At 41.6% G+C, this 68,699-nt stretch overlaps 4 protein-coding genes across 21 annotated transcripts in view; all 4 read right to left on the bottom strand.

Moving 5' to 3' along the window:
- Nucleotides 1-15,751, bottom strand: part of LOC120798239 (collagen alpha-1(XVIII) chain-like) — a 46,034-nt gene extending 30,283 nt beyond the window's left edge. For all 4 annotated transcript variants that reach the window (XM_040142389.1, XM_040142388.1, XM_040142387.1 and 1 more), the window contains exons 1-2: nt 15,635-15,751; nt 15,336-15,455 (exon numbers count right to left, since the gene is read on the bottom strand). In XM_040142389.1, the coding sequence (XP_039998323.1) occupies nt 15,336-15,455; nt 15,635-15,668 (154 nt within the window). In that variant the 5' untranslated portion in view covers nt 15,669-15,751. The remainder of the gene's footprint in view (nt 1-15,335; nt 15,456-15,634) is intronic.
- A 3,705-nt stretch (nt 15,752-19,456) lies between these two features.
- LOC120798047 lies at nt 19,457-34,101 on the bottom strand. 12 transcript variants are annotated; one of them, XM_040142002.1, is made up of 19 exons: nt 33,906-34,101; nt 33,114-33,263; nt 31,778-31,903; nt 31,512-31,675; nt 31,000-31,087; nt 30,637-30,732; nt 30,473-30,499; nt 29,080-29,184; nt 28,388-28,492; nt 28,096-28,122; nt 27,781-27,885; nt 25,766-25,882; nt 25,474-25,500; nt 24,073-24,177; nt 22,854-22,958; nt 22,562-22,588; nt 21,575-21,721; nt 21,040-21,126; nt 19,457-20,764 (listed from the first exon to the last, which is right to left on the bottom strand). In XM_040142002.1, the coding sequence occupies exons 1-19, from the start codon at nt 34,060-34,062 to the stop codon at nt 20,733-20,735; spliced, it is 1,797 nt and encodes a 598-aa protein (XP_039997936.1). In that variant the 5' UTR covers nt 34,063-34,101; the 3' UTR covers nt 19,457-20,732. The 12 variants fall into 12 exon arrangements, with proteins under 12 accessions (XP_039997936.1, XP_039997935.1, XP_039997937.1 ...); XM_040142001.1 differs by having other exon boundaries at nt 19,457-21,126; XM_040142003.1 differs by lacking the exon at nt 28,388-28,492 and having other exon boundaries at nt 19,457-21,126.
- A 904-nt stretch (nt 34,102-35,005) lies between these two features.
- On the bottom strand, nt 35,006-60,356 carry LOC120798341 (abl interactor 2-like). 4 transcript variants are annotated; one of them, XM_040142579.1, is made up of 11 exons: nt 60,098-60,356; nt 54,865-55,032; nt 53,907-54,083; nt 52,104-52,207; nt 46,488-46,634; nt 44,498-44,622; nt 44,010-44,225; nt 41,254-41,418; nt 39,150-39,236; nt 38,413-38,598; nt 35,006-37,595 (listed from the first exon to the last, which is right to left on the bottom strand). In XM_040142579.1, exons 1-11 carry the CDS (start codon nt 60,212-60,214, stop codon nt 37,420-37,422), a joined length of 1,668 nt encoding a protein of 555 aa, XP_039998513.1. In that variant the 5' UTR covers nt 60,215-60,356; the 3' UTR covers nt 35,006-37,419. The 4 variants fall into 4 exon arrangements, with proteins under 4 accessions (XP_039998513.1, XP_039998515.1, XP_039998514.1 ...); XM_040142581.1 differs by lacking the exon at nt 44,010-44,225 and having other exon boundaries at nt 39,150-39,233; nt 60,098-60,350; XM_040142580.1 differs by lacking the exon at nt 44,010-44,225 and having other exon boundaries at nt 60,098-60,349.
- Nucleotides 60,357-61,879: 1,523 nt separating this feature from the next.
- Nucleotides 61,880-67,915, bottom strand: LOC120798342 (cytochrome P450 20A1). The gene is made up of 13 exons (XM_040142583.1): nt 67,694-67,915; nt 67,002-67,051; nt 66,463-66,629; nt 66,163-66,308; nt 65,883-66,050; nt 65,190-65,268; nt 64,821-64,933; nt 64,651-64,705; nt 63,911-64,031; nt 63,426-63,537; nt 63,157-63,221; nt 62,926-63,015; nt 61,880-62,663 (listed from the first exon to the last, which is right to left on the bottom strand). The coding sequence occupies exons 1-13, from the start codon at nt 67,763-67,765 to the stop codon at nt 62,513-62,515; spliced, it is 1,389 nt and encodes a 462-aa protein (XP_039998517.1). The 5' UTR covers nt 67,766-67,915; the 3' UTR covers nt 61,880-62,512.
- Nucleotides 67,916-68,699: the final 784 nt, after the last annotated feature.

Below are 68,699 nucleotides of genomic sequence, written 5' to 3' on the forward strand. Positions count from 1 at the left end.
CAGCCATGAGCTTAGGGTGTAAAGACAATATCACACAAGAGGCGCTCGAATTGATAACTGTTAAATGCAATACGTTGGACTAATACATCGATCCTGGACTCCCTGAGAAGACGCAATCTCATTAAAAAAAAACAAAAAAAAAACTTACAACAAGTAGGAAAGTCCGGAAGTGATTGGCTTCCAAGACCCGAAACATCTCATTCCTCCCCGATGCGTTTCCCTCTCGTGTGGGTTAATGAGCGAGGAGGCCGGCGCAGGTGATTGGAAATTCACACCCAGTGAAAACAGCCCAATGACAAGCACAGTGACGTTTCATATCCTGCACTGCAAGCGCAGTAAATGTACAGGGCGTCCACTCAAAAAGCCACTTTCGCTACATCTTGATGATAATAATTCATGGAAAAAACAAACTTCTCCACCACATACGGGACTTCAGCTTTAGGACTCCACTGCAGGGTAAAATATTCACTCATTTCACATACATATCTGTATTTTTTTTAGCAAAGACCCTTCCAAATTTCAGCTTTCAGTACAGTTTGTGTCTGAGTCTAAAGGTTATCCAAACAAGGACCCCACTTGTGGAACATGGAGAAGTAACAAAACTATTTTCCACTTAAACCTGGAGCATTTACATTAAATATCCCTGTGGGAAAACACGTGATAAAGACGATTTAATGTAGCAAAGTTCATAAAATTGACTCCCAAATGACGACTCCATACTGCAAACCTTATGAAGCCACTAAAAGGGCTTGGGTCAGGGGCCTCTGGAGCATTTCCCGTCTTAAGGGTCTACTCTCAGCAAAATGCTGCTGAACTGTGGATATCATAAGTATTTAGTCAGCTTTTCTTAATATAAATGGAGTGGGAAACTCTTGACTACATGTAGAGAGTAATGTGATATACAAGTGTAATACATTGGTATTTTAGTTTGGCATAACTTTTGTTCAAGCATAAATAAAAACTGTGACCAAGAAAAGGCTGCAGCTATTTTCAAAGAACCTGTAACGTAACGTTGCTGACCATTGGTGACTTATCACACAAAAACAATGCTTTTGCGGATGCGGTTTTGCACTGGGACGAGACAATCACATGAAAGTGGCATGCATCCCGGGACAGTGACGTGAACTCAGGTGTTGCGTCATGCGCTTCCGTGCTAAGGAGCCTTCTCTGGACGTGCAGCGGACAGAAAGTGACACCACAACAGGAGCGACAACGACTGCAGTGACCATAACATGTGTTTTTGCAAGTTTTCGCCCATTAAGTGCAGATTGTCTGTACTTTTCATTACTGGCAACCTTGCTCTAAAGCTACAGATAAGCACAAGAGAGACACTCTCTCTACCTCCCAGGGATCCTTTGGTCTCTGCTGTTGTTGTTATGCTTTGGAAGAAATCAACTCGCAGACAGACTCGGTACCTGCTTGAGTTAAGGCGTCCACCACAGTGAACATCGTGTTTGCTTTTATTGTTTGTCCGTTTACTTATTTCTGTGTGGCAACCAAATCAGTCTGCACAGTGATGTTGTGAACGCATCAGTAATAATGATCCAATAATATCAATTATATTATTGGATCATTATTGTAATGTAATAATAATAATAATAACAATAAAAATAATAATTGTATAACACTAGAGGCATTTTTCTCCATTTCAAGTACTTTCAATTTTGATTGGCTCACTTTTTGTACATTTTGCTAAAAAATACTCACGTACTTCTACTTGAAAACGTTTTCTAGCGATGGAGTGTCTTTCTAATACTTATTTTGCATTTTTTATAGCGTTACTATCGGTATTGAGGTGGAGGATGTCAAAGCTTCTTCCGTGTATCGTATAGCTGCGTGTAAGCACCCCCACACCTCTGAATCTGCACCTGCAAATGCAGCAACACTACAATAATGCCACATAAACGACAATAAAAGCAGGTGTGATGTCCCAGCAGGCAGATTTTCTCAGTGTTTCAAGGTGAATATAACAAGGGCTGCCTTGGTGGGTGTGAAAAATAGCCAGTAAATTTAAAGGGCAAAAACATGCAAAATCATGTTTAAAGTGAATCACGTGACTGGCAAAGTTATCCAAAATGGCTCGGACGTGTGTATTACCAAAACAAACACTGCACAAACACACACAGGCCAGCGCTTGCACATCGACGACGAAACATGACGTGACATCGGATTCAAAATGTATCACCACACGGGATACATTCTAACCCGCCGGGGTTACCTTTCCAGTTACTAACGGACACGCACGCAGGACGCCCGGGCTCCTGCGCTCTTTCGGGCAGGAGGCGACACTCCACCGGGAGACGCCCGTTTTCCAGGGACACCCAGCAGCTGTCGTGCAGAATGTGGCAGAAGCTGCGACAGGGCAGGTGCAGGGGCGCGGGGGGCGAAGGGCACCCGGGCGCCAGCAGGAGGCAGAGGAACCATTCTGCGCCGTGGTGACACCCCGCCCTCGTCAGCCACGCCCACTCCCGTAGGGCCGCCCCCACCTCTTCCACAGATGTGTGGTTGAAAAAGTTGGGCAGCGTGAAAAACTTTGACTGTTTGCCCGAGCAAATGGGCCAATCAGAGGGCACGGGGAGACAGGGTGGGTCAGAAGCATTGATGCGACTATCAGCGGGGGTTAGCTTTGAATCCAGAACGCCCTCAAGAGTCCCATTCATTTTAAAAACATCACTGGTTAAATTGCTAGACAGGACTTTATCACCTCTCAAGACCACCGCTGATTCTACACCTGACTCAGGATCAGCCGTGGACCCTGATCCTGACCCAGATCCATCTCCTGCCCAAACCCCAGACCCTTCCTCCACCCTCTCCCCTCTGAACCTGCCTGTATTACCCGTCGTGTTAGGGTTAGCGCTCTCCACCTTCTCTGTCAGGCCTCCGTTAGTAGTCCCGGTGGTCGGGGTCGCGTCCCATGCCTCGACAAACTTACGGATTCCTGTGGCCACATTGATGATTTCCTCCCCAACCCCGGACAAGTTGTCATCATCCTCCTCCTCCTCCTCCACCTCTTCCTCCTCCTCCTTCTTTGTGCCACTGGGAGTCGTGGTAGCACCTGTTGTCGCTCCTGTCGTTGCTGCTGCCGGCATGGTCTCTGTTGGGATTTCCCTGGCGGGTTCTGGATTTGAGAACCACCAGGCCTCCAAGCTCCCGGCACAGAGAACCGAGACGAGCAACCACGTCTGGATCCTCAACATGCTGCTGGCTCCCGCAACGGTCCTCCAAGCGTCTCAGCTTGCAGCAGCACTCCACACGGTGCTCTCAGTGTTTCCCCAAAGAGCCACCTGGTCGCCAGCCGGTCAACAGTCAAATCCAAGCTGTTCAAGGACCACTGAGAGTCCACTGAATGAAAGCAGAGACATAAAAACTCCACTCACACTCAGAGACCGTCCCACTAGAGCACCCCGTGCATGCCTGCTACAAACTCCCTCATGAAAAAGCAATTACATGGATGGGGGGGGGGGCCCAAGTGTGGAGGCAGGCTCGTTATACAGACGCTGGAAGTCATTGGTTGCTCAGAGTTGCCCTAAGACACACAACCCCCCCCCCCCCCCCGTGTGAGTTGATGAGTCGGTCCCCTAAGACCTTTTCTGCAGCACGGCCAAAAAGCATGCAAGCGCTCCTGCTGCCACAGTGAAACACCCGTCCTGCACAGAACTAACCTCAAAAAGAAATATGGAGTTTTTAAATTAGATTTTGACCATAATAAACGGGCTTTGTTCTCATTATGCTGAGCGTCTAAGTTCCAAGCTGTCACGTGCTGCAAAGAGCTCAGTCGTCAGACCAGCACAAAGTTCACTGAAGCTGTTTTAGTTGAGAAATCCACAAAGGCAGAGGTGTCACAAGTGTCATTTTGGCGTTTTCTGTCTCTTGGCTGTTCTCCGGCAGCAGTGCCACAACTCCTCTCATGTACCAAATATTGTGCAATCACTGTGGCTATTTCCAATAATAAACCACAAAACATTTACGTAATAAAAGACCTTTGTTTGCAATTACCTCGCCAGACATGCGAAGCCAGAAATTTACCCTATTCCCTATCTGAAAACAGCTGTGGAGAAGATCGATTTGTACGGAAATATCTGAAAAGTAGTTGGAAAAACGAACAATAATAAAAGGTACAACTGAGGGGGAAACGTAGAGCGGCTGCTGATTAGTCGCCCTATCCATCAGTCGACTGGAAGAAACTTAACTGGCAAGTACTTTGATAATCAGTTAGTCGTTTTGCTCACTTTTTAAGCAAAAATATTAAACATCCGCTGGTTTTATAATTTTATATTATAAAATAATCAGCAGATTAATCAATAGTTGCGACCCTAAGTGGTTGTTCAGAGTGTGGGGGTTGGGGCCCCACAAGAGTTTGGGAGGTGAATCTAAGAGCCAGATAAATACTGGGGTAGGACCACTGTTGTGTGTGGTGTTACCAATCGAGGGCCACTACAAAACTGTGGACGTGACCCTGAGATGAGGGGTCCACAGGCACACATGGCTTCGTTTCACGGGGTCGGATTCAAAAAAAGGTTTGGAAACCACTGGGACAGGGAGCGCAGTGGCTGACAGGTTACGATGAGGACGCTGAGTTTTAACTTATCAGGTTAAGACTGAGACTGACATCAAGAAATGACCTGCAGAAGATGAAAAATGATTTCCTTTGCTGTTCAAGAAAAACAACAAAAGGAAAGGAGGGCTTTGGGGGGGGGGAGTGGTGTTCAGTTACACAATGTTGACATCTCGGTCTGATTTAGTGCCTTGTTTCAAAGAGTGAAAAAAAACGAAACAATGACGTGATATTTTGTGCAACTGCAGGACTACAGGCCCAACTTTCTGCTACTTTGTGCTGCGTTTTGTGGCGATTAAAAGTTCGGTGGCGAGAAAAAAAAATGAACCCGAGGCGGCCGGAGGGAGGAGCGGCAGCCGCAGTGTGAGGGATGAATGAAAGACGGCAGCTGAGAAACTGAGGGCGTGTCTGATTGGATCGATGTCTTAAGCCGCTCTCCCGGGGGACCGACCCCATTGCCTCACTGCTGAAAATCCTTGGAAAATGTACCACTTCCAGGTTCTCACAGATGGGCGATAAGGGAAGAAGGGATCGGACCCCCCCACCACCACCACCAACACCAGCAAACCCCTCTTCTCCCAGGCTTCCTCCTCCTCCTCCACACAGCCCTGAGTGCCCCCATCTTCCAGCTACCCGCCTCATCTGCCAAGCTACGATATCCAGCTGTTACATATCCAGTCCTGAGACCTCCCACACCCACGCTGCATGACATTTGGAGGATCGGGAACTGCCACATCTTTCCATTTGATCATTTGTGCATTCATACAACAACGCTACTGCTGTCAGATTGTGACGGGACCGAGGGGGAAAAGAGGAGGCCTTTTTCTGTTTGGGAACCAGTTTGGATGCTCTGGGGGAGTGTGTGAAAGTCAGCTGTCGCAGATAGAGCAAATGCGATTAAGAGTTTTCTGGCCCAGAGGTCAGCAACGACAGCACACGAGAGTCGGTGCTTTTCGTCAAAGCCCGTCAACGGCGTGGTCAAGTGAATCTCGACCCATGCAAACTTCCACGACGGTTGCTTGACGTTTTCCATGTCACTATATCACCACCGCAACAAAGTCCATTCTCAAAAAATTACCATATAACTGAGCCAGCACACAAACAGTTCAAGTAGTTTTAATGATCTGAATCGACAGAGTCACTACAGCTGTCAAGTAGATTAAGAAGTACAATATTTCCCTCCGAAATGTGGCGGAGTAGAGGGAAATACTCGAGTACAGCACTTCAGTAGATATACTGGATTATACTCCAGCCCTGAATGGTACATCAGCAAAACTAGGAAACACTCACAAATAATAAAACAAAAGCTCATATGCCTTAGTCTTGCAGTAATTTACCAAAAGCAATTACAAAGACTGTGTTTTGGGGGGGGGGGCTACATTTCCTGTGCAGTAGTTTTTTCTTTTTTTGGCCAAGCTGATCCTGCTTCGAGATTTCTCTCAACAGTCACATGTATCAGAAAGATCAGAAACTGGTCGTTTACGAACTTTCCTCTGTAAAATGTTGATATTTTTGCCAGGAAAAAGCCGTTTTCTTACTAATGTAGAGCACAAATACAAACAAAACACCGTTTTTTGTTTTTAAAAAAAAAAAAAACAGGGTTCTGGACTCTGATAATAATAAAACTCAGGTAGGGCCTTTTCCTCCACGCACGATCTTCCGCGATGTTGGGTTCATGTTCAACACACTAGTCCACATGTCACCATACATACATGTCACCCGCAGGCTCTCCCACACACACACACACACACACACACGTTAACCCTCCGTCCGCGCTTCCAGCGCTTTTCATCGCTATCAGCTGTCAGCTGCTCTGACCTGCACGGGGCCACGGGCAGGGTAAGTAAACACAGCGAGCCAGTGAATGTCACTGGCTCGCTGACCCACCTAGGTGCCTTCCTTTGGAGCATTCTGCGCCTACACGCGGTTATATACAGTACATTCCAGCGGCATCTGCTCTACTACAGCTGCGCATTAAAGCTCCAGTGGGAGTGTTTCTGAAAAAAAAAAGAGAAAATATTTACCGGTAAAAGAGTTCGATACCATCAGTTTGTGACTTTTTTTTAAAACTTTCTCTTAACCTGTTTCTGCCCCAGTTAGCAAATGCTGAAATTTTCCCAGATTGCCTTTCAGCCACCCCCTGGATAATGTGCACGGCCCGAACATGTTGATTTTATTTTGGAAGGAAGCCCCTCGGGATGTTTTCGGTTCCTTTTTTAAAAATCATTATTTCCGGAAAAACCAACTACCAACAGCATGCTATGCTTTTAAAAGGAAGGTTTAAAAAAAAAAAAAAAAAAAAAAAAAAAAAAAATGGGGAGACACGCTTACTGGCTTTCTGGCTATAAAAACAAAACAAAAAATAGATGAAGAGAAGGGATCATACAGCATGTTAGTGAAATGTAGAGGTCCTAGTAGGGGGATTTTGTACCTTCAGGCAGAGCCAGGCTAGCTGCCCCCCCTTTCCAGTCTTTGTGCTAAGACAAACTAACCACGTCCTGGCTGCTGTCCTGCTCCTTATTTACTGTACAGACATATATTAAACTGCCTTTATTATTTCGCTTGCCTGGAACTAAGGGGCCGAGCCCAAACCATTAAAAAACAGCCCTAGACTCACAGGGGTGTCCACGTACTTATGGCCATGCAGGATAGACAGATAGCGAGAATGAGAGAGTGTGAATGAGGGATTGAAGTCTTGAAAAGTGAGTGAGGATGTGTGACTTTGTCAAACAGCATCGTGGGGTGAGGAGGAGAGAAAAAAAAAAGGAGGTAAAGTAAGAGAGGGGGTGTATAAGTTACAGCTGTGCTAAATTACCAGTGGGGGGTCTAAGTCTCCCCAACCTCAGCTAGTCCCCGTGGCAACGCGACCCCCCCGCCCCGCACTGAGAGACCTGCATGTGTGAATGTGTTTGACTTTGTGGGACCAAAAGCAAAACACGGAGAAATTCCTTTAGCATTTTACGTATTAAAAAAAAAAAGAAACCAGGGTTTCCTGGTTGAGATTTTTCCGTTTTGAGCGACTGAATCTCCGAATCTGGGATTGTGTCCCTGTCCGACACAGTGAGGAGGAGGTGCAGAGTTCAGACCTTGTCCCCGGCAGATGCTCAGCCTGTGATTAGTTGCATTTACATCAATACAACTGCCGCAAGCAGACGGTAATTGCACAGACCACCAACATAAAGCTCGACGTACTTTCAGAGGCAGTTTATCATCCAAACATTTTCCACATCCTCTGCCTCATTCAACCTCTTTGTCTCACAGTTGGGACATCGAAGCCTTCCTCGCCCTTCTTCTCATTTTCCACCTTTCACCCAATAAATATAAAGATGGGGGATAATCTGTGCATGTGTGTGTCCTCTCTGGGGTTTCTCAGGCCCAGCAGCTTGGCTGTCTCTGTGTCTAATTGGTGTATCGTGTTTCCGTTTCCCAGACGCATGCGGCGCCGTTCACACGCTCAGACCCATGTTTTTAACCATAAAACACTGGTGAGGGAACACACATGCTCTCGGCCCGAGACACACCGAAGCGCTCCATACACTCCCATACACAGTTGTCCGCGCGTGTACTCACGGTGCTTCCATGAACCAGCAGGTGGCAGCAGCACAGAGGCTGCAGGGGTCTATTTGTCACAGGTCTGAATCCGGAATACAGGCCCTACAGGGGCGGTCTATTGTATCCCTGTTTGCAAAAGCTCTCCCCATGAAGTCAACAAATAATGACTGCACGCATTTTCCTTGCATTAAGACTTTGATTTCTTTTACCAGAAGCACTTTCTGAAGCTGTGCTCATTGTAAAAGGGCCTTTTGTACTGTCAACTATGGTTAACAGTGTTTTCTTGCAGCTAGAAACGCAACGTGCAACATCAAACAAAAAGTGACAGCTCAAACTCTCCTACTCCTTCATGCTTTGTTTTTGTTTTTTTTTCCTGTGGAACACATGAGCCTCGTGTTAACTGTGAACAGCAGAGGGATTTTCATACATAAGCAAAGCACGAAAAAAGGAAAATGGTGCATAAACAAGCACGGCAAACTTCCAAATAACCTGTTTGAAAAAAAAATCTCCTGACCCCCATTTTGGTTATTTATTTATTTTACCAGTGATTTCATTCCAACATGTCCTTTACAAACCGAAAGCTGCACTCAAAGAGCTAAAACCCGTATTTCTTGGATCTAAGAAGTTTTTGGTGCAGTGTGGATGCCGAAAAATAAAAAAAAAGAAAGGTGAAATGCTGCCACCTGTTGTCTGGAGTCTGCAGTACCGTTGAGAGACTTCATGGTCGAAACACAAGCGAAAAAGAACCCGTTCTCGCCCCAAGTCTGTATCAACGCGCGAGCTGAGTTGATTTCTCACAGTATTGCAATGTAGAAAAACCCTCCCGTCCTGTCTCTATATCACTGACACCCCTCGCAGATTTTTATTTTCTGCCTGCTGCGAGGGGAAAAAAAAAAAAAAAAAGGTTCCCCGTGGGGCATCTTGGCAGGAGCTCTGCAGGAGTCGTCACCCTCCACCCTCCTCCTCGATCCTTGCGCCCTCTGGCATATGTTGAAGTGGGTTTCTGGCGCCCGACAGAAGCAGGGCATTTTTCAGGCGGCATCAATGCTCGATTCACCGAGCAACACGGGAGCTTGAGGACGGGACAGTCGGCTCCTTGTGTGGGGAATCCCTAGCCGCTGAATGGGGACATTTTGTCGTGGCATGCCAGAAGAAATAATGGGTTATGAATGTGGCCGCTTCTTTTGAATGAGACGAGACAAATGAAAAGTTTTTGTTCCAGAAAGAGATTGAACGAAGTGACTGACGGGAGTAAATTAAAAGCAATCAGGGAGGTAATTTGGGTTCTGTGTTGAAAAAAATTACAACTGTTCAACACACCCCGAGCCTCCATTTTGTCCTGACGCCGCCGTCGTTTCTCAGGCCTCTGGTGATCTCACCTGTCAGGGGTACATTTTTTTTGCATCACGAAGCCTGAGGAGACGTGACATTTTCAAGTCAAGCGCGAAGGCCTTGAGCTGCAGGGAGGTATAAATTCCTGCAGCCCAGATTCTGCTCGTAACCCCAGAAAGGCTCGCGGTGACTCACAAAAACCGCCGAGACTCGTCCAGAGCAGCGACTGTGTCAGCGAACAAAGGAAAAGTTAACAGCTCGACATTTCTCAGAAAAAACAAAACACAAAAAACACGACGTCAGGACGCAAATTAAAGCCGGATAATATCAGACCTCGGCTGCGAGAGAGAAGAGACTTGCTTTCCCGGTGGAGGAAAATGCTCTAGATTGAATTCACGTTACAAATCAAATCTTAAAAAGCTTAAATTCAGACCACCGGCTCTTTTGCAACCTTTTTGGAACATCTGTGTGTCCTGATAAGTGTCAATAAAATGTTCAATAGCTGAAGAAAAACATGCGGAAAATCCTTGTGGGTCACGTGTCAATCAAACAAACGCCTGACGCGTTTTTCAACACCTTTCCTCAGACGCCTGGTATTCGCTTAAAGCCGCGTTTACGTCCATGTAATCTTCACACCTGTCTTCAAACGAACCTCGCTCCCTCCAGCGGGTCCAGGAACCCCGCGCTGCGAGTCTCTTCCACAAGACCGGTCTCGTTACTGAGGTTAAATGTAATTAAACATCGTCTGTTGTTCCTTAAAACGTTTCCTTTGTTTAACTTTTAGAACGGGGAAACATACAAAAAACACAAAACAGGAGACAAGTGCACAAAGGCCCCCGGCCTGACAGAAGGGCCGCCCCCCCTCCCCTGAAATCTAGGGAAAGATCCCACTGAGTCTGCTCAGCACGACCTTCAGCTGCAGAAGCCAAAGAAAAGGTTTCATGTTTTAATTGTTTTCTTCAAGTGATCAGTTGTTGAACGACCCTTTTTTTCTCTCTCTTTTTACCCAACGAGCGATACAAGTGTGTGTGTGTGTGTGTGTGTGTATTCTTAGCATCTGTGGCTCATTCGCTTCCCTTTTTAAAATGATTTTTTTGGGGGGGTGGGGGATTTCTGTTACTATAAAAAGGCCGCGACTGTGGAGGACGTCCCCCTGACCTGTCTGGCTCAGTTCTGGCGAGGGCCTCACACATTGACCTCAGATAAGATCCCCGAAAAACCGGTTTGCCCAAAACAAGGTTCGTGGATTTCGTCTCCCATCCCTCGGGACTCGCTGTTCGTGAGGGGGATGTTTTTAAACGGCCGGCGTGAACAGGAGGAACGACTGCAGCGAGGAGAAAAGAAAAGAAAGAAAAGACAGGTCCACCTGACCGTTGTTTTAAGACAGAGTTAACAAATTGCTAAGCCCGATGCTTTACGCACCAGGATTCACCCAAACCAGGCAGCTTTCACACATATCTGATGAGTGTGACCACGTGAAGCTTTACACACACGGACACGGTCAAGATCGGGGGGGGGGGGCGTGAACGGGTGTGTCAGGAGGGTCGACCCTCACCGCCTCCCCCATCACATCCCCGATCCGCCCCGAACCCGGAGCGCAGAGCACAGCAAAGAGCCAGAGGCCAAGGCCGACTCCACGCACAGGTGAAGCTCAGTCTTCAGTCTCTGCTCAGCAAATCTGCGCCTCAACTAAAACTCTGACCAACACTAGATTTGATGGTTCCAGCTTCTCGGGTGTTGCTGCTTTTCCCCGGACTCACATTGTATTAAATTGAAGATCTCTGGGTTTCTGGACCAAACGAGCCATTTGATGATGCTGATGATGATGATGCGTTGAGGGATGAAGAATTAGGTTTCTCACTGTTTTTTTTTTTGGATGTTTTAGAGACCTAACGACAGGCTGATAATGAAAACAGTAGTTGCCGCACTTTAAATAACCGGCTATTCTTCTTTTTCCTCACATCAAAAATTAAAAAAACAAACAAAACAAAACATCATCGTGTGACTCGGCCATATTGTGGATCATTTTGTAAAAGTCACTGCCACACGGTTGCTCTCTTTTAAAAGACACGTTGAGAAGGTTGAAAATGCGTCTAAATCAAACAACACTGGTTCATTAAGCAGCGTTCTGTCTGCACAAGGTGTCACAGGATGTAATATTTAGAGCTTTGGAGAGAAAGTACACTGAAAAAAAAAAAAAACTGGAGAAAAAAAACAACCCAATATCAATATACGTATCTGCAGTATGTGCATAGGTAACAAGGGAGTGCAGTACAGAAAATGCCAAAGATATGTTTGAGGTACTTTAGAAACAGTGAGGCCATTAAACAATTCGATCACTGAAAATATCACATATCCTCATTAATAGACCTAAAAAAACCCCAAAAAAACCCTGAAAATCGAGCATCTGTCAGGCAATGACAGATGCTATGAAACTTAACTGATAATAATAATAATAATGTTTCAATTCCTACACTTAGAGGCTGAGCTGGAAATCAGGCTGAATCTTCACCTGCCATTTGTGGAGGACCCGCTGAAAGGAGGCGAGCAGGTGGGAGAACCAGACCGTAGCCGCCGTCATCGCCACCTCACCACCTCAAAGCCGCCAGCCCGCTCGGCAGCTGGAAAAACAAAGCCTTTCCCGGTGACGGAGAGCGCACCCCCGACCGGCCAAGTACCAGACGGCACTTCAGAGAGGGGGCCCCGGAGAGCTGGAAGACGGAGAAGCCAAACATCCTCTCAGCCCTCTGCGCCTACACTTCCGCTGTCACCTCTCACTAGCCGGCGGCAGGTAGAAAACACCCACGGCCGCCTCCATGGAGCTCCTGAGGTCTTAATCCTTATTCAGGTGCCGTTGTGAAGAGCTTCGGTGTTTCGTTTGTTACAGTCTGCAGGGTCCACTCAGTCTCTCGGGGCAAAATCATCCAATTTTCCCCCCAGAAAGCAAAAGATTAGAGAGAAGTCCAACAAAAGGATAGAACTTTGTGCAAAAGACCTTTATCATTTCTTATCTCCTTCCCCATCGAGCATCTACCAGCTCCTCAGATGAACCTCGAGGCCTCCGGACTTGCGCCTAATTCCACATAAAGCAGCTAAAACCAGCTCCGACAATGAAATGCGAGATGCGCCTCGATGCATCTGTACTGACAATCGAACACTGTGATAGGTTTTACACTTTAACTCTTCACACAAAATGCTGAACGCTCAAAATTTTCCGGGTTTAAATCCATTAATTACATTCATAGATGTGGATGCACAATTAAAATAAACAAAACTGTATCACATTAAGTTTCTATCAGGCATTAGGTTGTATGTTCTTCGCTGGAATTTATGTGCACCTTACACAGATCTATGCATTTTAATCTTTTTGAAATTATTATTTTTATTATTTTTTTTACTGAATATGCTGTTATTACTGTAAATATAGATAACGTAGTCCCGAGCAGTGGTTCCCACACTGGGGTTCAGGACCCTTCCAGTGGGTTCACAAAACAAATCATGTGATGGAAAGGAGCAAAAAATATATATATTGTTCTGCTACATACATTTATATTGATTTTACAAGTTTTTTTTCTTCCAAACTACCAGAGAGTTGGACCTTTATTTATTTATTTATTTTTTTTGGTAGTTACGAAATATTCCCATAAAACGATATGAGATGTTTCCAGGTGGGAAAATCCCTCTTTGGTAACGGGGAGGGGCCACAAACTAAAAAGACTGTGTCCGACAGGACAGGACCTTCCTGGAACCTTTTATGGTTCCAGGAAACCCTGGAACCATAAAAGGCAAAGGAGTTATGGGGACTATCAGTGCATGAGTGACCCCTCTCCGTTCCTTAGACAGTCTCTTCACATTTTGGGGGTAAACAAAAGGAAAGGGATGTATTGCAATGGGGGCGAAGTGATGTAGTGATCGATGTGTCTGGTGCCTTGAAAGCCTTGAAACTCAGTGATTTAGCGCCTTTGTGTTTACAGGTGAGACTCTGAGCCGTCAACGAAAAGGGAAAACTGGCTGAGAGCAATCGTAAAATACTGTACTTTGTAGAGACAGTAGAGGGAAAGGTTTCCCCTTCTGAATCCTGCTGCCTGGCATTCTGGACTTCTGGAGCTACGGCGGCCGTAAACTGGCGGGCCGGTATCGCAGACAGATCTCAGCGCCACGCCGAACCTGCCCCTTTTCGTCCAGTCGACAGAAAGAAGACACATCACCGGAACGAGGAGAGGAAAGAGGTGTTTTATACCCACAACGCACAGGCCTAAATACCTGTGCGAAGCCTGTCGGAGCATTTCTGCATATACAGTTCTATGTCTGTACACGATTGTGTGGACATGCCTGAATGCCAGCGTATTGTTTCTGTATTTTGTGTGGAGAGTGTGTGTGTGTGTGTGTGTCTGCACCCGCCCGGGACGGAAACCACAGCCAGGTAAAATTAGGAAATCTGTTCCTCTGGGAGGGACCGGCGAGCCCTGAAGAAAGGAAAATCTGAGCTAACCGCAAATCTCCGCCCTCTAATAACACGCGCACACACGCACACACACACACACACACACACACACACACACGCACACACACACACACCGACAGGCACTTGCACAAGCAACATCCCTCGCCTGCAGGCAGTCTTAACTGGTTTTAAAGTTCAATCTTAAATATAAATGTAAATACTAAACCTAAAGAGGAGATGAGCTGCAAAATGTAATAATTCTAATGAAACACCAGGACGCACGTGTGTGCAGAATCACGGAGGGATTACTGAACAGGCAGGGGCCCGAGGGCTCAGGGGGCCCCTGGACCAGAGCCTCTGTTTGGAGCGACTGTTGACATTTCTCACTGGAAAGTCAATCATACGTCAACGAAGAGACATAAAATGACCACAAAGAGACAGAGGAGGACTACAAAGAGACACGTGTGACCACAAGGACATGAAAGACGACTACAGGGAGATGGAACAAGACCACAGAGACACAAAAGTACAAAAAGATGCAAAAACACTACAAAGAAACGCTTTTCGTTATTTTGTGTGTCTGGCTATTTTGTTTTGGTTTGGTTTGGTTTTATTTTGCTTCTTATGGGGGGGGGGGGCTTCCACACTATCTGTGCCCTGGGGGGGGCCCCAGTGTCTCCGTCCATGTACAAAACGTAGCTACGGCAAATGAGCTCAGTGAGTAAACCCGAAGCTCGGCCAGCCGGACACCACCAGGGAAAAAAAAAAAAAAGGCAGCAAACACAGGAAATGCAAAATCCTCATAAAAAAAACAAACAAACGAAAAAAAAACAAAAAAAAAAAACAAAAGACAAAGACACACACACACACACACACACCAAAAACAAGAAACACCCGAGATCATCATATTCCCTCAAGATGAACAGGTGAATACAGAGGTCGCATCCTTCTGCTTTAGATGCACTTCTGCAAACCAGACAAGGGCTAAGTCAGGACGGTGCGGGGGGGACGCTACGAGCTCTTCAGAGTCCCCGACAGACAAGTCCAGACATTCACGTCAACCACAACCTCATTCCAGGCCCGAAACCCCAAGCCAGCTCAGGGAAAGTCAGGGATCAGGGGAAGTCTGTCAGAAAGTCGCTTGTTTTTCTTGTTTTAATTAAACTTAATTAATTCAATTAATTGGTTTTCTTTTATTTAAAAAGGTGAGATGTGCTGTGGGTCCCGTCACAAACAACATGCGGCTGTAAAAGATACAAAAATTGCCGGTGTCCCACGACATTTCAGGGCATTTTCACAATAGTTTTACAGCAGTTTCTGCGCCTTATCCCGCAACCATCTCTGTGTGGGAGCTTTAGCTTTTACCGGGATATTTCCCCGAAAACACGCCGCCGAATTCACAACGGAGACCGCGCTGCGCGGGGCAAACGAAACCCGCAGCGTCCCGCTTACCTCCGCGCCGCGACTCCGTCTGCGTGACCGCCAACAGGATGAAGACGCAGGTCCGCAAGCTCGGCGTCGACCACCTGTCGCGTCGACGCATCCTCGGGCTGGTGACTTGTTCTTGGAAGACTTTGAGAGACGGGAAGAAAAGGGAGGAAAGGAGGAGGAGAAGAGATAAAAATCCTCTCAGGGGGTCGGAGGAGGCGCTTTCATGTCCGGCACACAGATCTCAGCAGCAGCAGCAGCAGCAGCTTCTGGATCCAAAAAAACATACAAATAAATAAACCCCGCGTGAGGGGCGGCCTCACCGGCCTCCGGTCCACCTGCGAGGGACGAACGCATCAGCCACCGGCGTCAGGTGGGAGGGAATCACGCGACGACTTCCTGCACGAGGTCCTCACAGCAAAAGCCCCGCGGGATAATTTGCTTCTGTGGTCACACCGGCTGCTGAAATGCTCAATAGGCCTTCTGGCAACAGCCGAAGGCCTCGAAACACAATGTGAAGTTCAAGTAGTTTTATTTCATTTGGACTTTGTTTCATGGTTTTGTTTGTTTTTTAATTCTGTGGATTTTGTATTACTCAACTTTATTGCTCCAAACTCTAGACAGAGAGCAAAACTGTCACATAACATCAGAAGTAGAAAGTAACTAACTACAGTTTTGAGGTACTTCACTGGAGTATTTCCATTTCGTGCCACTTCACACGTCTACTCTTCTACATTTTGGAGGTAAATATTGTACTTTTTACTCCGCTACATTTTCCTGGTAACTTCAGTTACTAGTTTGAGGACTCGGCTTAAAAATACAAATTTTAAACTAATTAATGATGTGATATCATCATCGATCAAGGTACCCAGCAGTACATGAAGCAATTAATACCATTTTTGGCGATCCCAACGACAAAGAATATACTTTTATTTTGAAAGCAGCTACTTTTATTCCGGTAGGACTTGTCCTATTACTTGCTAACTTGACACATCTGCCTTCAATCGTTTTTCAGTGCATTTAACTTGAGGCTTGAAGACCACAGTAACACGAGTTTTTGAGGTCTGAAACGTCTAAGATCTTCCCCTCGGGCTCCAAAAAGCTGTTAAACAGAAAAAAAAAAAAAAATCTCATCTGGAAGTTCCTGTGTGGCAGCAGACAAAACAAGCAAAGCAGATTGTGCTTTGCTAACAGCTGGTAAAATGGTGCTTCAGTACATTTCCAAGAGACTGAAAGTCTTTGAATCAGGCAGAAACGACGTTAATTAGCATTTGTATCATCCAACGGGAAAGTGGTCCATAGTGGGAACCAACCCAGGAAGCGTCTGACTACAAGGGTAGAGTGTTAAAACACTGACCCGCCATCGTCCCGCACAGACAAACTGGTCTTCACACAGTTGCAGCCCAAAAAGTTGAACTTGAAGCTGTTGGATTTTATACCGTAAGTGGCAGCGGGAGTGGCTGAGCACGAGGGACATGCGATATGTGTAAACAGCGTTTCAATCGAGGGAGAATCTTTCAGCCCTCAGTTTCGATGTGTGAGAGTTTATACGAGGTCACACCAGTAAGTTAAGAGTCGCTGCAAAACATGGCCCCCTGTGAATCGGACTAAAGGGGCCTTTCATGTAGAATATGCATGCAAACGGTGAGAACGGTGGAGCCGACGGCCTTTTCGACCTATTTTTCTGGTCTTAAAAATCACAGGCTCTCACTCTGCTGACGGCAAACCGCACCGCAGCCTCCCGCAAACGTGCATCAGGCCACAAAATTTAGACAAAGACGAAGCACGGCCTCTCACGGCCTTAAGAAAACTTCCAAAAAGAATTCAACACATCACTTCAAGAGGATGAACGTTTCAACGTTTGAATGAACGTTTCTACGTGAAAAAGTATGGGACTAAAACGTGGAAACAGAAAAATACCATGAAACTTTATTTGGTTTGCATTGGGAAGGAAAGACCTTTTGCAAAGGAGTAAACAGAGCGCACGAAAGTGTGCTCCACCGAAGCACGTACACTAACCACAGCAACAGTGGGATAATATGAGGGCTTTTTTTTTTTTATAAAGTTGGTTAAACCATGGACAGTAAAATCCCACTGGACTGTTTCCTGTTAGGACGATAAAATCGCACACTCTCAGGACCTGAGTGTAGATATTTGATTATGGGGTATTGTTATAGTAAAACCCCACTATCAATAGACTCCATTGCAAGTAAGAGTTCTCCACTCTAAATCCCACTTAAGTGCAAAAAGCTTATCAGCAAAATGTAGTTAAAGTATCAAAAGTAAAAGTGCTGCTTCTGCAGACAATTGACTGGCACATTGTTATACATGACGTTATTAGATTGATAATACTGAGGTGTCGTGAATCGATTAACCAGAAACCTTTGCTCAAATCTCTGCTTTTCTTTTTTTTTTTTTCGTGAAACATTGGACAATTTTACCTCTTCGGGTCTGGAACAGATATTAAAAAATAAAACATCTGAGAAGTTCAGGGGGGGGGGGGATTCTCCAAACTGAAAGCCACAGACATCTGCAACGTGACAAGGGACCCCCAAATTCTTCTCATGGGAAATCTTCAGCTGAAAAGTAAGTAGTCACCTGCAGCTGGCAGGTAAATGCACTGACGTGAAAAAGCACAATATTTCCCTCTGAAATGTAGCGGAGCAGTGTGAAGTAGCATAAAATGCAAGTGCAAGTATCTCAAAAGTGTTTTTACATACAGTGCTTGTGTAAATGTGCTGTCCACCACTGACAGTCTGCACAGTGTAGTAACCCAGAATCTTATCAAAACCATTACATCTAATTTGATTGTAATAGGGAAAAAAAAAAAAGTAAAATGAAGAAACCAAGTACGACAAGAGCACACACCCTCATTCTGATTATGGAAATATAAAGTCTAACCAGTCCTGTAACAGTCAAATCTCCACCAGAGGATCAGGATCATTTAAGTTTTCCGCGTGTTTGACTGAGTCTCTGTTCAGACATGTTGCCTGTCTGTGGTCCGGACCACAAACTGCCTTCCGTGAAGAGAGAAAGGCTTCTCACGGTGACAGATGCTCCGTAACCATCCACCACCGCCACCGATCCACTCACACTGAAGGGTCATACGTGTTAGTTAACCCACAATTCCCGGTTTTTCTTTTTAACAGAAAGCTGCACAATCCTTCTGCATAAAATCACGACAAAGTTTGGGTTACACTCATAAGGATTTCACCCCCCCCCCCCAAAAAAAAAAAGAGGGCAAGAAACTGCTGTATCTCATAGCTCAGTGGGCAGAAGGAAAGTGAGAGTCAGTGCAGTGTAATAGGGTTTGTTAGAACATGTCCTCCCCAAGTCCTGAACCATACGACTGAATAGAAAAACCCCTTTGACACATCTGTCTCCCTGTGGTATCCCGGCAGCTCATTTCAGAATCAATCCTGTCTGCACACGTAAAGATGAGTCCGCTTTTCACTGTGATTTCACCACCGCCGCTCTGTCATTTCTGCGCCGCGGGCTGTATTCTCGCTCAGGGCATGTGCTGTTGTAAAGACCCCCGCTCCTCCTCCTCCTCCTCCTCAATCACACACTTCAAGAGTCATCTTGAAGGTAGCACTTGTGTTGCGACCCGTAAATGAGTGCAACACTCGCAAACATCTGTCGTTTTTGTCTGAAACCACAATATAAGTTTGTTCCTCTCGCTCGCCTGCGAGGAGAAGAATATGTGGCTGTGAGTCTCTTTCCAAAAAGGGCTGTTCACCCGCGGCTGCCGGGTGACATGAACTATTCCACCTCGACGGCAGGAAACACAAAAGTCTCGATCACACACTTAGGTGTGCTCCTAAAAATCACTCTGTAGCCAGTCAGCTACATACCTGGACAGGGGAGGGAGAAGTCTTCATATTTTAGTTGAAGTAGCAGTGCAACACTGGAAACCTTACTTCAGTAGAGGTACAGACGTGTTCTCAGCAAAATGTGCTTGGTATCAAAATAAATGTGCTCATTGTGCAGAAAATGGTCCCTGTGTCGTCCCCATCCTTCATACTCACTTCAAACAGTAACGACATTTAAGTTCCTTTACCAAAAACAAGAAAGTGCTGGAAGCAAAGAACGGCAATGAAAAAAGATCAAAACATCCGCACACTTATCTCGTTTGCACCAAATTTATTATCTGAGCGTTTGGTCATGAAGACCTTCAGAGAAAGGAGAACCCTTTAGTTTTCCACAAAAACACATCGACATTTTTCACAGCGGCTCATTTCAGCCATTCAACAGCTCTGAGCTCAACCATCTTTTGCAGATATTTTCATTGTAAATTAATATACAGAGATATCAGTTATTTACTTCATTTATGAGGAAGCAAATAAAGGAAGTTTTTCATGGCCAGTGTCGCCAAGTGCTGGCTCATGGGGGAATGTTGGGTCTCTGTAAATGTGACTGTAAAGAGTCCGGTCCAGACCTGCTCTATGTGAAAAGTGCCCTGAGATAACCTCCGTTATGATCTGGTGCAACATAAACAAAGTGGATTTGAATTGAAATTGATTTGAGGAATCGATAAAAACATTTCCAGCAAACCTTCCCAGAGTCCGAAGTGACAACTTCACATTGGTTGTTTTGTTCAGCCAACAATCTAAATCATTACGCCTTAGAAAAATGTGCTGTCAGGACTGTGTCATCCGTGTTAACACACATCCTATGAAGTCAGCACACACGTAAACACAGCTGCTTAAGTAACAGAGTGTGTGAGGACCTCTGGTGGACAGATAGGGAACGGTAGGGCATGGGCAGTACCAGACAGCAAAGACACACAGTCACTTTCAGTGTAGCACTGCTCTTTTGTCTTGGGTTGCGCTGAACTGAGAGCTGCGATAAAGTAGCTTAGTAATTAACCTTTTGATTTGCGTTTCACTCCGTGTGTCCGTCTCCCTGTCTCCGAATGTGTCCCGCGTTTCTCAGACATGACATTTCAGCACGTGGTCACGTCAGGCGCAGCGGCTGCTTGTATAGATTTCCGTTCCCCGCTCCCATATTTTGTGCCCCTCCACAGGAACGCCCTATAATACATACAGAATGAGACCAAACCATCATTTGGTTCAGTCCTGGACCCAGCGGTCTGCGTTTAACCCTGCTTGTAGCACCTGTCGCATCCTTTGCACGGACTAAACCTGCCCATAGCAGTTACCTACAGTGAGGAAACCCCTGAGATCCTTTGGCATACTCGTGCACGGAGAGACAAAAGTGCTTCAGCTTTGGCTCTCATCATGTGGATCCGCTGCCCGATTGTCCACCGGTTGGTCCTGGTTGGCTGTTTCTTGGCCACCTGACATCATCGCCGACTTCTCTCTCAAATTACACAACATTTGTCAACATCGCAATACATGTGAAACACGGTGCCAACTTCTTGTTCACTGTTGTTACAAGGGTCCAAGGACACAGCAGGTTTCAGGTGGAAGTTTCTCGGTCCTCTAAACCCACTGCCAAATGAAAAAATAAATGTCACATCCAAGCAGCCAGTGGGAAAAACACACATTGTTCTTGTTCAGATGCTGAGTACAAAAAAACTGTGACTGTGAATTCTGACTCTATTAAACACTCCCTTTAAATTTCCTATGATATTACAGTCGTAAAAGTCCAGTGTTTCGAGCCCAAACTGGCTTTTCGTCAGGTACACACGACTCTGTACCTATGGGGGTTTTCATGTTGTAGTTTTGGGAGTCTGTCTTATTTGGTATGATCAAGTTTAACCCACCGGTTTCCTTCCTTGTTTCTGGGGACGCAACAGATGTTGGGCCCTGAGCAGATGTTTCTTGGACCTCTGAAAAGGTTGTTGACCTCTCTGTCAAAAGACAAAGTAAAAGAATAGTCATGGCCACAAAGCATCTTCCACACGGTTCCATTTCAAAAGTTTCTAGAGCTGCGACAAACGATTTTAAAAAATAGTCGATTCATCTGCCAGTTGTTTTTTCCTGAATTTTGTCTATAAAATGTCAGAAAATAGTAAAAAATGTCCTGATGACGTCATTGAATGTCTTGTTTTGTCAGGCCAACATTCCAAAAACAGAAGATTTTCAGTTTACTATCATGTATTAGAAAGAAAAGCATCAAATCCTCACATTTGAGAAGCTGGAACCAGCAAATGTTTGGAATATAAAAAAATAAGGAGAACAATTTTTCGATTATTGAAAATATTAGCAGATAAGTTTTCTGTAGATCCGCTGATCATAAAGTCTTGTTCAAAATGGCCACGTAAAAAATGGTATTTGTATTAATAATATTTTATTCACCAGTAACGTTGTTGGTATATTGGGACACAACCGATGTCCGATCCTGGATTGATGCCTCTTGGTTGTCTTGTGGATCTGCTGACTGATTATCCCCTGGTTGGTTCTGGTTGGCTGTTTCTTGGTCCCTTGACATCATCTCTGATCTCTCTGTCAAATAATATAAGAATCGCCACAACCACCATACATCTGTCACTCAGTGTAAATTCTACTGTACAACTGTTGAAAAGGTTCAAGAAAAAACTACTAGTTAATAAATTCCCCAATTTAACCATATCAACAAGACACTTATTTGAGAGTGAAGGTGAATTCACCCGAAACGTAGATGCAGAAGCACATGAGCACTCATACTGTATATGGTACATACAGTGCGTTAAAGCTGTGGGGAAAGTAGATCCACGAAATCCAAACGAGGCTTTTGTCAACAACGTTCACTTTAAATGAAGCGGTAGAAATAATTTGGTTGGAGCACAGTTGCTGCATCCTCACCTCTCTACAGTTATTGTGGTTGCTAAAATATTACCATAACTGATCAGACTGGTGGCCAGTCTTTAGAAAAATCTTTAAATACATATCAAAAACACATCCCAGTTTTCCCAGTCAATAACTCCATAGTTTACTTTACGTATCACAACTGTTTTCTCTTGATGACAGTGCTTTTTTTTTACCCTTCTGATTTTCTTTATTATTTTAGATTTTATGTCGCACTTTTGTCACATTTTTAAATGAAATTGAAAAAATCTTGAATGGTCCAAATTAACAGTTCCACCAGTTTATTAAAAGGCTCAACACCAGTGTGAGGTTGCTCTGAACGCATTTGAAAGACTGGTTTGTAGATGTAAAAGTTCAGGTATTAAAAACTTTAAAATGTTGAATGAAAGACACAAAATGGTTTTATAATAGTCATATTTTAAATGGACTAAAGATGAGAAATCTGCAAAACTATTAAAGAGTATTTTCAGTGTGTTTACAGAGGATGCAGTATCTTACCTTCCTTTGTCGCATTAACATCTCTTCCTGTATTAAAGATGAAAAAATGTTTGTTAACGCATTGAAATACATCGTTAATAATCAAGTGTTATTGTGTAATTCTGATTTATTTGATTACATAAATATAAAAATCTCTCTGACAACAGCATCCTGGTCAAGTCAGGCAGCAGCACAACAAACAGGGTTTCAGACATGAAACATGAGGCAAAATTGATTAAATACATTTGTGATCATAATGCACCAATACATATTTAATGCAGTGAAATAAATACAATCTTTCATGGCTTCTTACCTCTTCTTCTTGTGTTTATGTATTTGTATATGATAAAGACTCTGTACGGAATCCTGTCAAGTGTTAATAATAAGGCCACGATGAAGATGCTCTTATCCAAAATCCCTAAAAAGAAACAAACAAATAAGTAACACAACCAACGTATTCCAGTGTAGTTAGCTGATCTAACGTGTGATAATGCACTCTGAGGAGTCCCAGTGTAGAAAATAATAGAACTGAACTTGTCATTTACATTTCGGCAACGCATCAACAGCATCACTACAGTAGCTTTCTTCCACCTCCCTCACACTGCAAAGCTTTCTAACACAGTAAGATGCAAAAGTTCTCATTCATGCATTCTTTTAATCTAGACTGGACCATCGTAACATGCTCTTCTTAGGTCTTCTGCTCTGGAGCATTCAAAATCTCCCACTAGTCCAAAATGCAGCCACTGCAATTATTAACACCAATTCTGTCCTCATTTCACTGGCTCCCTGTTTCATCCAGGACAGACTGCGAACTGCTGCCTGTTACCTGCGCAACTCTTCATGGATCAGTGTGGCCTCATCTGAGAGAGATGGATGGAGACCTTAACCCCTTGAATCAAGACTGAAAACTCTCTTATTTTCCCACCACTGTAATTGTGTAATAACCTGCTTTTTGTTTCTTATTTACAGCTTTTTGTAAAGAAAAATTGAAAAAAATCAGTAACAACGTGTTTATTGTTTTTGAACTTTCATTTTGGTTTTAGATATTTGATATTATTTATATTATTTTCATAAAATATACTCAGACACGTCAACAATCTAAATAAACCTACTTAACCAGCAGTTTTGCCGCTAATGGATTGAGGCGGGAAAGGTCCCCAGCTGGAATCAAACTACAGACGCTACAGTTATATGGTATGTGAGGCCGCCCCTGAATATCCTTTTATGCAGGTTCATGAAACGTTTGGAGAGAACCACCAGCTGATGCAGGAGCTCCCATGCATCAGAGGATATTCGCACAAAGACACAAACTTTATCAGCTCCCCTGCTGCTCGCTGCTGGATGCATTTGTGCCTTTTGGCATCTCTGCTGCTGGAACCTACACGCGTTAATTTACAGTGATACACCATAACTAAAGAAATGTACATGTAATGTAAGTTAGAGGCAAAGACTGATTAAATATATTTGTGATGATAATGCACCAATACATATTTAATGCAGTGAAATAAATACAATCTTTCATGGCTTCTTACCTGTTGTGCCTTCGTATTTGTGTATGTAGATGGAAAAGGCGATAAACACAATCAGTATGATTGCTAATTCTAAGCTGCAGAGAAAGGCCCTGATTTTCTCAATCACTACAAAGAAAAAAAAGAAACAAAGAAACAAACAAATAAATAAAACAACCAACGTATTCCAGTGTAGTTAGCTGATCTAACGTGTGATAATGCACTCTGAGGAGTCCCAGTGTAGAAAATAACAGACTCAGAGCTTGTCATTTACATCTTAAATGCTACTTTCACCATATTAGAACAACTATCAATGCGCTGTACATTGCCATGTTTCAGAAGAAAGAACATTAAGATGCATTATGACATTTAATGTGATGTTAAACTAGATATTTGTTGGTGTGACAACTCACTAAGGGTGAAGGGGTTGAAGACTTGTTCACTGCGTTTGGAGCCGACGTGGTTTTGCAGCTCACAGCTGAACCAAGGCCCCTCATTAATATTATCATTAATAATGCTGTTGAAACAGCTCATGAGAAACACTAGTAGTTTTCAACCTGGTTCTTTCTGTTGTAGTTTTTGATGCTGGCTACAGTAACATTTTACTCACCAGTTTCATTGCAGGTATTTAGGCAGAGCAGGGACTAAGAAAGCTACACAAGTGATCTAATGATCCAGGAGGTCTTAATAAATTCCCCAATTTAACCGTATCAATAAGACACTTATTTGAAAGTGAAGGTGAATTCACCCGAAACGTAGATGCAGAAGCACATGAGCACTCATACTGTATATGGTACATACAGTGCGTTAAAGCTGTGGGGAAAGTAGATCCACGAAATCCAAACGAGGCTTTTGTCAACAACGTTCACTTTAAATGAAGCGGTAGAAATAATTTGGTTGGAGCACAGTTGCTGCATCCTCACCTCTCTACAGTTATTGTGGTTGGTAAAATATTACCATAACTGATCAGACTGGTGGCCAGTCTTTAGAAAAATCTTTAAATACATATCAAAAACACATCCCAGTTTTCCCAGTCAATAACTCCATAGTTTACTTTACGTATCACAACTGTTTTCTCTTGATGACAGTGCTTTTTTTTTACCCTTCTGATTTTCTTTATTGTTTTAGCTTTTATGTCGCACTTTTGTCACATTTTTAAATGAAATTGAAAAAATCTTGAACGGTTCAAATTAACAGTTGCACCAGTTTATTAAAAAGGCTCAACACCAGTGTGAGGTTGCTCTGAACGCATTTGAAAGACTGGTTTGTAGATGTAAAAGTTCAGGTATTAAAAACTTTAAAATGTTGAATGAAAGACACAAAATGGTTTTATAATAGTCATATTTTAAATGGACTAAAGATGAGAAATCTGCAAAACTATTAAAGAGTATTTTCAGTGTGTTTACAGAGGATGCAGTATCTTACCTTCCTTTGTCGCATTAACATCTCTTCCTGTATCAAAGATGAAAAAATGTTTGTTAACGCATTGAAATACATCGTTAATAATCAAGTGTTATTGTGTAATTCTGATTTATTTGATTACATAAATATAAAAATCTCTCTGACAACAGCATCCTGGTCAAGTCAGGCAGCAGCACAACAAACAGGGTTTCAGACATGAAACATGAGGCAAAATTGATTAAATACATTTGTGATGATAATGCACCAATACATATTTAATGCAGTGAAATAAATACAATCTTTCATGGCTTCTTACCTCTTCTTCTTGTGTATATGTATGTGTATATGTATTGGTATATGAGAAAGACTCTGTACGGAATCCTTTCGAGTGTTAATAGTAAGGCCACGATGAAGAAGCTCATAACCCATCTCCCTAAAAAGAAACAAATAAAATAAATAAAACAACCAACGTATTCCAGTGTAGTTAGCTGATCTAACGTGTGATAATGCACTCTGAGGAGTCCCAGTGTAGAAAATAATAGACTCAGAGCTTGTCATTTACATCTTAAATGCTACTTTCACCATATTAGAACAACTATCAATGCGCTGTACATTGCCATGTTTCAGAAGAAAGAACATTAAGATGCATTATGACATTTAATGTGATGTTAAACTAGATATTTGTTGGTGTGACAACTCACTAAGGGTGAAGGGGTTGAAGACTTGTTCTCTGCTTTTGCACATGACTGCTGTTTGGCTGTTCTTTAAAATAAACTGAAATGTTCTTATTTCTCGCTTTTATCTTGTTTTTTTTTGCATCTATTTTTATGAAATGTCCTATAAAGTTTTATTGTTATTGTTTTCACTTATTACAATTCCCATAATGCTTTGCAGGATGTAAACAGAAAGTATAATCAGCTATTAGCTATTATATAGCTAATAGCTATTAGAATTAGCTATTAGCAGTTCCTGTTTGTAATGTACCCATGGACATACACACAACTATCACTGGATTACACTGATACAGAAGAACACTTAAAAACGTGATGATTCTCAGGCAAGTTCTGCTTTGGTTCACGTTTTGCCAAACGCTCTCAGAATGTTCTCAGAGGTGGAGAAGTATCCATGAATAAAATGTCAAGAGTCACAGGTTTGAGTTTCTGACAGTCAATGTTCCCACAGTCTCTGCAGTGCAGATGAAGGTTTCTCTGGTCTTGAACTTCTAAATATTGAACTCTCAAGATTTTTTCTTTTACAACTTCAAAGATTTCAGACACACAGACACAGAAAGACAGAATGTCTCTGTAGTTTCTGGACATGTTTGTCACTGCACTTGTCATTTACATTTGGGCAGCACATCAACAGCATCACTACAGTAGCTTTCTTCCACCTCCCTCACACTGCAAAGCTTTCTAACACAGTAAGATGCAAAAGTTCTCATTCATGCATTCTTTTAATCTAGACTGGACCATCGTAACATGCTCTTCTTAGGTCTTCTGCTCTGGAGCATTCAAAATCTCCCACTAGTCCAAAATGCAGCCACTGCAATTATTAACACCAATTCTGTCCTCATTTCACTGGCTCCCTGTTTCATCCAGGACAGACTGCGAACTGCTGCCTGTTACCTGCGCAACTCTTCATGGATCAGTGTGGCCTCATCTGAGAGAGATGGATGGAGACCTTAACCCCTTGAATCAAGACTGAAAACTCTCTTATTTTCCCACCACTGTAATCGTGTAATAACCTGCTTTTTGTTTCTTATTTACAGCCTTTTGTAAAGAAAAATTGAAAAAAATCAGTAACAACGTGTTTATTGTTTTTGAACTTTCATTTTGGTTTTAGATATTTGATATTATTTATATTATTTTCATAAAATGTACTCAGACACGTCAACAATCTAAATAAACCTACTTAACCAGCAGTTTTGCCGCTAATGGATTGAGGCGGGAAAGGTCCCCAGCTGGAATCAAACTACAGACGCTACAGTTATATGGTATGTGAGGCCGCCCCTGAATATCCTTTTATGCAGGTTCATGAAACGTTTGGAGAGAACCACCAGCTGATGCAGGAGCTCCCATGCATCAGAGGATATTCGCACAAAGACACAAACTTTATCAGCTCCCCTGCTGCTCGCTGCTGGATGCATTTGTGCCTTTTGGCATCTCTGCTGCTGGAACCTACACGCGTTAATTTACAGTGATACACCATAACTAAAGAAATGTACATGTAATGTAAGTTAGAGGCAAAGACTGATTAAATATATTTATGATCATATAGCACCAATACATATTTGATGCAGTGAAATAAATGGAATCTTTCATGGCTTCTTACCTGCTGTGCCTTTGTATTTGTGTATGTAGATGGAAAAGATGATACACACAATCAGTAGGATTGCTAATTGTAAGCTGGATAAAAAGGCCCTGATTTTCCAAATCCCTAAAAAGAAACAAAGAAACTAACAAATAAATAAATATGTAAAAGTTTGTTTGTATATGTAAAAGTTCAGGTATTAAAAACTTTAAAATGTTGGATGAAAGACACAAAATGATTTTATAATAGTCATATTTTAAATGGACTAAAGATGAGAAATCTGCAAAACTATTAAAGAGTATTTTCAGTGTGTTTACAGAGGATGCAGTATCTTACCTTCCCTTGTCGCATTAACATCTCCTCCTGTATCAAAGATGAAAAAATGTTTGTTAACGCATTGAAATACATCGTTAATAATCAAGTGTTATTGTGTAATTCTGATTTATTTGATTACATAAATATAAAAATCTCTCTGACAACAGCATCCTGGTCAAGTCAGGCAGCAGCACAACAAACAGGGTTTCAGACATGAAACATGAGGCAAAATTGATTAAATGTATTTATGCTGATAATGCACCAGTACATATTTAATGCAGTGAAATAAATACAATCTTTCATGGCTTCTTACCTCTTCTTCTTGTGTTTATGTATTTGTATATGAGAAAGACTCTGTACGGAATCCTGTCAAGTGTTAATACTAAGGCGAAGATGAAGATGCTCAAATCCAAAATCCCTAAAAAGAAACAAATAAACAAACAAAAAAATAAAACAACCAATGTATTCCAGTGTAGTTAGCTGATCTAACGTGTGATAATGCACTCTGAGGAGTCCCAGTGTAGAAAATAATAGAACTGCACTTGTCATTTACATTTCGGCAACGCATCAACAGCATCACTACAGTAGCTTTCTTCCACCTCCCTCACACTGCAAAGCTTTCTAACACAGTAAGATGCAAAAGTTCTCATTCATGCATTCTTTTAATCTAGACTGGGCCGCCCCTGAATATCCTTTTATGCAGGTTCATGAAACGTTTGGAGAGAACCACCAGCTGATGCAGGAGCTCCCATGCATCAGAGGATATTCGCACAAAGACACAAACTTTATCAGCTCCCCTGCTGCTCGCTGCTGGATGCATTTGTGCCTTTTGGCATCTCTGCTGCTGGAACCTACACGTGTTAATTTACAGTGATACACCATAACTAAAGAAATGTACATGTAATGTAAGTTAGAGGCAAAGACTGATTAAATATATTTGTGATCATAATGCACCAATACATATTTAATGCAGTGAAATAAATACAATCTTTCATGGCTTCTTACCTGTTGTGCTTTTGTATTTGTGTATGTAGATGGAAGTGAGGATACACACAATCAGTTGGATTGCTAATTCTAAGATGAAGATGAAGACCATGATTTTCTCAATCACTACAAAGAAACAAAGAAACAAACAAATAAATAAAACAACCAACGTATTCCAGTGTAGTTAGCTGATCTAACGTGTGATAATGCACTCTGAGGAGTCCCAGTGTAGAAAATAATAGACTCAGAGCTTGTCATTTACATCTTAAATGCTACTTTCACCATATTAGAACAACTATCAATGCGCTGTACATTGCCATGTTTCAGAAGAAAGAACATTAAGATGCATTATGACATTTAATGTGATGTTAAACTAGATATTTGTTGGTGTGACAACTCACTAAGGGTGAAGGGGTTGAAGACTTGTTCACTGCGTTTGGAGCCGACTGGGTTTTGCAGCTCACAGCTGAACCAAGGCCCCTCATTAATATTATCATTAATAATGCTGTTGAAACAGCTCATGAGAAACACTAGTAGTTTTCAACCTGGTTCTTTCTGTTGTAGTTTTTGATGCTGGCTACAGTAACATTTTACTCACCAGTTTCATTGCAGGTATTTAGGCAGAGCAGGGACTAAGAAAGCTACACAAGTGATCTAATGATCCAGGAGGTCTTAATAAATTCCCCAATTTAACCGTATCAATAAGACACTTATTTGAAAGTGAAGGTGAATTCACCCGAAACGTAGATGCAGAAGCACATGAGCACTCCTACTGTATATGGTACATACAGTGCGTTAAAGCTGTGGGGAAAGTAGATCCACGAAATCAAACGAGCGATGCTTTTGTCAACAACGTTCACTTTAAATGAAGCGGTAGAAATAATTTGGTTGGAGCACAGTTGCTGCATCCTCACCTCTCTACAGTTATTGTGGTTGGTAAAATATTACCATAACTGATCAGACTGGTGGCCAGTCTTTAGAAAAATCTTTAAATACATATCAAAAACACATCCCAGTTTTCCCAATCAATAACTCCACAGTTTACTTTACGTATCACAACTGTTTTCTCTTGATGACAGTGCTTTTTTTTTACCCTTCTGATTTTCTTTATTGTTTTAGCTTTTATGTCGCACTTTTGTCACATTTTAAAATAAAATTGAAAAAATCTTGAACGGTTCAAATTAACAGTTGCACCAGTTTATTAAAAAGGCTCAACACCAGTGTGAGGTTGCTCTGAACGCATTTGAAAGACTGGTTTGTAGATGTAAAAGTTCAGGTATTAAAAACTTTAAAATGTTGGATGAAAGACACAAAATGATTTTACAAGTCATATTTTAAATGGACTAAAGATGAGAAATCTGCAAAACTATTAAAGAGTATTTTCAGTGTGTTTACAGAGGATGCAGTATCTTACCTTCCCTTGTCGCATTAACATCTCTTCCTGTATTAAAGATGAAAAAATGTTTGTTAACGCATTGAAATACATCGTTAATAATCAAGTGTTATTGTGTAATTCTGATTTATTTGATGATTCTGATATATTTGGTGAAATCAAGACAATCATTTACGACATCTTACCTCTTTGTTCATATATGTTTTTGCATATTAAAAAGATGAAATACAGAATCCCTGCTGCTAATAGTAAGCCCAAGATGGAGTTCACTTCCTGATTCTCTATAAAGAAACAAACAAATAAATAAAACAACCAACATATTCCAGTGTAGTTAGCTGATCTAACGTGTGATAATGCACTCTGAGGAGTCCCAGTGTAGAAAATAATAGACTCAGAGCTTGTCATTTACATCTTAAATGCTACTTTCACCATATTAGAACAACTATCAATGCGCTGTACATTGCCATGTTCCAGAAGAAAGAACATTAAGATGCATTATGACATTTAATGTGATGTTAAACTACATATTTGTTGGTGTGACAACTCACTAAGGGTGAAGGGGTTGAAGACTTGTTCACTGCGTTTGGAGCCGACTGGGTTTTGCAGCTCACAGCTGAACCAAGGCCCCTCCGTCGGCTAGAAATTAAGTGAAAAATAGTATTAGCATTTAATGCCCGTTTCCATCCACCACAGTTAATGTGAGTAATAGAAGTTAGGGTCATTGCAATAAACAGTCGATGGTGTTAGTTTGTTAGTTTGTCACAGTGACAATGCTAACCTGCTGATGTGTTGTTCTAATTGTATATTGTGTTTATTTATTTATTTATCTATTATCTGGAGCCAAGTCTGAGCTTTTTAACTATGGGAAATTTTTAATCACTGCATGTGTGTTCAGTCTCAGCTTGGATTCTGCCACTGTAGACAAGAAAAGAGCTGGAAGTCACCAATTCATGCGTGAATGTGTGGCTCAATTTGGAAACTGGTTTCTGGTGTATTCCTGCAACATGGTCTATCTGTTACCGATGAAATTCACTCGCAAACACCTTTATCCGGTTTATACCTTTGTTATAAAGTACTCCTTGCTTGATGCCAACCGCACCGCGTCACCTGACCACCACGTATAGGTGAATGGTTCAGCGTCTGTGGTGTCGGCTTCACAGGTCAAAATACATTCGATCATATCTTCGCCACACCATGTGGAGACAGTGGGTTTAGAGACAGGAGCTTATAGAAAAAAGGAACAAACAAGGAGACATTTGACGTATTCAAAGGAAAAACAATCAGCCCCTGTGTTGGCCAGACTTCATACAAAATTCCTCCACTTACAGATAACCAGGAGTTGAGTCTTGTTGGTGACTCGGTTGTTGATCTCCGACGTGTAGCTGCCGCTGTCGTTTCGAGTCAGTCCTTTGATCGTCAGCTCTCCAGTTAAACCATTCAGCAAACCACGATCTAAGAATATGCACAGACATGGTTGGATTCAGCTGCTAAACTTTACTCGTCTTTTGTTTTTCAGAGGAGCAACAGGTTCCCAGTGTTTGTCACTAAACAGCAGGCAGCTGGAGAAATCTGCACTTTAAACAGTTAACTTGTTTGTAGTACGGTAAATTTTTGACCCAAGGTAGTTAAGATATTTCTAGTGATCTCCAGTATAACAACAAAAGTCAAGTTTAGAGTTCCCTTAGACTGAAACCCAATGAAAGTCAATCTTAATTCCATTCATTTACCCCTTAATAATTATGTAATTAAGGTTTTTAATTGGGATTTTAACGGGATAATTAATAATTAAATTCATGGATTGCAATACATGTGGGGATTATATGCACAATTTAAGGAGTTTTTAAGGGGTAAAATTTACTTAAACCTTTTTGAGTAAAGTGTTTACACTCAAAATGGACCTCAATGTTTCAATTAAGGTGTAATTTAAGGGATTGCATTGATGATATTTAGTAGCCTTTAGAGATTTTGACCCCCCAAAATATATGACCATCCATTAACTGATCCATCTGGGAAACTTATTACATACATTTTAATGTGATTTTGAGGAAAAAATTCATGTATTTCAGTATATTCAGGTATATTTAATGGATTATCTACTCAGTTAGAGTCATCCTTTATTACAGGTCATTAACTGATTCATCTGGACTAAACCTATTACATACATTTATTCATAATAATAATAATAATGATGATGATAATAATAATAACAATAGTAATAACAGTTTTTATAACACAGTACAGACAGATCAAAGTTAATGATGAATGAAAATTGATTGAAATGATGAAAAGATAATGGGATAACATGTTGAGATATATCTATTGGATTATCAGCATGATTTTAGGGCTTATTTTTACCGTGCATCTTAAAATGAACTTAATGTATCAATTGAGGTGAAAATTCAGGGATTGCATTCAAGATATTTGGTGTTTAAGTTACCTGGTTTACACTTGAAAACACACACACAAAAAAAAGAAAAAACAAAACACATAAAACAAACTCCTTAATTTACACCTTGAAATGAACAAATTAATTTGAGAGTGTTACCCTTTAATTCTAAGGGTTTTTCCCATTGGAAAACTCTGATCCATGAAGGAATGCCATTGAAAATCCCTTGATATATTGAAATCCATTAATTTAACAACACTCAGTCTCTGAATGTACCTTTAAATTGTCGGTAGGAGTCAGTGTGGTTATCGTACCAATCCATGGCAATGGCAGATCCGTGTTTCCACGTTATGGTGGAGATGGGATCCGTCACCAAGCCTGGTGAGAGGACAACTGTGTCACCTACTTTCTTGTAGACTGGTATATCTGCAAAATAAAATAAAAACAACGAGACCAGAGAACAATTAGTCGACTAATCGACTAATTGTTAATCGATTAATGATACTATGGTAATGATGAATTGTTTTAGCCGCTCATTCACTTTCTCTCATTCCAGCTTCTCAAACACAAAGATTTGCGGATTTTCTTCGTTTTGCATCATTGTGAAGTGAAAACCTTTTTTTCAAATCTGAAGAAGTAACTCTTGGCTGACGGAAATTATAACAGGCATTTTATAGACAAAACGATTAACCGAGAAAATAATTAGAAGATTAATCGATCATGAAAACGAAAGCAGTAGTTGCAACCCAAAGTATACTATCTCACATTTAACTCTTTAACTGTACTTGGTCTTCAGTATCTGTAAGTGGCTGTTAGTCTGTTTTTTTTTCTAGAAGACGAATATCCATTGAAATGCTCTTTCAATATCGATTCATAAATAGGATATACGTATTGATAATAATAATTATTTTAATATCTCCACGGTTAATCTCGACGTGGGTATGGCCACAGAATTAAAACTGAACATGAAGAAAATATAATGCAAAATACGCACAGACAGGCTTCACCTATGTGTCATAATTTTCTAGACATACACATAAAGTAAAATTAGCATTATAGCAGACTCGCCTGAGGGAGCTGCCACTGTGTTTAGAGGCAGAGAGACAAGAGACAAAATGGCCAGAATCGTCGGCGGCAACATCTTCTTTAGTAAATGAAAACGACCAAAACGACACGGAAAACATCGGTGATTCTGCTCTTGATATTCAAAGCAATTCGAGGTCATAGAGACGAGAACTAGTGAAAGCTGTAAATGAGAAGAAGAACAAACCGAAAGTAAAGTAAAGCCGGAAGTAACTCTGTGTCACGTAGTTTGTACTGCGCCAGTCATTTTATCCATCGAGGAATTTAACCCAGAAACTTCTCGCCGAAGAAAGGCGAAGGCCGCCATTTTGTTTCAGCAGAAACGTCGCTAAATTCACTATGATTTAGTGAAAGTTAAACTTCTAAAAACAAACAGGAAATTAAGGAGTGGAGGACGAGTTTCAAATAAAAATAAACATTAAAAAAACAGTAGTTCAATTCCCAGTTAACTACGGCACAGACAGAAAAACCAATCCTCTCATCGAACTCTTGGAAAGAAAGTAAATTTACCCAAACTTTTCTTTTAAATTAAACTTTGTGAACTCCAGGGCCAAATGAACCTGCTACAAGGGCCCGGGGCAAATATGAGTCATTTCCCCCCCTGGGGCCTTGGTGGTGCAAAGAAAAACTCACTCAAGAATTCTCCAGGACAGTTTTGACGTACTTCCAGTTTTTGTTTCTGATTTTTGTTTTTAGAATTTTTAATGATCTAATCATTGCTTTATTGTGAAACACTCGCTGTCTGGTTGAACTGAAATACACAGTCTGTGACAAGGTGTCACAAGCAAGTCAAAAAAGTAGGAAACCACTCTTCAAGACTAAGAAATAACCTGTCAATTAGGGCACTGAATCCTTAAATCGTTAAGTCTATAGATATGACACCAAACTTTTAGTACTGAAAACCGGTCTGAATTTTATTTTTGTTGAATCAGTGTCGAAAGGCATCGTTTAGCTATAAAATGGATATTGTGAGAATTTTACGATATAAAAAACATCTTTCAACTTTTTCACTAATATTCTGGACTAATATTCCTAATAGCTACTTAAATACATAAAGAAAGAAGGACCAAGACATAACTACAACATAAATCTTAATAATTTTATTGTTTTTGTTCTCATGATTTTACAAATATGACACTTCTGCAATTCAACTTTAACTGTGCAACACAATGGCATTATGGACTGTTAAACTTGACATCCCGAGGGACGTCTGTGACTCCAGGGGCTGTGAATCCTGCAGACCAAGGGCCTAATTTGGGATTTTTTTTCTAAGAGTGTTATAAAACAAGAGCCAAGCTTTGCAAGTGATCTTGAGCGTTGCATTTATCATCAGTCATTCATCTCCCTCCCGCCTGTCGGGTTTCTTTGTCCGCAGGATTCACTAGCAGCTTACGCACAGGATTTTTCACCAGTGACGTAATGACGGCTACTGTCGAGGGGGAGGAAGCCGGGTTCCTCCCCTCCATCCTCCCACACAGGTCAGAGAGCGACTCCTCGGACGTGGGCTTGAAGTAAAGTTGTACAGTCTCTTTGGATGAGGCTGGTGGTACCTGGTCAGAGCTGCGAGGCTGTTTGTCTTTTTAAGAATGGGTGATCTCGCCACGTAGGTTTTTGGGACACCAGTACAGATAAAAACAATGGCATGCAAGACTCACATACAGACCCACTTATTATTTCTTTTTTTTTTTTTTTAATAGAAAATAAAGATTCTGACATAAGTACAAGCACTGAGCCCTCGCAAACACCCAACAGCCAAGCGTATTGGAAACTGTACGGAGGACGAACGATGCCGAAACTGATGCCTTTTTTTTTTTTTTAATTTATTATTATTTATTTTTAAATTTATTTCAAAAGGAAGTATCGGGGGCTTGCGACGGTTAAAACCATTTCAACACAACAGTTGGCTTCTTTTCATATTCAGTAAGTCCTGTTTTGAGGACATGGTACATCTCACATTTATATTATTTCTTCTTCTACACCTTTTGTACTACAAATGTATGTGCTTTTGATTTAAAATAATTTGGGAAAACTGATGAAAAAAAAGAAAATGAAGATTTGCAGTTCAACGACAATCCACCCCACTCTGGCCAATTTATTGCAAATGAAGTGATAACCTCTGAACAGCAACACACACTTCAATATGGCACAAGCATCTTAGAAATGACCTAAATGCATCGTTGTTGTTGTGGGTGAATATCAAAAACCAAACCACACCATATCTAAAAATATTAAGACATTAATCATCAGTAGAGCAGAAAAGAAAAGTTTTTTTCCCCCTCGTTGAAACATGCAGTTTGCTCCTCTGCAAGCAAAACTCGATTCTGGACCCCTTGGTACAACGCCAAAAATAATGTTTAAAAAAAAAAAAAAAAATCTTCGTCTCGAATGCATATGAACACTGCAAACGATTAGTGCGCCAGTTGAGCTAATATATTTCTTCTATTATTCATGTGAGGAGCTGCAGACTAAGACCTCAAAATCCAGGTCATTGTGCAATTGAGGATCTCTCGCTTTCCTCTCTTATTTGAGGGCTGGATGAAGATTCCTTCACTCGAACAATGCACAATGGCCAGCAGAGTGAAGCATGTAGTGACTAAACTCGCCCCCTTCGAGTTCAACCTCGGACTTGCGTGGCGCAAAACATTTCAAATAATTAAATAAACTTTGAAAAAAATAAGGAAAATTCTGGATTTAAAGCACTCCTGGGGCTTTCTGTTTGCTTTCAGAGGTCTTTTCTGACCCACTTTTATCTAGCTCCCTGTGTGTCACCTTAAGACATTTGATGTGCTTATCTTAGTAAATGTCAGCTTTGGCACACTCCCTGCTGAGTTACCTAACTAAAGGTTTTGTCAAGTACAGAAACTACTATTTTTTCCCACCGAGGATATTGTTGTTGCATCACACTTTAAATACAGAGAGGAGTATTTTTCTCTAAAATGTCTCTGGAGTGTTAAGGAGAAAATCTACAAATGAAGATATTCTCCTCCAGCCCTTTCTCCTGAGGCTGCGACATGGTCATCCCCGACTAAACCCCTCTCAGCAGCCCCATCTACCTGCTCAGCATTTATCCCACTACAAAATCAAAATAAATATTGTTTAAAATAAGGGAAAATTGGTAAAATCAGAAAGAAGCAAAATCAATGTAGTGGCCTCATAATGTAACACAAAACTCTCAAAATACGTAACTCCATCACCGTCCAGTTCTCCTCAGTCAAATAAAGAAACAAAGAAAGAAATATTACAGGGAAGGATATATCTAGAGTAGTGGTTGTTTTACAACGGCGACTATGTCGAGAAAATGACTGGGCATCAGTTTGTCATGTTGCAACTTCTTTAAAAACTGCTTCCTCTCTCACTCGCCCCTTTTTTCTCTATTCGCCTGGAGGTGATCAAACTCTGTCTGATTAAAGTCTTTGACCTTTAACCCTCAGCTCCCCTCCCCTCCCCCATCAAACGCTCCTCCCGCTCCTCTTCCTCGTCCACTCGGAGGGGGGATTGTTCAGTCGGCGTAGTGCATGATGGACTCGACGTAGTTGCCAGGGAAGAGGCCTGTGGTCCCGTTCATCACGCCCTCGAACCAGCCGTCGTCGTTCTTCTTTATCACATAGATGATGGCGCCCTCCTGGAAAGAAAGCTCGTCGTCTTTGTCGCGAGCGTAGTCGTAGATGGCCACCACTGAGGAAAAATGGGAGGAGGACACCATTGGTAAAACAAAGAAACATGACTGTAATTTGAAATAAAAAGAATCATATCCCAAACACAGGAAAGATGCAGGTTTTTCTTACATGCTAAACCTGATCACAAAGCATTTTAAAAAGCAGCCCATGGGCCAGTCATTACAAACTCATGCTCTGCAGGCAAATATTGCTCAAACTCACAGAACTTCTTTTTACTTTCTAGAGGAGATCTCAGAATTTCTAAAGGTGCCAAATATATTTTTAATATTACATGGAATTTTAAGGAAACGTGTAAAAATTACTGAGGACCTGGTACAGATACAATACAGATTATACTGTATATGATGGTACTGCTGGATCTGCTAGTATTCTTTATGGGTCAGTGGATCTATAGGTGCAGCCACGATAAATCAGGATGCAGGGTCAACACAATGTGAAATAAAAGTAAAACAGAAAACAACTGGCCCCGCAAGGCCCCTCGCATTAAGCGGCCATAATTACGCGACGTTGCCAAACTGCAGGCGACAATGTTGCAAAGCTGAAACTTTGGGTGACCCAGGCTTGAATCTGGCCTTTTTTGTTTGGGATAGCATTTCGCTACAAATTTTATATGTAAGCAACGGTTACACCCACGTAAGAGTGTGTCCAAAAGTCAGTATGAATTCCACTGAAACATTCTTGTGGCTACACAGTATTCTGGTGTACTCAGAAAATCTTACAGTCTCCCTTAGAACTCCCTGATTTATTGTTTCTGTATTTTAGGGTGGATTTTTTCCTTTATAGAACTGCCGCATGAGCGAGCAGGGATGGCACACCTTTCTCCAGGTAGTTGCGTGGGGCCCAGGGCGGGTCCTCCTCGGCGTAGGGGTCGCTGTACTCCACCACCGCCGACTCCTCTTCATCCTCATCATCCTCATAGTCCTCCGGCGGCGGCGGCGGAGGTGTAGGCTCCTCAAACACCGGCTCTTCGGCAGGAGGTGGTGGGGGCGGCACGTCTGAGACTAGAAGTAGTTTTCGGGGGGGCAAGAGGAAAAAGAAAAACCAGTTAGAGGAATTGAAAGGCCCATGCTCGACGCATCTAGACATTTAGATGCTCAGCACTGTGCATTCTATTCATGACTGAAACCAAAGGCACTGATACTGAACGCTAAGAACAGTGCATCCAAACACAGAAGGGTGTGACATGACAGGAAGAAAAGGTGTACACACTGATTCAACGTGCATTTACAGAATCTCAGGAAGGAACTTGACGGTTCGCTTTGATGAGAGGACGCAATAAACAAATTACACAGAAACATCATCATGCTCATGAACACACACAAACATGCCTCATTATTCACATCATGCTTTACATGTTTTTTCGCTCCTTGCTCACACACATTGTACTGGTAACGGGCGGTCAACCACCAACATTTGCTGTCAAAGGGACCGTTTACTCCAATTTGAAAATATTCAACCAAAAGAGGACGGATCACCGGCATCGACTGTTGGGGAGAGGACTTAAAACAAATGGCGTTCATGCAGAGGCAGCGAGGAGCTAAAAGCCACTTACTAGTCTCCTGAACTCGGGCCACAAAGCCCATCAGAGGCAGCTGAGGGGTGATCTGCATGGAGGGGGGAGGGGGTGCGAGCGGGCCTGCTATCGGCGAACAAAATCAATACACAGAGACGTAGGAGGAGGGTCCAGAGAGAGAGAGAGAGAGAGAGAGAGGGAGAGGGGGGAGGTGTGTTGGTGTGTCAAAGACATGAGGAAGTGAAGTTAGAACAAACAAGAAAAGCACAGAGGGGAGTTAAAGAACAGGAATGAGAGCTACATAGAAGAAATACAACAGTTACAGTCTGCAGACAACAATTTTAGCCAAGCACAGACCTGAGAGGTCCATAATTATTCATTTTTCTTTCCACCTGTGGCTACAGGTGGCAGAACGAGAAACATGAGATGTAGGACAGAACAGTGTACAGCACAGTCAGGCAGTCCTGCACTAGGGCTGCAACTAACAACTATTTTTTCATAACCAATTCAAAATAAAGTCAAAATTACCGACTGATGAATTTCGTTTTGCACAGAAAACTTCAGGAAACAGTGAAAATAGCTTGTCACAATGCCCCGGAGACCAAGCTATCATCTCAAAAATGGCTTGTTTTGTCCGAATAACAGTCTACAACCCAACGATATTTAATGACATAAAAACAGAGAGAAGGAGCAAATCCTCACATTTGAGAAGCAAGAACTGCAGAGTTTTTCATTTTGTACTTAATTTTTTTAAAAAAGATTATCAAAATTACTGCCAGTTACTTTTCTGTTGATTAGCAAATTCCTTCAGCTGTATCCTGGATAAAATCTTCCCCAAAGGAGAAATAAATCCAAAATTGATTGATTCAAGGACTGGTCTAAATATCTGTCTGTGACACCGGGCCTGTATATTTTAGAGGAACCTTTGGTCCACAAGTTGCTACCACACAGCAGAGAGTTCATAAAAATAACACTTTTACAATAAGAACACTACCACCACCACCACCACTACTACTACTCCCAATATTATCAATAATAATAATAATAATAATAATGCAGGAAAAGCTGCAAAATTTTTTCTATATTTCATTATTCATATCATGCTAAAGATGTTTTTTCACTCGTTCTGTTTACGAGCATTCAACCATCAACACTTGCTGCTTACAGTTGTATACTTTTCGCCTTCAAACTATGCATTTTAAAAATATTGTAGAGTCAAAGTGAGCAATTGACTAACAGACAGTTCTTCTACAATTGGGGAAGGAGTATTGCAAAAAATATCAAAATTGTCGCTGCAATTTTCCTGGCAAAAATTGCTGAATATTAATTTGTCATCTGTGACAGTCAACTGAACAAGACATTTAAATATATCTAATTGGGATCTGAGAAATTGCGATGGATATTTTTCACTATTTTCTAACATTTTGTAGACCAACTGATTTATCTATCAATCGATTATAAAAAAACAGTTGTTAGATGCAGCCTTAAATTACCTTTAAGAACATACCACAGACATCGTTTTAATTCACATTTGTGTAACAGAAATAAAATAAAAACTCGGCACTCGACAGACAGTTCAAGAGACAAATGGAGGATGAAATATTGCAAAGAATCAGAGACAGCTCATTTAAATGACTGACAATAAACAGACGATGAGATTAAGCTTGAAACAAAAGAGAAAAAAAAACAAACAAACGTGTGCAGCTCCACACTGTCATTCATCTGAGCAGAACCCAGATGGGAATAAGAACTCTTTAGGTTTCAGGTTCAATTTTCCATGGTTAACAACAGTAATTCATCACTGACTGCCTACAGTATCTACAGTATGCCACCGCTTTATATGATAATAGCATCTTCGTCAAGATGTCTTTCAAAAATTAACCACATTCTTGACAAATGTTGGGTTATCGTATTCACGGAAGTTTCGATGAAGATTGTGTGATTATGTTTCAAGACTGTAGAGTTTGTTCGACGGGTAAATCGAGGTAATAAGTATCATTATATATCGGTTTGCCCTCGTTTTAATTAAGACAGAAACAAATGCAAAAAATGTGAAGGGATCTGACCGAGCAACGTTGCATTTCTAATAGAAAAACTATTCTTAGGGGGAAATTCATGGATATACACACACACACACACACACCTTGGTTCTGGGCGAAGTGTGGTCCACCGTTGAGCTGGCTCTGGTTGTGGGCCATGTTGGGCTGACCTGTGACAGACGAGGGTCGGCGATACGGCAGGGAGCCCCCCACCTGGGGGTTTTGGGGTTGCTGCGCCGGGCGGTTCATGCTGTAGAACTGAGGAGCACCTGAGAGGAGACAACACCAGGGGGCGGCAGACAGTCATTCAACGAGGGTGGGGAGCAGGAAGGGTTAGATTTTTCTTCCCTCTGGTGTCCAAAACTGTAAGGTCCAGTGAACTGAGCCTCGAGGGAGTTTTTCTTTCCATTTTGTGTTTACATTTAATGCTACTTGAATTTTGATAAGGATGATGTATGGTTCTCTTAGAAAAATAATCCTAAAAATAACCCTGTCTTGTATAGGCGTATTTAATAATGATCATTAAAAATAAAAAATAAAAAACGCCCAGGGTTCAGAATTTTAGTTTCAAGCTACTAAAGCAGATATTAGACAATCTGTTAACAATAACTTATTAAACTGACATAGATCTTTGGGGAACGTGTTCATACCTTCCATACCTTAGAAAATTCGCTTAAAATGTTTTATATAACTGTTTTAACTGTCTGTAACTGCTTTACTTTTTATGTCGGTACCCTGTTATTATTGGCCTTGGCATGTGCACGTCCCGTATTGCTGAAGCATTTCTTTAACTGTGTAACTGCAATAACTGCCTTTTCTTTTTCTGTAACTATTAATTATTTCTCTGACTATTTTCGACCACACATACTATTAATAAAAATGTGATAAGTCTGGGTCTAAGCCAAAATACTGATAATTCCTTGCAGAAAATGCCAAGTGACTGTGTGGGTCCAATATATAAAACACCAGGGCAAGATGCCGACTTTTCATCGACTGATAGATTCCTAAATCCGATGTCTACTTTCTACCCCGAACAGCAGCACTTCACATCAACTGATGATTACAATATCCAGCAGCCACAGAACTTACACACAAAGAAAAGGCCAAATAAACAAACATGAAATGAAGAATTCACTGTGAAAGCATTTCATCGCACAGCTCATGCATTATAGATCAGAACAACATCGTCATCATCATCATCATCATCATCATCCACACAGACACAGGCGGCTGATGAGATGCTGTGAAGAATGAAGAGCGGAGAATCCGGCAGCAGTGGGGAAAACGCAAGGTCTGAGGCAGGTGGCAGAAGAGCTGCACATAATCCAGAATTGTGTTCGACTGTTATCTACTCCAGGCAGTTCTGAAGGGAAGTGCTTTACAGTGAACTTTAAAGCTGAACTTATTTTTCAGCACTCAGCTGTTTGTAGGAAAAAAAAAAAGCAGGATACGTGACAAAATGAGACTTAGTTCGCCGAGGATTTTCCGAGACTGCAACAGAGAGCTTTCCTTTGTAAAGCAGATAAGAGATTCGACGCAACATTATCTTGTTTATTTACATTTTTCTGCTGCCAATGTTGTATTTTCAAATAATTTTTGATAAGGTGTGCATCCCTCAGGAGGTGGACACGTCTTAATATGAAGCACAGAACACTAGTGTTTGTGTCTGAAAGCTCAATCTACCTCTTAAACATTCATTAAAACCTTCCAATTTAAATATAAGATGCAGTGAAAGTTATTTCACTGTCATTGTTTAGCGCTGGCGAGATAAACCCATGTAAAGGTGTAACAGGTTGGACTAAATTGCTTGAAATATTCTCGTTACAGAGCTGGAGAGAGAGAGATCAGGTCCAGACGACCTGAACTCATGTCTGAAAGAAATTTTTTTTTTTTTTTTACTTGAGACTTAAACTGAGGTATAAAGACATTTACCTTAAACCCAGGTCAACTTTGGTTCTGAAATGAGACCTGACAATCATTTACAAAAAGGTATCCCGTGAAGCTTTCTTGTCTGTATCTTGAGATACAAACAAAACAGGGATCCAACCTTTAAAATGCCGCTCCATAGTGCAACTAGGGACCAAAAAATTCCACAGGGTACCTTTAAAAGGGTTTCTAAATTACTGAATCTGAGTAAATATCAACATAAGTTTGTAGGGAATTTTGAGTTTTAATGATTTGGTCGACTGGCAGAAAATTAACCGGCTCCAGCAAAACTCCAATCATACTCTGGTTCCAGATTTGAAATTAGAATATTTTCTGCTTTCATTTGTTTTATATCATTAGAAACTGGACAGCTTTGGGTTTTGGACTATTAGTTAGACAGATCAAGTCATGTTAAGACATCAACTTGGCTCTGAGAAATGACGACGAGCATTTATTCACTACTTTTTTGACATTTTGTGGACCAAACGATTAATTTTGTAAATCGTTAGTTGCAGCTTTAAAGGAATTTTAAACATTTGACGTATTTTGTTTTATTTCAGACATAAAACTGATACTGATTACTATCTGTTTTGCCTCGATTTTGTTTACTACTACTACTACTACTACTACTACTACTATTTGGTCAACCGTAATGAGAAAGAACTGACTTGGACATGACTTGGTGTTCCACCTTTAGACTTCACTAGACCTAGAGCTTCACTTGATGTTGAGCACATCTGTCACACCTCTGGCTTGATGCACATGTGCCCTTAGGCGCTGCAATCTGTCAGACAATACTACTGAATATCCTGGGTGATGACATGCCAGTGGATGAACACATCTGGGTCTCCGAGCAGGAGGATGCATGTCAGGGGAGGCGGGATGGAGGGTGTGCAGAGGAGTGGGTGAGCTTCTCCCACCGGGTCACACTCACCTTGTGCAGGGTTGCCGTAAGTAGCGGGGCCTGTGCCAGCGGGGGCCGCAGAGGCGGGGAGCTGGGGAGGGGGTGGGGGTACAGGAGGGATCTCTAAAGGGGGGTTGGGGGCCTGTGGGGGGCTGTCTAGAGCAGATGTGGGTGGCCCAGGGGTAGCGGCAGGGGTGGCGGTGTTGGGGGAAGGTTTAGCTGGGTTGGTTGGGGCAGGGGCTGAACCTGAGGGGTCAAAGGCGAGGGGATTGAATAGGTAAACAAGATAAGGGAGGAGGGAAAAGACAGGTGAGGGAGGTCAAGACAAGACAAGAGTGAGAAGGGAGGAAAGGATTCCAGCAGATCCAGGGTTCATTTGACTTAGGAACAATTCATTTCAGATCTAGAGTATGCAGTACTCCTGAATGCTGAACAAAGATTAGTCAAGTTAGTTGGTTTCAGGCACTCATTTATCCTGCAGTCATCTGCTCGTAGAGGAAAGGGGAAGCAGACGTTACCTGGGAAGGCGGTGGGCGGGGCTGGGGTCGGCACAGCAATGGGGACGCCCACACTGCCGCTGCCGCTGTTCTCTCGGCTGCTGCTGCGACTGCTGCTGGGGTGGCTGCCTCCGCTGCTCCCACTGCTGGTGGTAGGGCAGCAAACACGTCAGACCACAAACACTCAGACACACACTGTCACGCCGTCGCACATTCAGACTTCTAGTAGTAGCTGCACCTCTGGCCTAGCTCTTCTTTGCATCAAAATATTAAGACCAAAATTTGAAAGTAACTATTCAACTAAATCGTTTTTTTTGCAGAATGTCGGTACCTGAAATACATATGGGCTATGGAACTACACTCAGGAACTGAATTAGGAACTTAAAGTCCCCCCCAGGTGTTTGGAACGGCCATATTCAAAGGGCAGGTGAAAAGCCCGCCTCTCGAGAGGGACCAGACATGTTATTCAAAGTCTCGGCAATGAGGGTAATTGTGCACACTTTAGAACATTAATACTGTTGCACTCACACAATAGTTGTAACAGAAACAGTTGCGTAAAGAAGGAAAAGAGAGCTTGAAAGAGAAGTGTGCTTGAGCATCAAATTGACAGTTTTGTAAAGTTCTAGAAATTGGATGTAGTCCCATCCCCAAAGTCGAGCATCGGAAACGTGTATGTGTGTGTGTGTGTGTGTGTGTGTGTGCGCGTGTGGGGGGGGTTTCAGATGCTTCAGAGTCACTATCTTGTTCTTCCTCTCGAATATACTGTGGTCCAACTCTGATATTTCAATTGATGTAAAGAATCGATGCAAAAGAGACCGAAAACTGCTTTTATAGTGACTTACTTCTGAAACCAACATCAATTTCAGTTTTGATTCAATTGCTCTGTTTTCTCAATCGCAGCTGTCGTCCTCTTGTTTGCTAGTGCTTTCAGTTTCATTCGTCTTTCTTTTCCAGCCTGGTATTCCAGTTGCAACACAACGGTGGATGTGCAACCAGCCTAGAGTAACTGAGTTCAGGTAAGGTGTGTTCAGCATGTCGAGGTCTTATCCTGTTTCCTGGCTTCTCAATAACTCAGATTAATCATGTGGCACCCTCATGATCATTAATGTGTTAGCGTGAGCTGTTATGCCATTGAAATGACTATGTCACAGTGATAAAAAAGCAGCTAGAAGCCTCACCATGGACACATGACACGGGTGACGCGGTAGCGACACAAGACGAAGACGAAGATGTGACAGGCTACAAAAGCAGGAAGCATCAAGACACATGGGGCAGACATTTTGTTAGACAGAGGAGAGCGCATGGCTAAGAGATGAAGAAAATGAGCTGTGGATGGAGCAGTGCAGATAAAGCGGATAAAGACTTGTGCTGAGAGGAGAGTCAGGGAAAGTTATTTTGTCTATTTTCAAACCAGAAATATTAAAAGACATTTGGCCAATAGATGGGGCGAAATCACAAAACTTTACATGTTACCCCCCCAACCCCAAACCCCATGCTTTTACAGCAGACAGGGAAATCTATGACTTTCTCTCCGTGTTTGGGATGAAAGAGTCATCTTGGAAGATGAGCTGACACTGGCTTGATAGGACTGTGGGGGCGACGCTGCCTCTTAGATGACTATTACCATAGGAGCCTGTGTCTAGCCGTGCTAAATACAGCTCTGAATCTCTACCTCCACCTAATTTCTTTGTCCTTGTCTGGGCAGTGAGGAGAGCATACAGGTGAGGGTTTTCCAAATCGAATGTCAAACTGGGCTTTCCCCAGGAGATGAAAGTGTTCAAAAAGGTTAAAACTCTGAGTTTAGGTGGAATTAAAAAAAAAAAAAAAAGGAGAAGGGAGTAAAAGTTGTTAGACTTTCCACGACGAGTCATTTCAGAGAGGAGGAGGGGGCAGGTGTTCAGAAGCTGGCTCGCCTTTTTAAGTGTAGGAGAGGAGATGAAGAAAGGGGGAGGAGGTGGAGGAATAAGGGGGTTGTTTAAGAGAGGCATGCTGGGAAGGGGGAGGGGGGTACCTGTACGTGCGGTTCCTCTGATTAACGGATGCAGTGCGTGCAGGGCTCTGCTGGGGGTGCGCCATGTTGCGCGTCGGGCTCGAGACGTAGTCGTTAGGGACAACGGGTGGACGCACCGGCTCAAGCGTCCTATAGGGGGAGTGGCGCCTGCGAGGGGGTCAGGAGGACAGGAGTCGAGGGGGGGGGAGGCATCCACAGAGAAGTGTAGAGGAGGGGGGGGGGAGGAGGAGGAGAGCAAGAAACAAACAAGTGCAAACTTAAAAAATGGGGTATGACAGGTGGTGAACATCGGGGTTGGCTGGGGTCCACAGGTGTTGTCGGGCAAACAGCCGAGGCGAAGTCCAGACGAAATGCTATTGCTGCTGTCGTCTAAAAACCACACTTCCCTAAGATCTGGATCGTAGGCTCGGTCAAGTATAATGAAAGAAATGTCTATTATCTAATATGCTCAAAGGCCCAGTAATAAAGTAACACACTCACGTCTAATATATTTATTACCAACATTATTACTCAACTTGACACTACAGCCTGACAGATACTGGATTTTTTTTATTCAAGTGATAAAACAATTTGATTACAATATTTAGTTTGATATTTGTTATGCCAGCTTCAACAAGAACACGTAGGAGGGATTAAACACGCTTCTTAATGTCAGAAACGTATTTCAAGATGTAAAAGCAACTGAGACCTTACAACTCACTTAAGTTACGTTAAGAAAATCTTAAGGAAAAGGCTTTAAGTTGCTCCGTGATATGTTTAGGTGAATACTCTGCCAGATTTTGACTACTAATTTACATCAACTGGTCCCAAAAGACAGATAAGTATAGATTAGATAAATAAATATACACAGGTTGCATCCTGAAATGGCACATTGGCGCATGGTACAGCCCGACTGTTGTATCACTAAGTTTAGCATGGTTGGTAAAGCTGAGGCTTTAAAAGCCAGGTTCAAATCCTGAATAAGGGAGTTAATTCAACACTAATAGAGTCACTTCACCAGCAAATCACAAGTTTAGTAATTTGATATTCTGTTTAATTCTTCTGTCCCTACCAAGAGGTCAAAATGACACATATATAAATAAATGTGTGTGTGTTTGCACTGAAAACAACAAGATAAGACAACAAAAGCTATTCTCAAGTGATCCTGAAATGATACGCAAGATTTTTCAAGGGGCCTAAAGTAACGAAAAAGGCAGATGTCAGATTGACTGAATTAAATTCCCATCTGTTCTGCTAAAATGTCCCCGAGCAGTAACCTGCAAAAACTAATTTAATAAAAACATAGTAAAGTTATAGTAAAAGTGATTTTTAACCCGACAGCAGCGCTATGCTCATAATGTCCTTGGTGTTTAAAATGGGGAAAAGAAAAAAAATTAACCCTGAGATTTATTGATCTGGGCCTGAAAAGATATACCGACATGTAAATTTCCCAGCTGACACAGTGGGGTGACCCATCTCTGAGCACTGTTGCTATGGCAAAACGTTGCTATGAGGAATATGGGGCAGCCAGGAGTAGGCGGGCTGGGTCACAAACACAGAGCTGAACGTAAATTTGTAAATCAAACGAAGAGGAAGTTGAATAACATAAGAGAAACGATAAATTAAAATCACAACCAAGATGTCCGCCCGTAGCCACAGGCTGCGGCAGAAGGTGCATCATGGAGGGTTGGAGCTGTGGTTGATTGGCATGCGTCTTGAAGGGACAGAGACACACACACACACACACCCATCAAAGGTCAATATGAAGTGTGGACACAATCACTCAAAACTCAGAGACAGACGATTCTGGAGGTTATGGAAAAGGGGCGGACGTAAACACACACACACACACACACACACACACACACACACACACACACACACACACACACACACACACACACACACACACACACACTTTCCCACATACACAGAAAAACACCAACAGCACTTGAGGTCCAGGAAGGTCCAAAGGTTGAGAAGAACGTAACATTTATGTGCTGCAATAGCAGAGTCTCTGTGGGATAAGAGATACCTTGAACAGTCAGACACAGAAGAGGAAAAATATCAAAAACCTATACAGCTTGGGGATCATCGTGACCAACATTCACAGTCTATCCCAAAAACTCACTCTACCCTTGCTGTTAACACGGAGTGACAGACACACAATCGGGGTGAGAAATGACCACACACTATCGGTCGGATGTTGGTCATTTGTCTCCTCTAACTACTGTGGCCACTCAAGAGTCTGTGCACCGATGAGAGCCGAGCAGTACGAGATTACTGTGGCGGAGAGAGAGAGGGAGAGGGAGAGAGCGAGGGGGGGAGAGAGAGAGAGAGTCAGAGAGTCAGAGAGCGAGAGCGATTTGCTAATGATCCCTTAATTTTTAAAGAGCTGTGACAAAGGTATGTACTAACTGGGATATATGTGCGTCTTTGTTTAAAAACCTAAACATTCTAAATTAATCTAAAACAAAAATGTCAAAAATTCTCTGTTTCTAGCTTCTCAAATGTGAAGATTTCCTGCCTTTTATCCTGCATAATAGTGAATATCTGAATATTTTTGGGTTTTGGACTGTTAGTCAGACAAAACAGGCCATTTAAAACCCGTGTACCCCACTCCGAGGTACTCACTGGAGTCATTTCTATACATGGTCACATGAAGCCATGGATTGCTGGAAAGCCAAAAACTGACTGACCTAAGGTACATGTAACTAATAGCACTAACACAGAATTTTTATAATGACATTGAAGAAAAAAAAAAAAAAACAATTTAATGTGGATCTCTCCAATCTGGCCGATGTCCGTTCCGCTTAATAAAGTTAGTATCAGTGCAGATACTGAGCTGGCAAACTGGATTGGTGCAGCCCTAATATCTTGGTTTAAAAATATCATATTAACGGCAAATATAACAGTAACTTGTAAGCACTAAACTTGACTAAGTGTAAAAGGTTTTGAAAAAACAAAAAACAGAAAAAAATAAATGAACAACAATAAGCTTGAGTTGATCCACTGATTGATCATTTGATCTGCAAAAATTTTGTTAATGGGTTAATTTTTTTTCTAGAAATTATGTCCAAAATTCACTGTTTCCGGTTTCTAAAATGAAGATCTCCTGACTTCCTTTTGTGATGGTAAACTGAATATCTTTGCGTCTGGAATGTTGTTCGGACAAAAACGAGTAATTCAAGAGATGTCAGGTTGGGCTCTGTGAAATTGGGATGCACATTTTTTGCCATCATATTTTTAACTTCCATAAATTAAATAATCTCCATCAACTTTTAACGAAGTAGTGTGCTGTGTAAGCAAGCCTGAATTTAGAATACTACACTAATAATTTTCTAATTTTTAAAAAATAGCCTGTCGACAATGACAATTTCACGTTTGTGCATGAATTTATACTTAATTTGCTGGTACCCTTTTGTTTCTGTCTATGCCACAGGAAAACTTTTGACCAAACGTTAATTCAGTGAACAGACTAAACTCCAATCAATCCAAAACACTTTCTTGTTAGTTTGTTAGTCACTTTCTTGAAGTTTCTTGTTAGTTTTCAGCGAACGCGAACGGGAAAAACTGTGATGAGCTGAAATCAGTTAATGTTATCAGTCACATTGAAGTACTGTTTGAAATTGTTTAACTGAATTTAGGAGACGTGAGTCTGTTTGAGGATACATACAACTCCGAAAAAGCTCTTAGTTTTTACAGCTTTAGGGCAGATTTAAGGGGTTTTGTCTCCTCACAAGCGGCAGCTCTCTCTTAAAGTGAGCAGCTCTTAAAGTGAACCCAAAATTTAACATCATCCGACTGATAGCTATTGATAATATCCCACCCTCATATGTGCTGCCATCAAGAACAGCTGAATTTCTCACTGTGACCTTTGTGATAATGTCCTTCCTGTGCCCTGGCATTAGACAAATGCCAATAAAAGGTCGAAGACTGGGAGATCTGAGAGCTCACAACCTGCACAACAGTCTGCTAAAGCCCTGGCTCTGTTGCAACAGAAGGGACTTTCTAGACCCAGTTTCATGCCTTTTTAAAACTTCAATCAAACTGCATCCTGAAATTTGACAGTTTGGTGCTTCTTGCACCCTTTATTTCTGTAAATGTTTTAACATTAGCCCGGGGCAGAATGGTGGCCGCACAGTTCGCATTCTCATCGCAGGAAGGATTTGGCTCGTTGTCAGCGTATTTGTGTTGGTTTCCCCTAGGTGATACCATTTCCTCCCACAGTCTAAAGCCATGCAAGTCAGGTGGACTGGAGACTCCAGAGCTGACCACTAATGTAAATGTATCAGTAGCTGCTTTCACATTGGATTAAAATCAGTTCCAGGAATTCACTGCCATGTGAATTTAAAAAAATGTTCTGCATCACACATCAACGAATGTTTTAAAGTGAAGGATCCATGGTGGCACAAACTTGCCCAAACCTTCGCACCCTCCTGTGTAATAAAACATCGATGCACCATTTTCGATCAAAGATGAGGCCATCCGAGGACAACAGACGAAAAGTTTATTCTGGGAGCATCGATTTTTTTTTTCTCTCTGAAAGTGAATAGGGACCTTGCAAATTAACACAACAAGGGGCGTTAAAAGTGACATTTTCAAGTCCACCAGAAGTTAAATATTTTAGCTTCCCAAACTTTGCTCCTGGCACAAAATATTAAAAACTGTCAAGTGCAAAATGCAAGTATCAAGTGTCTGGTTAGATTCATACGTTTGTTTATTAATTTTTGATTAGTTGGTTCCTGATTTAAATCAAAAAATTTTTTTTTTTTTTTATTTAAAGTGCTTGAAAGGCTGGTTGGTTTAGATAACATTTCACCTTTAAATACTTTGGCTTCTTTTTGTTTATTTAAAAAAAAAAAAAAAAAAAAAAAGGGGGGGGGTGAGACAAACAGGTCCACGTTTCTTAAAGTACGGTATTGAAAAATGTATTGTGTTGGTATTGGAACCAAGATGAGCCCAGACAACTTTTCTTTTTATGTCCAATTTCTCCCAGTAACAGTTTGTATTAAGTGTCAGACACTGAGCATTTTAATTTCCCTGCCTTTCCTTCATTAGAGGAACATCCATGTATGGATAATGATTGAATTAATTACCATTGTTACATGTTGTCAACTCACGGTGAAGTTAGTGCTGCTTGGTAGATCAGATATGTCTAAGGTAAAAAAAGTCCTATTAGTTAAAATAACAAAGTCTTTCATTTTGCTTTAAGAGGTATGTACAGTGCGTTAGCATGCTAGAGACCATAACAGAGGCTAATTTCAGCATGCAGTTTGATGTAAAAATCTCTCCCGCTTAAAGAGAGAAAGGAACAATGGAACAAATTAGGTTGAGGAGCTTTGTAAAAAGGGAGACTCCCAACCCAGATGAAAAAAAGCAAAAACAAAAAAAAAAAAACAAAGATTACCACTGCGATGAGAACCGGCCCTGAAACGCATTTTAAACCACCCCAAGGACACTAATTAAACACAGAGGTAAAGGGGTGATGATGAAACTGGGAGCAACCAGGCCCATCTGAGGGGCTTGCGGTTTCTCTCCCAAAGCCACAAACACACATTCGGCCTCTGATGGACGCAACTCTGCCTCCTGACGTCCCTCTGAACACGCATCAAGGCGCAGGCACAGTTTACATACCCAAGGGTCCCTTTGCCTGTCATGGGCGGGCTGGGGGGCTTCTGTGTGGGGGGGTTGGTGCGAGGGAGTCCGCCTCCTCCAGCCTTCATGTTCTGAGCACTGGCCTATGGCAGGAGGACATGGGTGACATGAGCATAATTGCTGGTTAAACATAGTAAATTAGAGAAGGGGAATTAAAACATATGAATAAAAAATCTTCACAACAGTTATCTGTCTTTAAAAAGATAGTTGCTTTCTTGCCAGGCTAGATGGGAATATCATTACTACTACTCTCAGATCTATCGGTCTAATATGAAGCTGGAGCCAGGAGATGGTTAGCTAGATAATCAGTGTCAAATTGAACAGACAGAAATGAGAGCGGTATCGAGCTTCTTGTCCAACCCTTGACAAGAAAGGAAATAAGGATATTCCCCCAAATATCAAACTATTCTTTTAACAGCAAACAAACTCCTTAAAATGTTTTTAAAAATGTAAGAAAAACAGTAAAGGACTGCTCCAACAAGCAGAAACAACAAACAAACAACCAATTCAGAAAACACAAAACCAACTCCCTCGTTTGAGGCTCTTACTTTGAAAGTCTTACCTTAAACCTTTGTAACCACTATGGTTGATTATAAAGACAAAATTAGGCAAGCAGAAAGAGAGAAAGAGAAGAAATCAGGGGATTAGTGTGTAAAGGAGGAGAGAAAAACAACAATTATTCATGCATGTGGTACACAGAGCCAAGCTGGTAAGATTCAAGCAACAATGGCTCAGTGTTAAGATTGGAGGAATTTGTTCTTTGAGACCTTTGTAAGGTTGAAGCTTGGCTGCTGATTTCCTGGGAAAACAAGCCTGTCTTTGTTCACAAAGTCAGCGGAAAACTAGATTTCCAAAAATCAGCTGCTTTCACCTTTTTATTGACTAAAATCATTATTGGACAGGAGTCCATCCAGTAGCAGCAGCAGGTGGCAGATTAATAACATGGGGGATATATTTAGCAGAACTTATGTCCTGGCTGATATTAGTTTCCCACCCTGGTGACAAGACCGAGTCATTGATTTTTTTCTTACTTTACATGTCACAAAAACCCAGTAGTGATTGTTTGACCTCTAAAAGTCCTTCCCATTAGATTTTCTGCAGTGAATAGCCCACAAAAATCCAACAACACAAACGAAATCCAGATTCTGAATTCCACACTTCTTCCAGACTTGACTCCAGATTGTCTTCTGAACCAACCTGAGGTCTCCGTAAACCGTAAAATCACATTATTCCTCCGGTAGCAGTGGTTCCCAGCCTTTGTTGCATGTGAACCATTCATATGAAGTACAACGCTGATTTTTTTTTTCTCAGATTATTAATTGAAATAATTTTTCGAGGCCTACAGATGTAAAGCTAAACAGTGCCTCACACAAGATTAAAGACAGTAAGGTAGAAAAAAAAATATTTCTGTGTAGAATAATGTTGTTTCAATATTCTAAGATTATTCATTTAAATAAGTTCAGAAGCTTGAAGAGGTAAAACTGCATCATATTTCACATGAAAAAAGCAAAGACTTTTAAAAAAGTTAGAAAAATAAAACTAAATTTTGTGTCGTAAAATTTGTTCTTTACGATTTCCTATCCCTTAAATCGTCTCAAAGAAAAGGAATCAACTTTCCATACTGGCTTGTAGTTGACGTGTTGCCTATTTACTACTCACAATTTTCCTACCCACCCTGGTGCAAACACATTTGTTTCTCTTTAAATCTCATCACCAAAGGCCAAAATAACTTAATTAAGACCTTTCTGGCAAAAATTAAGGGGAAACGAAGAAAATGATCACCTTGACTCCGTGGCCCATGTCGTCTAGCAGGCTGTAGTCGATGGGCTTGCGGATGTAGCGCACAGGCCTCTCGGGATTGGCTGGGGCGATGATCTTGTGTGTGCGGGATGTGTTCTTGTTGGTGGTGAGGATGCCGATCTCCCGCCGTGCTACCTTCTCTTTGTGGATGTCCACCGTCTTGAGGTCAACAAGTAAAGGACAAGACATTTTCTTTAATTTCTTCCTTGCTGTTGTTTTTTGTTTGACACTTTTTTCTTCTCACAACCTGCTAAGGCAGTTGTTATCCTGACCACTGTGTTCCCTACATCTTAAGAGCCTGCTTTGTCTTTATCATAAAGGATAGTCGTTTCAGATGGCTACATAACATGAAACATTTTCAAGGGATTCCAATTTTCTTGAATATGCAGCAGGATCCGTTGCCTACGAATCCTGCTGCATATTCAAGAAAATTGGAAACATCTTTAACATGCAGCAGTGTTCATTTCATTGACAAAAACCATGGCGAAAAATATCCACTGGAGGACTTTCTTTTCACAACGGAAACAGATGAAAATTCGACTACATTGCTTTTAGTTTTTGTTGACTAAAACGAACAAATTACTAATATTTGACTAAAACTAAAATACTGTTTCGTCAAAAGTCTAAGAGTCAATCAAAATCAGGTGCTTCTCTAGTTAGGCCATACAATTCTACAAGGTTTCCGGTCCTGTCACATTTGAAAATTCACATTTTGACAGTCCCTTTATTCACCATTCGTTAGGGTGGTAAAGTTCAGTGACAAAAACACTGCCAAAATTCTGTGCGTAAAAGTCTGTCAAGAATTTTATAGGATAAGGTTTGAATGGCGTCTTTCAAAGTTTAAAATAACAACTGACCTTTTTTTGTTTTGTTTTTTTTTATTTAGGGAAATTGTGGTGATCATTATTCTTGGCATAATTCTTATGCATCAGTTCCCGACCTGTGAGATGTGGTTGATGGAGGACTCCATGCGGCGGAGCTGTGAGGCCTGGATGTCCAGCATCTGCAGGACATTGTTGGCCAACGTGTTGATCAGGTAGGCTACGCTGGCCAGAGACTGGGTGGTGTAGTTCTTGGTCTCCTCCAACGCCCTCTGCTTGTCTGGAGACTGGATGAGAGAAAGGAGAAGGGAGCAAGGCGACACCTGACTTTTAAATATATTTGGATTTTATAATGTGAAGATGAAGCGGTTTGTCTAGAGTAATCTACCCCGAGTGAGGAGGGTGAAAATTCTGTATTTTGCACAAGGACATTTTGAAAAGACGGATAAAACCTGTGACCATAAACCACAAAGTCATCCTGACATCATATTCTGTGAATTTTCAGTGCATTTTGTGTTTGTCATCGTTTTAAAATATTTAAAATAAAACATTGTCGAGTTTACCATCGAGACAATGTTAAAATTAACTTTTGTCCACGATGACATAGTCAAAAAAGGTTTAAAGTCAAGTATTTCCTGGAGACTTCCATTTCTTTCTTTTGAACTCTGCATACAACCCAAGGTGAAACCATCAAATCAAGCAGCAAATCCTCACAAATGACAAACTGTAGGTGGGAAAAGTCTGACATTTTTGTTTGATTTAAAGAATTAATCAATTATCAAAATTGTTACAGATTATTTTTTTTGTCTATCCATTTATTAACTATTTACTGTAGCTCTAATCAGTGCCCAATGTAATGCAGCTCTGATATGAAAAAAATATCATCTTGCCATAATGAAAAGAAGATAATAAACTTCACATTAAAGATGCAGTACAAACACATGCTACTGATTAACACTGTAAAACACGGTAAAATAAATCTCAGCATCTACACTGCCAACATTCTAATTTTGTGGTATTGTGAAAATAGTCTAAAACTGAAGCAATAACAGCAACGCCAACAGTAATAATGGCAAACAGGTGAACGTTTTCAACAGTCAGCTGAATAATACCACATTTTCTGATGTGTTCGAGTATTTTATGCATTTACACGGCATGAAGAGCTGTCAGCCTGCTATGTGAAGCTTTACCTTGCTCGAGTGCACGCGTATCAGTCCTAGAGCTGAAACCTAAGTTTCTTTCACAATCCCTTAGTCTCGACTAATCGTTTTGTTCATGATATGTCAGAAAATAGTAAAATTATAGTAATAGTATACTTTTCCCAAGTACAAGGGGATATCTTTAATTTTCTAGTCTAGAACCCAAAGAAATTCAGTTTACTATCATGTGCGACAAAGAAAAGCAGCAAATCTTAAAATCTGACGAGCTGACACTGGGGAATTTTTTGGCTTTTTGCTTGAAAAATGACTGAAAAGCTCTACTCTGTCCTCAAGTATTTTTGATAGGATGTTAAACAAGTTAAAACCACTGCTTCACTTTGCTGGGATTTATATAACCTAAACTAAATAACATCCTTGTATTACAGACAAAAAGGAACAATCCCAGAGCAAACACTGTTATGTTTCCAAAATATTAAAACACTGACAGGAACCTGAATGCAATTTGTGACAGCAACATGAAGGGAAACTGTTGCTTCAAGGTTTCAGTGCCAAGAAGTAACATTTTAGTGAAATTAGAAAATAACGTAATGGCCAGGGAAGTGAGCACCAGGTAATACAGCTGCAGCCAGCGCAAAAGGAGTCTTGTGCGGCAGCTGGTTGGGTCGTGGGCACAGCGTGGGCACATCAACAGGAACATCAAAGGGCAGATGAATCAGCTAATGTTTCTGCTGGGAAACTGTGCTCCGCACCGACATTGAATGTAGCACTGCATGCAGGGTTGGGTTTTAACAGACTACGAGTACTTGTGAAAGCAGCTATTTTGATCATCAATTTATCGTCAAAGTCATTTTTCAAGCAAAAAATGCCACAAAATTGTTTGTTCCCACTTCTAAAATGTGGGGACGTGCAGCTTTTATTTGTATAATGTGATAGTAAACTGAATATCTTTGGATTTTTGAGTTATCAGAAAATTTGTGGACTCTGAAGAAGTCATGTTGCACTTTAGGAAACAGTCGACACTTTGACATTTTACAGCCAAAACGATTAATCGATAATCAATATAATCATTAGCTGGAGCCTTATATACGAGTGATTTTTAAATTGAGGAGAATACCCTTTAGAGTACCTCACTCCCTATTTTACAAATAACACCTTTTTAAAGAAACTACAAATGAAGCAATTAGTCGACAGATAGAAGAGCGGTCAGCGACTAATTTGAATACCCATCAATCATTTAAGGCATTTTTAAGCAAAAAGACCAAACATTTCATGGATTTATTTTCCTCAATTGTTACAAACTACGCAGTTTTTTTTTTTTAAACCAGAGATGAAGTGCTTAGTTAATCTGCAGAAAATTTATCAGCAATTAATTGTTTAAGGTATTTTCCTGGCAAAAAGACCAAACATTTGATGGTTCTATCTTTGCTGCTTTTCCTAGTCTTATATTCTAATAAACTGATTATCTGAGGGTTTTTTGACTGGCGGTCGGACAAAATATGCCATGACAAGGCGTCATCTTGGAAAACTGCGATGGGAATTTCACTATTTTCATTAATGTGGAGAATAATACGCAGAGTAATTAATTAATAAACAAAATAACAGTTAGTAGCAAACCTAAAACAAAACTATTAATCATCTGTTTTCAAATCAGCAGGCACTTCTGTGTGCATAGCATAGCGGCAGATTGATGGCTAGATGGAAAATAAACACACCCCAGGGCACAGCAGCCTTTGGGTCATGATTGGATATTGACTGATTGATTTCATTTGAGCTTTACAATTTAAAACCATGGCTGTGCTGCGCAAGCCAACAGTCAAGATAGCCCAAAAAAATCCAGGGCTTCTCATAGATTTCTCTGTATTTCCCTTGCGGTCACAAAAAATATAACCCGTTGAATGTCTGCACAGTGCAACTCAGTCTGTGTTATGCTGTTTTTACCATAAAGATGTAAGCTGATTCAGAAACCAAAGCTAGCTAAACTGATATAAGATAACATGAAACGGAAAAACACAGAACATAACAAGACACGGCACAATATAGCTAACAAGATGGGGGCGTCCCCACTAGTTGAACCAGCAGCATCCTCAGTGATAATATGTCTATTCCCTCTTATGTGAAACAGACTGTGCTTGTGATGCAAAATAGATTTCTCAGGAATTGTAAAGTGCAATCCAGTCTAACTAATCATCAGGCCGTCTGCAAACAACAGGATCATTTATAAGGAGCTCGGAGGGTGCAGCACTGCCCAATTATGAGGACGAACAGGTTATGTGGCAAAAAGTCAGGAGTGTAGCTATAGCTGCTGCCTGCAGGGCAGAAAGGAGACATTTTTTCTCTCTCTATTTTTGTTTTTATTTCAAGGAAACACGGATTGGTACTGACGTCTGCGTATGAACTAATTTTTCACTTACCTACTACATAATTTCCTATTTTTTTTCTTAATTGCATAGGCCTTTCATAGAAATATCCTAGTAATTAACAGCTATATGCCAGTTAGTTTTTAGAAAATTATGAGGAAAGTTTCCAGGAAATTTTTTTATTTAAGAAAAACAAAACAAAGAAAAAAACATCACCGTACAGTTCAAAATATCATTACAAAAAAACTCCTGGAATGTACTTATCATCAGGCTCACGAGTCTGGACAGAAGGTGTCATATGCCGTACAGAATGTAAAGCCCCTTGAGGCAAATTTGGGATTTTTGATATTGGGCTATATTAATAAAATTCACTTGATTTGACTTGACTTGACTGATGCTTTCTGTGAAAATAAGAGTGAAATTTTAGTTCACATACCTGTAGCATGTAAATTACAGGTCGAGGGAAAAAAAAAATTCAAAGAACTACAGTATCCAGGCCAAAGTGGTTTAAAATTTTGGAAAAATGTATCAAATCACTCTTCAAACACAAGTTCAACAAGTGTCCATACCTACATAACTAATGTTACAGGACTGAGAGACAGACATGGCAGGGCAAAGATGTGAATTAGAGCTGAAATGAAGAGATGAGGTATCCCATTAAATATCCCCCTGATGAATACTTCTGTCTAACTAATCTATTAGTGGTAATACCCATCTGACAGCAGCTGGGTAAACCTTGCGGGGTGAGAAGAAACCAGGGCAGCCTGCCAGACAGCAGTCTGCTAACATCCAAGGGCCGCGGCCACCTCCTCCTCCTTCACAGGGCAACCTGTCAGACCTGATCAGCCCTGTTCGTCAAGGATGTCAGATTTGAGTATCACGCCTTGCCAAAGACCTCTTCTTGCCAACACTGTAGCCCCAACTTTCTCACCTGTCAACGCAGGCCTGCAAAGTCTGGGATGAGAGCAAGCTCAGGTAACCAAAATTTCCTGAAAAAGTGAGATCACACCTGAGGCACATCAGATATGACAAAGGGTCCGAATGGCACCGATTAATTGCTTTCACTCACACACACACACACACACACACACACACACACACACACACACACACACATACAGGCCAAAAAGCTATGCAAATGAACAGCAATTTTTGAAGGTGCTGACACAGATATGCAACGTTGCACTGACTTTATTTTAACCTGAAGATCAAGGTATGAATGGAAATAAACAATCCAAGCTAAAAAGCAATTAACTTTTAATGGGTTGAAAGGCATAATTTCAGTGCAGATGTGGCTGCAGCATTACGAGTCCAACATCATAAATCAGTGGTTTATCTTCTTTCGACCAAAGCTCATCGGAGATTAATCTGACTGACTTGACATCGCGTCCTACATCTCCGGCCGGTGCCCGATCATGTGGCTGCTGTAGGGAAAGCGATTGATCCCGCAGAGAGCAGAGAAATTGATTTTCACGGTGCCCGTTTGGTTATTTGCACCGTGGGTGATGCCGAGCGGCTGGCTAGCGAGCTGCCTGGCTAACGAGGCAGCCCACCATGGACGTACAAGTCACACACGCCGTTATGGCGATGGGAATATGCACCAAAGCAATGCCGATGGCTCTTAGCGCGACCACAGCATGGGGACTGACAAATTATGTGTTAGTTGTGTGAAAAAATCACCCTGACAGCGGGTTGTTTTTGCTTTAGCCGAGGCTAGCTATCCACATCGGCAGCGTTAGCAGTAGCTAGCCCAGCATCAGTTCGCCCCGCCGTGGTGTCGCCCAAGAAAAAGAAAAAAACACACCGTCTTTTCTTCCGCGCATATGACAGCCTACCTGGACATAGTTGCTCTCGCAGTACTCCGCGACTCTTTCCAAATTGGTGAAACTGTCCAGTAGTGCGCTTCGTCCTGCTGGAATCTCCTCTTCCAGAAGCATTTGTAGCTCCGCCATTTTCACATCTTTAGCGGAGCGGTGTGTGCGTCTGTGTGTCTGTGTGTGTGTGTGTGTGGAGGAAGGGGGCTCACTGGCGCCGCCGCGGCCGCGTGTGGTACTGCAGGGGTTCTCCCAGCGGCTGGTGGAGAGCAGGGGTTCCCAGCACAGAGACGCACCAAACCAGACTCTCCACGGTTTAGACGCCTTTGAGGTGATGTGGTTTCAAAATACTCCAGAAAAACTGCTTGTTGTAGGTTTATTCCAGTCGGATTTCTTTTTTTTTTGTATTAGTTTTCAGTTTAGGAATATTATAATTCCACACCGACTCAGTGAATGAAATACTTGCAATAAAAAAATAAGACTTTGTTTATCTTCCCAGGATGATCCCTCTTTTATTTGGTTACAGAGCAGCAGGCAAGGCTGGATTACCAACCTGGCAAAGCGGGCAGCTGCCCAGAGGCCTGACAACCCCAGCGGCTCAAAAAGCCCCAGGTTTACTCCATGTCATTTGGAGTAAACCTGTGATTAATCACAAATTTGTTAGAAACTTTGAAGTAGCACATCGACTATGACAGGTCCTTCTGCTTGTGTCGCCAAACTCTGTGTCTCAATATCTAGTTTTGAAACCTGAGTTGTTTTAGTTTGTACTTAGCTAATTTATTGTAAACTTGTGTTTTATCAAGTAATCAACACACAGAACGAACCTCGGGAAAGGTCGCATTATTCCCTTACAGGAGAACTGTAAGGCTGCATGTATTCTCAATACATCTGGCAATAATTTTCTGTCAAATTGAATGATTGTTCAGTGAATAAAATGTCAGAAAATAGTGGGAAAATGCTCCGTTATTCCCTAAAGCCCAGGTAAACGTGGCCTTTGTTGGGTCACCAACTCAAAAATGTTGGGTTTACTGTCATAGAAAAACTGTGAATCCAACAAATCGTCAGCAGTTTTGCTTTAAAATGAATTAAACGATTAATCCATTATCAAAATTGCTGCTAATTAGTTTTTCTGTCAATCGAGTCAATTAATCAACTAATCATTTCAGCTCTAGAATACTGGTTGGTCTCTGGGTGACTTGAGAAATAACGAAGCTTCTATGCACAGCGGGGATAGATAGCAGCCCGGAAGATTTTAATCCAGCCATGGCAGCTGTGATATTTACCGTAGAGCTGCAATAATTAGTCGATTAACTGATAGATCGATCAACAGAAAATCATTCAGCAACTATTTTGACGATCAATTAATTGTTTAGGTCATTCTTCAAGCAAATCCTGCTTTTCAGATGTGAGACGTTGATGCTTGTCCTACGTTATAGTAAATTAATTATTTTTAGGGTTTTGGTTTTTTCATGGCATCACCTTGGGCTGTAGGAAACTGTGATGGGTATGTTTTTACAGTTTTCTGATGTCACGAAGACCAAACTATTAATCTAATAATCAAAAAAATAAACATTTTAATTAAAAAAAAAATATATATATATAATGAAAATAATTATTTGTTTCAGACCTAACTTAATTCAGTTAAATATTCAATTTGTAGGCTGGAAATTTATTTATAAAATTTGACACTGCCCCTCTCCATGTTTTCTTAAAACAAATTAAACTGAATTCTTTTAAGTCCCACTTGTTGGGGAGGCAGTGATAGGCAATATAAAATGAAAAGAATGACACAAACTCACAAAACAACTCTTCATACATATTTAATCATATGTAAGATATCTTTACAAAAAGGACTGAAATGTTTAAACGCCATGTGGCCTTTTTTAATAGACAAACAGGCCCCGTGTCACTGGAAATGCTGACTCAAGGCAGTTGTTCTAAGAATTATAGAAAAACTTCTGGCGGCACAATTTGTGTTTCTCGGCGTTGTGGAGTATTAAGGTAGTGAATTTTCCTCCCTTAGAACAGATGGAGTCTTCAACAAGTGCAAATTTGACCTGTGGACAGACAAGGTAATAATGTGCTTCAGGCTTCAGCTGAAAAAGCACCAGAAAGACAACCGGGGGGGAATTACAGTGGTGGTGCAACTTGAGTGCAAAGAACGCACTGACTGTACATACAAAAATTCCACCAAGTTAAGAAAAAGCCTTCAAGAATGGTGCAAATCAAGAGTTTAATTCCCAAAAAGTGTCAACTATCGGAACGTTTTTTTAAAAAGACGGGAGGCAACGTGAGTCATGGGCTGAAAAAATGATGGATTTTCAACATTCGACAGACACTTTGCTGGTAATTCCTTTAACCAAGATGTTAAATATATTCCTTTTTTGGAACAGGACTCCTCAGCTCCTCTGCCTCCGGTGGTTTTAACGACTAGTTCTAGCTTCTTGGGCTGACGGTGATCCAGGTTTCGTCCTTAGGAGTGGATACCAGCTCAGATCTGACCTCCATGACTTGTCCTTTCAACTTTTGAAGCTTCAGCTGCCGCGCCAAAGTGCTGAGCAGGACACTAGCTACAGTGTAGGCAAACCTGGCAGAGAGACAAAAGCTTCGCTGAAGTATGCTGGATATCCAATCACAGAGAGTTAGTCCTGATCATTTAATGTAAGTCAGTTCACATGTGCCTGAAATCAGGACAAGTCTATAGAATTTCACCAGACTGTTTTGGAACTAAATGACTGCACTGTGGGTCCAAAAGTCCGATACTCTCATCCCTTCGCACAGCCCCCAGTTAGAGGGATAATAACACATGGCCTTGAGCGTGGAGTTTGCGTTTTAATGTTAGTCTTTACCTGAGCTCCGGGCATGTTTGATTCCCCGAGAAGCCGAGCAGACAGAAGCTCTTCGTGGCTGATTCCTCCTCAAATCGATCCGGGTCAAACCTGAAAGATGTCACAGTGATCACCTTATCAGGCACTGGACAAACCAATATGATAAACCCACAAAAAAAAAAAGAAAAAAAAAAAAGCCAACCTGTGATGCTGTTATGCTATGCTATTTTCGTCCATTTGTGTAAAGCAAACCTGTATGGGGTGGTCCAGGTGTCAGAATCTTGCAGGACTACTCCTAAAGCATAGATCACCAAAGTCTGAAATATGACAAGGACAATATCTTACCCTTTTGGACCTAGTAAGTACACGTTCCTTAATATTATTATTGACATTTTTTTCCCACTCTAATATAACTAGTGTTTCTTTTGGACCCCAGGAAAAGTGTCTGGCTGTAATAATGTGACAAAGAGCAGAGGAGAAACAGACAGACAGAGGGCCACAGACGGCTGGAAACCGGATACCTCTTTGGGGATGACGTGTTGATCGACTTTGCCCTCCACTTCCTGAAGCCGAGCCGCGACGGGGGTCAGCTTGGCAGTCCGCACCGTCTCGTTGAGGACCTGCCGGCAGTATCTTTTCAAGGACAGAAATTTAATAAGGTCAAGCCAGTGAAACGCACAAACCGTGTCTGGATGTGCCTCAACGTGGAGGAGGATTCAACAGTTCATCCTCACAGGTACTGGTGGTGTATCTGTCTCCTTAAATAATGCAACAAGAGTGTTAAATGTTCAGGTTGAATCAGAATCGCATCAGTGGCAAAGCACTTACAGCCTTTAAATGTCTGAAACTTTGACCTTGAATTATGATGCCTCTATCTGGGAAACCTGTGTAATTTTCTTTAACGATTAAACAAAGAAACGATATACGTCGTCCCTCCATGTTTGACTTTAACTGCACCGATGTCAGACGTCTAGTCAGAGATTTAAGCCAGGTCCGAAGAGCTTACCTAAGCTGAGGGATCTTGTCCAGGGAAACTGGATCCGAACCCAAAACCTCCTCCAGCTCCTGGTACAGCTTGTCCTGCACTTCCTCTGAGGTGGACAGGAAGTGAAGTGCCCAGATACACACTGCCAAATCACAACATTTTACACTGAAGCTTTAGGGATTCATCTGGAAAAGGAGTGTACTTAGTCTAGGAGGCTTTAGAAGCTATTTAATCATTTTAACCATAGAATAATGTGATATTTTGCAAGTAATTAAAAAAAATGCTTAAAAGTGAATTAAAGAGACTAAAAATATCTGCTCAAATTAATAATTTCACTTTAACTTCCTTTCTGTGATCCCCTATGACGTGAAACTGAGGAGATTAGTTGATTGCTTTTAGAGTTGAAACAATTCTATTTGATTTGTTGACAGAAAATTAACTGTCATCTATTTTGAAAACTAAATATCATTAATATCATTTAAATAATGTCAAACACTTCACACTGGTTTTCTTCACATTCCTCCGACGTGCAGATTTGCTGCTTCTTTCCATTTTACATACTGTAGCTAAACTAAATTTCGTGGGGTTTTCGAGGGTTTGTCAGACTCTCGACTGGGCCCCGGGAAATCGGGATTTATTTCAGTTAATCAAGAAAGTAATCATCAACGAATATAATTGTTAGTTGCAACCCTAATTCAGTTATCAATCAATCTGTTTGATTGGGAGAATTGATCTCCAACTGTTTTGATAGTTACACATACAGTTGGCAGTGATGACGCATCCAGCCAAAGTGAAAACCATGCAGTCCTCCATGATCTGAAACAAACAACAGAATTCTTAGCAACTTTTTCAGAGCTTTGTGGGAACCGCGAAGATCTTTCAGTTATCTCTTAGGTTTTAAACCAGAGTGGGAGACTTCATCGGGATTCACCTGTCGTTCTGTGAGGCTGGACTGAAGCAGAGTGTCGACAAACACCGTCTGCTTCCTCTGGGCTTTTCTCTCCTTCGCCACTGACAGCAGCACAGACTCCATCTCTGACAGAGCTGAACACCCGGGAAGAAAGAATAATAAGACACTGTCGTTTGACTTCAGTTACTTTTTTTTTTTATATTTAAGGCCCGACGCTCATAACTGAGTTTACAGGTTAGAGACCCTGCATTTCAAGAATCCATCTTGTTTCCGGTCCTTCAGACAGCATATCCGAGATTAACTCCAGCCAGGAGCCGAGTGCCTGGAATAGTTCACATCAGCCAGTTCACATAGTTCACATCAGCTTACAATGGTGCAAACCTCACTCACCCTTCTCATAATGTCCTTTTCTGCTGGAGCTCTTCTCCAGGGAGCCGTCCAAGTAGCCTTTCCCGATTTCTGACCAGATCTGGCGGTGTAAGCGGAATGATGGAAGATGCCAAAAATCAATCAAGTTATCCATTTCAACAGAACTTTAATAGGCCAAGTTCTTGGTTTATAGGACATTTCTAACCCCCACGGAAAATGGGAAACCTTTCTTTTCTCGGGCCGAATGAACAGAGCCGTTGGTAGAGGCACTGACGAGACTGAAATATGAAGAACCCGCTCACTACAGCAATGTCGGTGCCTTTACTCTGCCCATTTAACTATATAGTGCTGAGATGCCCCATTTTCTGTCCACTAAATTGGAAATACTGTACAAGTGGAGAAAAAGTAATCTGGTATATTTACACTGAAATCACCAAAAGATATTGGTGTCAGTGTCCTGACAAAGAGCAAGGGCTTCTTTGTAGACATTCAACAAATACGCACGAAGAAGTCGATTGTAGAAGATGCACAGGACCACATTTTAACACCCACAGGAGCAGAGAAAAAGACCAGAATCCAACGCACAGAAATCAGCTGGGGTTTGTATAAGGCGTAAACCCTTTTCTCCACTAGAAAAACTCTCCCTCCACTGTCACTCTGGCTCTCTTCCTACAGGCAGGGGATGTTTATGGTGTTGAAAGCAGACCGCCTCACCGCGTCATGGTTCCTGCGGAAGGAAATGACCTCCGTGTCGTCTTTGAAGCGCTCACCCAGAGCCAGCTGGGTGACGGTCTTCATGGCCAGACCCAGCAGGTGGGCACACAGTGGGGTGTGCTGAGCCTCTGGGAACGACTTCCACTTTCCAACCAGCTCCTCCACCAGCTAGGAAACAAAACACGATTACAGAGGATATAGTTGATCATTTTTAATACTTCTATATCAAATATATCAGTGGGTCGTGTTGAAGTTTTGCCTCGTCACTAGAGGTACGAACCTTGAGCACAAGAGGGAAGTTGTTCTTCAGCGTGTTGTTGATGGCACTCTCATACACCTTTTTCCTTATCACGGTCTCATTGGCCCCGCCTCCCGACCCTGACTGGTAACCTAGCAACGACTTCAGCATCGTCTCAAAGGAGTCGGCTGAGGGGAGCAGAGAGGAAGAGTTTTTGTTTACCGCAGCACAAAGAACGGTGATGATGGCATCATATCCTTCACTGAAGGGGATCAGCGGTGCAGTGTTTGGAGCGTCGATATGTCCCACTGTGTTAATATTCCTTCATGCCGGTGGACTTACTGGTGTGGTTGGGGTTGATGTGTTGCCGTAGCTGGTTCACAGAGCCCAGGCTGACCACCGGCCGACCGCCGAACCAGAACGACGCCACGGACCCATACTCCTGATGCAGACTGACGAGGAACTCGTGCAGACTGCCCCTGTTCACAATGTCCTGCAGGTTCCCATCCCTGAGAGAGCAGAAAGCCATGGGTATGTGTCTGATGCGAAAAGCCAGTCATGCACGTTCGCTACACACAACCCCGTATGTGTGATATGTGTGATAAGTCATTGGGAGGTCGCTTCCTACAAAAAGTCTATCAGCTGAACAAATCTTGAATCATTGTTAAAAAATTACAATCAATAATGTACCACAAACATATGCTTTATGTTGAAGAAGGGTAAAAACTTCATCAGCACATTGGACTCGTAGGGAGCCATTTATAAATGACAGGACTTGTACAGGGAAGCTGGTTAATTGGGTCATATGAATTTTCCAAAATCCTTTTGCTGAATAAAAGTTAGTAGCAGCTGCAAAGCCAGAGGTAAATATATACACTCACTTCTCATCTGTGGGGTTGAGACCTGGGATGCCAGAGGCCCTTCTGGATGACTGAAAATAGGGTTAGAAATGGGATTGCGCGGTCAATGTCAGTTAAGTGAGTGACTTGTTGTTTGTACAGTCTATGTTAGTACATACATATATGAGTGTACCGTCTACGCGCTCACACACGGTCTTCTCCAATGAGCTGACAGATCGGCTAAGCCTGTCCCGAACCCAGCTAGCGCCGATAACTTTGTGTTCCATTAAGTCACTTGGAATCCCATAGAGAAATATGACAATTTAGAGGCTCTTCGCCTAATGGCAACCACACACATTCTAAGACACCACCAAAGGTCCCCTAGATCAATTACTTGGATCTTCGGATAAAGTCGGCATACAAGCGGCGTACTTTGCAGCATTTGATTTCTAGGTAATTAGGTAGGTAATTACTCGTTGCCGCCCGTTGTGAGTTTTTTTCTCCACCGAAGCTTGTTCTTGTTAGGTGTGTTGGATGAGCACCAAAATTAGAAGAAAAAAAAAAAGCTCGTAAGGATTCGGTTTATTTCTTATACGAGACGTTACCGCTTGTCAAAGAGAAAGGAAACGATAAATTGACACGTTTTTTTGGGAGGACACTGGCGTAACAATGTACCGGGATAACGGCCAGCTAACCGCTAACTTAAAGCTAACTTGAAACTTGCAGTGACATACCGGGTACAAGTAGAGAACAGCGCCGACTAAAATGATGACAAACGTGACAGCAAAGATGGCAAAGTCCAGCATGACTGCTCGCTCTTAACAGCACTATTTTTACACTGAACTCATGAATATCTGGAGATTTCCAAGCCAACTCTTTTAAGTCACCGTTACCACGTCAACAGAAAGTGCAGGGGCAGGAGGATTTCTGTGTTCGACTACACAGTCTGGACGGCAGTCAGAGGAAACTAATCAAAAGGGGTGAAATCGATACTGAACCCACTTTCGACAAAAAGTTTTTTTTATTTTTTTTTATTAATAAATCATTTACTAATATTTTTTGGATCAGTTTTGAGCCATTAAAAAGGAACGACTTTTGGGTTGCCAAGTTGTGGGAAAACCCTACTCCAAACAACAGAACAGGGAGTTCTTTCTTTTCACCTAGTTCAGTTTTAAGTTTAAGTTTTCACTTTTCCGGTTTAATGAATATTATGATATTACTTATATACTGTCTTACTTATATAAGTACAATTATCTATAGGTATAATTTAACCTTTAATCGGAAGCAAAGAAACATTATTAAAAAAAAATCAATTACAGTACATGTATTTAAAAAAACCTTGATCTATACTCATAAGTATTTTTACTCAACTACAGTTATGAAGCACTAGTACTTTACTAGAATATTACCATTTTATGTTACTTCATGCATCTAATCTACTACATTTCTTTCCCAAAACTATTATTACTTTACCAGCTACAACATCAAAGTACTACTCATGTTCATGCCTCAACAACATTTGTTACTTGAAGTACATTTTGTTGGTAATATTTTTGACTTTCATCTAGCAACAGTTTGAAGACAGGACTTTTACTTGTAATGGAGTATTTTTATAGTGTAGTATTGCTAGTTTTAGTGGTAAATGAGCTTGATACCTCGTCCACCACTGCTCTTTCCACTCTGTATATTATCATCGTACCTGATAAAGAGGAATGGCGACCTAGAAAAGTTAGAAATTGG

The sequence above is a fragment of the Xiphias gladius genome, chromosome 13, assembly GCF_016859285.1.
Source record: "Xiphias gladius isolate SHS-SW01 ecotype Sanya breed wild chromosome 13, ASM1685928v1, whole genome shotgun sequence".
NCBI lineage: Eukaryota > Metazoa > Chordata > Actinopteri > Istiophoriformes > Xiphiidae > Xiphias > Xiphias gladius.

Excerpts from the sequence above, each read along its gene's own strand:
- LOC120798341 (XM_040142579.1), bottom strand. The coding sequence starts at position 60,214 with ATGGCGGAGCTACAAATGCTTCTGGAAGAGGAGATTCCAGCAGGACGA. Across the intron at positions 46,635-52,103 it reads ACAGGCAAAGGGACCCTTGG|GCGCCACTCCCCCTATAGGA; the intron begins GTATGTAAACTG and ends ACCCCCTCGCAG. Across the intron at positions 37,596-38,412 it reads ACGCAACTACCTGGAGAAAG|TGGTGGCCATCTACGACTAC; the intron begins GTGTGCCATCCC and ends ATTTTTCCTCAG.
- LOC120798342 (XM_040142583.1), bottom strand. The coding sequence starts at position 67,765 with ATGCTGGACTTTGCCATCTTTGCTGTCACGTTTGTCATCATTTTAGTC. Across the intron at positions 66,051-66,162 it reads ACTTCCCTCTTGTGCTCAAG|CTGGTGGAGGAGCTGGTTGG; the intron begins GTTCGTACCTCT and ends TTTGTTTCCTAG. Across the intron at positions 63,016-63,156 it reads ACCTGGACCACCCCATACAG|GTTTGACCCGGATCGATTTG; the intron begins GTTTGCTTTACA and ends GACATCTTTCAG.
- LOC120798047 (XM_040142001.1), bottom strand. The coding sequence starts at position 34,062 with ATGACCTCGAATTGCTTTGAATATCAAGAGCAGAATCACCGATGTTTT. Across the intron at positions 24,178-25,473 it reads TGTTAATGCGACAAAGGAAG|TGATTGAGAAAATCAGGGCC; the intron begins GTAAGATACTGC and ends TTTTCTTTGTAG. Across the intron at positions 21,127-21,574 it reads ATATACCAACAACGTTACTG|AGAGGTCAACAACCTTTTCA; the intron begins GTGAATAAAATA and ends GTCTTTTGACAG.